The sequence below is a fragment of the Nannospalax galili genome, unplaced genomic scaffold, assembly GCF_000622305.1.
Source record: "Nannospalax galili isolate Female #2095 unplaced genomic scaffold, S.galili_v1.0 scaffold39, whole genome shotgun sequence".
In the NCBI taxonomy this organism is placed as follows: domain Eukaryota; kingdom Metazoa; phylum Chordata; class Mammalia; order Rodentia; family Spalacidae; genus Nannospalax; species Nannospalax galili.
This window is the reverse complement of record NW_008346683.1, coordinates 913,476-974,059: the sequence shown is the minus strand read 5'-3', so window position 1 is coordinate 974,059 and position 60,584 is coordinate 913,476. Positions and strand designations below refer to the sequence as shown.

Sequence of the window (60,584 nt, the reverse complement as noted above, 5' to 3'; positions counted from 1 at the left end):
ATACAAATAATAAATAACTTCTTTAAAATATATAGTATTTTCAAAACATAATGTAACAACTGTTTGTTCAAAAGTAAATTTATTCTTTTTCTATTCCAAAATTTTTATTATAAAGCTAAAATAGAGTTTTATTTCAAATTCCAGTGGTTTGTTGCTGATACAAGAAAGCAATTGTTGTTATTGTTATTTTGTCTATCTATCCTTTTCCTGATAAGTGCTCATCAGTTTGTGGTGGTTCATTGTTTTTTCTATAGTTGCTGATTCTTTGTAGTTTCTACATCAGTGTCAATGCCACCTCTTGGGTTTTTTTTTTTTTTTTCTTGTTTACTTTCATGTGAAAGCTAAATTTTTCAGCAAGCAAAATGGCATAAGCCACAAGAGATAAATCTACATCTGAGTTCTTTGGCTGGTTTCTAAAAATTTAGCAGATGTTCCAAGAACTTGGGCATTCTCACAGACTCAAATACCTGAATGGGTAAAAGTATTTCCAGAATAAAGTTTCTTTGGTCTTCATTACTCACATTTAATCATTGTTACATTTCCTAAACAGGTAAAAGTAAAATGGTTTCAAGCACAATGTTGAAGTATCCCACAAATAGAAGCCAGCCAACCTTTGTGAATGTAGCTATGTGAGTTTTGAACACATACCACAGTAGTCATTTCTTGCCCGGGGAAGGCAAGGCTCAAGACCCCCAGTTGGATGCCTGAAACCACAGGCGGTACCTAAGCCTGTATAGAGAATGGTGATGCCATGATAGTTATCTGGCAACATGGTGGCCACCCATGACTAACCAGCCCATGAAGAGTTGATTCACACAGCCCACATAGGCGGAGAGGGATTTCATCATGCTGTTCCAATCAGTGTGCCATTTAAAACTTAGCAATTGAGCCTGTGAGTGGTGGGCACACCTGTAATCCCAGCAGGTGAGGCAGGAAGATCACAAATATGAGGCCAGCCTGCACTACATAGCATTGCACTATCTCCCCAAACAAACAACAACTATAAAATAAACACCTGAGTGAGTAAATCTTGGAAGGGAAACTACAGATAAGGGTGATGGCTATAACAAAAAAAATTTTAGGGATTCTGTGATCCACTTATTTTTTTATATATAACAGCCGCATATTATAATGCACCCCTCTACAGTGCAGAATTTAGAGGCTTTTAATAATGTCTCACAATTTTAGGCCCATCACTGTTTCCAGAACATTCTTATTACCCCCCAAAGAAATTCCAAACCCATAAGCAATCATTTCTCACTCCTCTCTAGTTCAGGGTTTCCAAAGTTTAATCACTTGCATTCAGCCTCACAGTACTATACTTCCTTGAACCACTTAGACTATTATTTGTAGTTTATTTAGATAAATTTGTCTACTTTTATAAAATCCGTGATGTCACAGGATGATCTGATTTTTTTAGTCTATATCATAATGGATATTTAATTATCAAGATAGTCCATCTGAAATTATATACCACACTTTAAGAAATGTTCACAGTTTGCCAATACACTGAATACTTAAAGCCCCATGAAATTAATGATCACAAAAATTAGATCACTAATTGCACATTAGTAGCCTGCCTTCTAGCTCCCTTTTCATACTGCCACCCTATGCTCCCATAAGCAGTTAGAAGACTGTTTAAACAGTGTCACCCAAGGCATGGGGTACATGACTAGAATCCTGCCTGAGGTAGGAGGATTGCCATGATTCTCAGGTCAGCATGTGCTACAAACGAAGTGAGATCCAGACCAAAGTCAAAATCCTAGTGGAAAGGAAGGAAGTAGATAAGCAGGAGGGGCATTCCAGACAGAAAACAGTAGGTGCCTGTTCAAACCCTAGGGTCTTTGTAGTTTCTTGTTCTGGATCCACAGAAGGTTGTGGGGTTTTTTGTTTTTGAGTAGGGTGGATGTGCTTAGGATGCTCACTTGGCTTTCTCCAAGAACATCTTCTATCTTAGATTGTAAGTGAAGAGAGACCCGCACTGGCGAGAAGGGCCAACAGCAGTCTAGGGTAGAAGTGACGAAGATTCAGAGTGTTTATTGAGAGCTTGCTTGATGGCATGTGAGTGAATTCCAGCATCCATGGGTCCGTCCTTCCGCAGATCCTTTGCTGACTCCCCACAGTGCACTTTGTTACTGTGTGTTATGGAGAGAATGTAAAGGAATAAGATCTTAAAAGCTGGAGGAAACCAGGCAGAAGCATCAGGAGTGCTGCAGCTGCAATTCTGCTCTCCTTGCAGGGCATGGTGGCGGTATCTGGCAGTTTGTCAGTGCTCCTGGATTCCATTATCTGTGCTCTCGGCCCCTTGGCCTGTCTGACCACACAATTACCTGAACTGAATGGCTGTCCCAAACAGGTCTTGGTGAGTTTTGTTTTCCTTGATTGTTGAGGGGGGCGAGGGGCAGGATTCTTGAGCCAGAGAAGGCCCTGCCTTAATGAGCACTGCCAGCCACAGACTCCCGAACTTTGGTGGCATGTGGCACTCCCTTTACATACTGTCCCACAGAATGTGACACTGTATTATCAAATACATGCTGTTATTTCAGTGAAACTAGAAAACATGCCATTTTTCAAAATAGTCCTCTGGAGAGAGGCACTCTCTAACTCCTACATTCCCTCTACGCTATTGTGCACATAGGTAGCAAGGAGAACTTCCTGCCTGCTACCGGGGTTAATGAAGGGAGGTGAGCAGAGGCGCTCCTGGCACAGCAGACATCCTATTTTCTCTAACTCACTCCTTTCTTGTCTCTCCCTAAACAAAGAAACACATCTCAGGGAGCCACAATTAAGTACCCTCAGTTGAACACTCTCTCCTTGTTTTGCAGTCAAATACACTAGACAACATTGCTTACATCATGCCTGGACTGTGACAACGAAGAATCCTTGGACAGAAGCCTGGTCTACCCCTCTTCTGGTTTGTGTATATGTGACTGTTCCAGAACCTTCACTGATCTGAGAGTAGGCTTTGAATTTTATATCCATACATATATACATATAATGTACAGTATATACATAGGACTGTAACTACTTTGCTTTTAATAATTTTATGAAATGGCAAAAGTTTAGCTAAGAGGAAACTTTGGCATGAATGTGGGTAGGCTTGGGGTTCTTTATTCTTTTGTGAAAAAAAAATCTGCCTTAAAAATCAGTGTCACTCGGGGGCTGGGGGCTTGTTCTGGGTGCCACATGTCTCTCCTTATGGATAGCTAAAATGTGATTTTCTTTTTTCCAAACTTGGTTGTACCTCCAGACCCATCACTGACCATTTGCCTTACCTGTCTTACAGTCAGAAATGTAATAAAGATTATAGGAGTAGGCCAGCTGACTGAAAATACAGAGCCTTGCAGCTTGGAGTGACCTGGGGTGGGGGTGAGATGGCAGAGGTGGCCTGGGTAGGGGATTTATTCCAATTCCAATACAGAGGTCTGTGTCTCGGACTTTATTGCAATCATTGGTACCATCAGCAGCCTTAGTTATATGAGTCCTGACAGCAGAAAAATACCTTGGAGAGGGCAAAGCTCTCAGTGCCACCAGTTGAGCCCACATACATTCTTAGCTGGCCACTGGTCTAAAAACAAGAGGTGGCACCTTCCACTGGCAGCATTCACTGGCCATCAAGTCCTCACAGACTCTGCTGCTGCATTGCTTGGTGGCTATGGAAGATACTTTGCCCAGCTTGGTTCTTGGCTTCAACTTACTGGTTTCCCTTGTGGGTGAATAGTGTTCTACATTCCACATGTAAGTGGACTGCAAAAGAGTACTCAGTTCTCATGTAGATGTTATATATATGTGTGTGAGAGTGTATATTTTATGTGTATTTAACTCTGAAATTTCTTAGGTTTTAATTTATCCTGTAAATTTCTGTATATATAATTTAATATCAAAAGCCTCCACCAGCAGTAGCATGTGGAACATACAGATTTGTCATTTCTTCCTTCTAGTCTGTTCTGAAAACTCCAAATCATCTACATTTTAATGTTGTAATTCAAAAGGGAATCATTACATTGAAATTCTAATTCTGTGTAAAGGACTTCAATGGCCCTCAATAATGTTAAGTGAAATAGAAGAGAATGTCACCATCCCCAGCTGCCCGTATTCCCAGACCTGCTTCCCACTGGAAAGAAGACAGCACTCCAGGTCGTTTTGAAATTTGGTGTGAGATTCCCTGCCACAACCCAGCTGGGGTAGTGCTGCTTTCTTCCCTGGCATAGATGGAGCAGGACAGCATCACAGTAAACCTCTGGGGACCCTGCAGCCGGCTTGCGCCCTGTCTGATTCCTTCCCATCGCCTACTGCCCCATCACAGAACTATGCTTCTTAAGGGATTCAGCCTGTTAAATCCCTTTCTCAGCTCAGAGCAGTTTTGGGATTTAATCTGGGAAATGGAGAAGGAAGCAGGAATGTGTGAACTCAATCAAGAAGAGCAGAAATTTTAGCTAGAGTTATGTGGAGGTTTCCTGTGAGAAACAGGGTGTCAGGAGAGGCCAGGAAGACAGTAGTACAGGGAGCACTGGTCCTCCCACTGTCACTGAACACGTTAATGAGCTCTGATGAGGACCTGCCGTTCTGTGTTTGTTTCCTTTGAAACCTAGCCCTGTTGTATTTGTATTAAAGATTTGTACACATTTGTATAATAATCTGTACCTTGTGGTATTTGGTACTATTAGAGGAAAAATTTGGATTCAGGCCTTCTTGCTCTTTTTATATCTTTGTTTTGTTTTTTAAATAAATTCTAGTGGTTTGATCCAAATCCCATTACAGTTGTATAAAGAAACAAAGTTTTGTACCTATATTATTAAAGACCACATTTTTAATATTTGTAGTCCAGTCTCAGCTGTCTTTTCCCTAATCACGCTAATCATACTTACTATGAAAACTATAAAGCCTGTCTTTCAGTCTATTTTACCCTAAAGTCTGGGGCGCTGGAGAGATGACTCAGCGGTTAAGAACACTGGCTGTTCTTGCAGAAGACCCACGTTCGAATCCCACCACCCACATGGCAGCTAACAACTGTCTGTAACTCCAGTTGCAGGGGATCCGACAGCCTCTTCTGTCCTCTGTGGGCATTGCATGACATGGTGCACTTACATACAGGCAATACACACATACACATAAATATAATAAATATTTTTTTTTTTTAAGTCTGAAATAGAGGTCAGGTTTCCATATCCATCACTATCCTAGGACCATGCAGTCTGGGTCTCAGGTTGGAAACACCTGTATGTAGAAGCTTTCAAATCATTTGCATATTGTAAATCTAGAAACTTGTGGCTCTAGTGATTGGCATATGAAATTATGTACATTATGGTGTTAGCCTGAATCAAGTATCTGTAAGTCTTTGGTAAGGTTTGCATCTGCATCATGCTATCAGAGTATGGTTACAGCTTTAGTGATGCTGGATAAGTCACATGACCTTAGAGTTTGTGAAGTCTCATCTGTAGCAGTGTCACCTCCCTGTATCCAAACCTACAGCCAGTCTGCCTGCTTAACATGAATGTGCAGGAATACTATAAATACTGAATATATGGACATTTGGCCTTTCCATAGACAAGTCAATAGAAACACAAGATGTTAAAAGTTGTAAATTAAAAAAAAAAAAGTTGTAAGTAGTGGCCAGTCGTGGTGCATGCCTTTAGTCTAGCACTCAGGAGGCAGAGATCAAGGCCAGCCTGGTCTACATAGAAAGTGCCAGGACAGCTAGAGCTACAGGAGACCCTCTCTCAAAAAGACTGAAAAAAAGAAAAAGTAGTGAAATAATATGACAGTTAAAAGGCATGGGAGTGCACACACTTGTAATTCCAGCACTCAGGAGATTTGCATTTGAGGCCATTCTTTCTCTGAAAAACAAGGGCTGCTTATAGAGCACTGACCTAGTTTGTACAAGGTCCTAGGTGTAAGCTCCACCACTGCAAAAAATCGGGTGGAGTGAGGACAAGTTAGATGGCTTAGCAGGTAAAGGCACTTACCCCCAAGCCTGGTGACCTAAGTTTGCTCCTCAGGGCCATACGATGGAAGGAGAGAACCAACTCCCACAAGCTCTCCTCTGACCTCTACATGTGCACCATGGCACACATAAGCACACAATAATTACATGAATTTTTTAATTTCTGTGTATGAATTTTTGCCTGCATGTATGTTGTGCACCCGTGTCACACAATGCCCACAGAAGCCAGAAGAGGGCATCAAATCTGGACCTGGAGACTTGTTAGCCGCCATGTGGGTGCTGGAAACCAAACCTCTGGAAGAGCAGCCAGTGCTCTTAACCACTGAGCCATCTCTAGCCCCATAAATGAACTAATTTTTAAAAATTGGTTTAGTTTTTACTTTTTGAGACAAAGTAACCCCAGCTGACCTGGAACTATGTAGACCAGGCTAGCCTCAATCACACAGAGATCTGCCTGCCTCTGCCTCTCCTCTGACTGCTGGGATTAAAAGTGTATGCCACTACACCTGGCTAAAGAAATTTTAACGAGTTGGAGAGATGGCTCAGCAGTTACAAGCACTGGCTGTTCTTGCAGAAGACCAGGGTTCGAATCCCAGCACCCATATGGTGGCTAGCAACCATCTGTAACTCTAGTTCCAGGGGATCCAATGCCCTCTTCCGTCCTGCAGGCACTGCACAACATGGGTGCACTTACATGCAGGCATAACACTCATAAAATTTTAAAAAATCAAGAAAAATTTTAATGTCTTACGAAGATAAAGCAAGAGGAAAACCACCATCACTGAATGCCCATTATTGAGAGTGATTCATGTCATCTCAACCCTCTCCAAAGCATCAGGAATCTCTCCCTTTACAGCTGAGGTAACAGATGCAGAAAAGTCCTTTCCCCAGGTTTGCTCTATAAGAACATTGCCATACTGGGCTACCAGGCCTGAGGATCTGAGTTCAATCCCTGAGATTCCATGTGGTAGGAGAGAACTGACTCCCAAAAATTGTCCTCTGACCTCCAGTCATGCCCACTGTGGCACTTGTACAGGCCCATACACACACAAATAAAAATGCAATATTTTTATTAAAAACTTTAGGGGCTGGAGATATGGCTCAGCAGTTAAGAGTGCGTGCTGCTCTTGCAGAGGACCTAGTTTCAGTTCCCAGCACCCACATAACAGCTCAGCTGGTCTGTTGCTCCAGTTCTAGGGGAACAACTTCCCCTTCTGGCCACTGTGGACACTCGATGCATATGTGGAGGAAAAACTGATACACACAAAAATTGTTTTGTTGGTTTTCTTAAGACAGGATCTTGTAGCCTTACCTGGCCTGAAATGCACTATGTGGGCCAGGCTGGCCTCAGTCCCACAAAGATCCAGCTGCCTGTGCTTCCCAGGGCTGGGATTAAAGGTGTGCACCACCATGTCCAGCGATTTTTTGAGACGATCTCACTATACAGCCCTGGCTGGCCTGGAACTCTCTATATAGACCAGCCTGCCCCTAAACTCACAGACATCCACATGCTGGGATTAAAAGTGTATGCCACCATGCCCAGCCTAAAAAGCAAATCTTTAAAAAATAAAAATGAGGCTGGAGAGATGGCTCAGCAGTTAAGAACACTGGTTGTTCTTGCAGAAGACCCAGGTTCAAATCCAAGCACCCACATGGCAGCAGGGGATCTGACAGCCTCTTCTGTCCTCCACGGGCACTGCACAACATGGGTGCACTTACCTACATGCAGGCAATACACTCATACACAAAAAATAAAAAAATATTTTTTAAAAATAATAATGTACTGGGCATGGTGGCACACGCCTTTAAACCCAGCACTCGGGAGGCAGAGGCACGCGGATCTCTGTGAGTTCAAGCCCAGCCTGGTCTACATAGTGAGTTCCAGGACAGCTGGGGCTACAGGGAGAACCTGTCTCAAAAAGACCAAAAAGTAATAAAATAATAATAATAATGAAAATCTTGGGGCTGGAGAGATGGCCTAGTGGTTAAGAGCACTTGCTCTTCCAGAGGATCTGAGTTCAGTTCCCAGCACCCATGCCAGGGGGCTTATAAGCCCTGTAGCACCAGCTCCAAGAGGATCTGATGCCCTCTTCTGATATCCCTAGGGAGGGACACACACACACAAACACAGTGTGTACTCACAGACACACACAAAAACTGGTACAGCTGACCCCAAATCTTTGGCTCTTCTCCAATCTACTTTCAAGTTTAAATGGTATTACCTAATCCCTTTCCTTTTGGTCTTTTTGAGACATGGTCTCCTTGTACCTCCAGCTAGTCTGGAACTCACTACATAGACCAGGCTGGCCTTGAACTCACAGAGATCCACCTGCCTCTCCATTTTCTACAATCTCAAACAAATATGGTTGTGGGAAAGTTAGTGGAGAACTTTTCCTTGTCCAAATGTCCAGCTCACTTTGCTTAACCATTGTCTTTAAATTTTGGAGGCAGCATATCTTAATTTTTATCTAAAAGTGCTTACAAGGATATACTAGGTTACTTTTATGGACTGCATCACTCTTTATTCTTTTTACAATTTTTAAAAATATTTTATTATTTTTATGTGTATGTGTGTATTGCCTGCATGTAGGTACATGCACCCGTGTTGTGCAATGCCTAAGGAGGACAGAAGAGGCTGTCGGATCCCCTGAAACTGGAGTTACAGACAGTTGTTAGCTGCCATGTGGATTCTGGGATTCGAACCCGGGTCTTCTGCAAAAACAGCCAGTGTTCTTAACCACTGACCCCTCTCTCCAGGCCCCCTTTTTACAATTTTTATGTGTGTTACACTTGCTTGTCTGTATGTGCACCATGTGTGTGCAGGTGCCCACAGAGGCGAGAAGATGATCCACTGGAACTGGAGTTACAGATAATGTCAGTGCTGGATACCAAACCCAGGTCCTCACTAAGGGCAGCAGGTACTCTTAAATGCTGAGCCGTCTCTCCAGGCCCGTAGTATATATCAGTCTTAAAGGGAATTAAATAGTCTTACCATTAAAAGGCATGATATTAATATTGCTAAAACACTTGGGGTTTTTTTGTTGTTCCTCCTCCTCTTCCTCCTCCTCTTCTTCTTTTTGAGACAGGGTCTCGCTGTAGCCCCAGCTGTCCTAGAACTCACTATGTAGACCAGGCTGGCCTTGAACTCACAGAGATTCGCCTGCTTCTGCCTCCCAAGTGCTGGGATTAAAGGCATGTGCCACCACGCCCAGCTTAATATTGCTAAAACATTTGCAAAGCTAAATTGAAACATTTTTATTTCTTTTTTTTTTTTTAATATGTATGCCTGCATATAGTGCACTCATGCATACAATGTCCACAGAGCCCAGAAGAGGGCATCAGGTTCCTTGGAACTGGAACTACAGATGGTTGTTAGCCACCATGCGGCTGCTGGGAATTGAACCCAGGTCCTCTGCAAGAGCAGCTAGTGCTCTTAAACGCTGAACCATCTCTCCAGGCCCTGACAAATTTCCATTTCTGTTTTCACTGAGTTAGTATGATTCTAATTACCATTTGGGAATATTTAGATTGTTCTGATAATCCTACCAGGAAGAATAAAACTTACAAGAACTTCTAGCAAATCAATACTCAACATGGACATATTACAGGCTGTTAATGGAAGAATTCTAAAGTTCATGCTAAATATACTCCATACAATCAAGCAATATGTTTAAATGAAAAGACATGAAAATTACCTGAGCTGAAAGTCCATCTTAAATGACATGTGTGTGCGTGCACACACACTGAAATCTAAATCCATTACTGAAAGACTGACTTAAGTTTTCATACACTTATTGTGTTAGACAACAGTGATGGTTAAAATAAGTATAGCATCTCAGTTGTCACAGAACATGTAGTCAGGGAAGGAATGTTAACAAGACTCAAGAGCATTGAGGAAACACTTCAAAGTGCAATTTTGATACTGTAAAGATGTAAGACCTCATGGCTACTAAAACAAGTGAGCACAAGACTAATCACAGAAATGATTTACTTCTGATTTAGATTTCCCATCCAAACTTGACACACAGTCAATGTGACCGTTCAGATTTAAAAATCACATTCCTGTGTGCATGGTGACGCACACCTTTAATCCCAGCACTTGGGAGGCAGAGGCAAATGGATCTTTGTGAGTTCGAGGCCAGCCTGGTCTACATAGTGAGTTCCAGGACAGCTGGGGCTACAGGGAGACCCTGTCTCAAAAAGACAAATAAATATAAAATAAAATAAAATCACATTCGTGGGGCCGGAGAGATGGTTCAGTGGTTAAGAACACTGACTCCTGTTACAAAGGACCTGGGTTCGATTCCAAGCAACCACATGGCAGCTAACAACCAGTTCCAGGGGATCTCACACTCTCTTCTGACCACTGTGGGCATTGCACAACACAGGTGCATTTACACACATGCAGGTAATACATTCATACATATAAAATTTTTTTTAATTTTTTTAATCTATTAGGTTTTTTTTTGTTTTGGGTTTTGTTTTTTTTTTTTTTTTGGTTTTTTTGTGACAGGGGTTCCCTTTAGCCCCAGCTGTCCTGGAACTTACTATGTAGACCAAGGTGGCCTTGAACTCACAGAGATCCGCCTGCCTCTGCCTCCCAAATGCTGGTATTGTTTTTATTTTATGTGTATCCATGTATTGCCTGCATGTAGGTAAATGCACCAGTGTCATGCAATGCCCATGGAGGACAGAAGAGGCCAGATTCCCTGGAACTGGAGTTACAGACAGTTGTTAGCTGCTATGTGGGTGCTGGGACTTGCACCCGGGTCTTCTGCAAGAACAAGTGTTCTTAACCGCTGAACCATCTCTCCAGCCCCATAAAAATATTTTTTTTAATCAAATTCTTGATGCCAGGCTTGGTGGCGCACACCTTTAATCCCAGCACTTGAAAAGCAGGGGCAGGCAGATCTCTGCGAGTTTGAGGCCAGCCTGGTCTACATAGGGAGTATCAGGCCAACTGGAGCTACAGGGAGTCCCTGTCTCAAAAAGACAAAAAAAAAAAAAAAATCACATTCGTAAATAAAGCACCCTGCAGTAGAGGCAGTGGTCATATTTTTTGAATTGTCTGTCAGAAGAAAAAGCCACAACCAACTGATCAAATATCTAGTGTCCCCACACTGTGTGCAAGGAAGGCTGGAAAAGATCTCTGCCATTCTTTTTTTTAATATTTTTTATGTGTATGTGTGTATTGCTTGCATGTATGTAAGTGCAACCATGTCATGCAGTGCCCTCGGAGGACAGAAGAGGCTGCTGGATCCCCTGGAACTGGAGTTATGGACAGTTGTTAGCTGCCATGTGGGTGCTGGGATTCGAACCTGGGTCTTCTGCAAGACCAGCCAGTGTTTTTTTTATTATTTTTATTTTATGTGTATGCATGTATTGCCTGCATGTAGGTAAGTGCACCCATGTCGTGCAATGCCAGTGGAGGACAGAAGAAACAGCCAGTGTTTTTAACCACTAAGCCGGCTCTCCAGCCCCACCTCTGCCATTCTTTAAATTTTATTAAGTCTATGAGTATATTACCTGCATGTATGTACATACATCCGTGCTGGGCAATGCCCACGGAGGTCAGAAGAGGGCCTCAGATCCCCCTGGAACTGGAGTTACAAATGGTTGTTAGCTGCCATGTGGGTGCTGGGAATGAAACCCAGGCCCACTGCAAGAGCAGCCAGTGCTCTTAACCGCTGAGCCCCAACCTCTGTCATTCTTAACTTGGGTCCACTATTTTAGTTCAGAACCCCAAAGAACTTCCTGAGGTTATAAGCAAAATTGTATTGATTTTTTTCTTTTCCTTCTGACTTTCTTCAACTTATCAAAAGATTTTGTAAGCTTACAATTCAAAATTGTTTTAAGAGCCCTGACCTAACTCCAGTATCCAGAGAGAACCAGAACTTGCAGTTTGGATCACACAGTAAATTCCTGGCGGGGCGTAGGCTGTGCTGAGCCACAGGTCGTTAAGCTGGTTGTGTGCTGTAGGAACACAAACCCAGGTCCTTGCCTCCTTTTGGACTGCAAACAGGTGGCATCTCGGAGCAGGGGAGACTCGACAGGTGTAAGGAAGCTGTCAATCATCCTCAGGGTAGGCGTGGTCACAGCGAGGTCCCCCGAACTCCACACACTGATACCAGCCCGAGCTTGCGTAATCTTACCCAAGTCATTTCCTTGGCTTGAGACCCAGTTTCCAGATGTGAAGACTTCTAGGCCCCGCCCCGTTGCGCACTGAGCCCTCCGGGGGCGTGGCTTAGCGGCCCGCGCTCTCAGGCCCCGCCCCGGTGCCCGGCCGGGCGTGACGTCAGCGAACGCTGCTGGGCCAGCGCGCTCCCTCCTCCCTCCCTCCCTCTCCGGTGCCCCCACCACCGCCGGGGGCAGGGCCTGGTGGCTGTGCTCCAGATCCCCGGCCTCGCCCCACCCGCACCTCCCCTCGGGCCGGCCACCGGATCACGTGACGGGTCGGCGGCGCCGGCGGTTGCTGTCAGCTGATTCTTGGGGCTGGTGGAAGCGTCAGCCGCGGCGATGGATTTTCTCCTGGGGAACCCGTTCAGCTCTCCGGTGGGACAGCGCATTGGTGAGTCCCGGGAGCCGCGCGCAGCCCCGCCCCTGTGCGCCGCTCGGGCCTCGTCCCTGGGGGCTTGTCCAGGTCCCCAGTCAGGGCTCCGAGGAGGCAGGCAGGCGGCTGGGCTGGCGCTGCAACCCCCTGCCTGGCCCCGCCCGTGGCCCCACCCACCCCTGATTGACAGGGGCACGGACCATTAGAAAGCTTCGGCTGGGGATGGATGCTACAGGTGGCCAATAGGCAAGGGGGGGCGGGTCCAGTCTGACGCGGCTCAGCCAATGTGCGCGTGCCGGGGTCCCAAGTGGAGGGAGAAAGTTTTGGGTTAAAGGGACTGCGCAGCGAGCGGGCGTTGGGCCGCGCCGACGTGTTGCGCGCTTTCCCTGAGGCGCCGGCTTCCTAGCGGAGACCCAGAAAGGGCCGCAGTGCCTTCTCCCCAGACCGCGGAGACCCGGTCTGCGGCGAGTCACGGAGGAGCTCACGCGCGGGGAACGCAGCCGCCACGGGCTCCGTAGCCGACCACCTCGGGGCCACCCGCCCGCGTCGCCGGCCGGCAACCGTGCACCTGTCGGGACGCGCGGCCGCTCTGCAGCCCAGGTTGTCCGGCCCGGCTGCGCAGGAGATTGGAGGTTGTGTGACGTCGCCTCCGTGGCGTTTCTCACCCATAATTAAGAGCTAGTGGCCCCTTCCTCCCCGGGCTTGTTTGCACCTTAGATGCATTAATAAGCGCGAGACACACAGCACGTTGCCTGGCACGTGGCAGTGCTGTATAAAGCTAACACTTGTCCTTGTCGCTGCGATACCAAGTGGGGCTGCAGCCATTAGAAAGCGTCCAGCTGCCGGCACCCGCAGACCCAGACGCCTCCCCAGGGATGGATGGGCTGGGTGTGACCCCTTCTTGCCTGTAAAATGCTCTGGTTGATGACGTCTCCCCTTGGGTCCAGACTGGGAAAGCTGGTTTAGTTAGACATTCTTTCCATCTTTCCTGTCTTGGAAGCCAAGGCTTCCTAAGGTAGGTTGGCCCAGCTCTGCGTCGTAACCGCCACTGCGGCTGTTGGTGACTCTTGAGGTTGTCATCAGTCCTCTCCAGTGCAGAGTTGGTGTCCAGGACCAGGGGGAGGAAATGAGTTCCCTGCCTGAAGCTCAGATGCTTCACAGTGAGTCATTATTTGGGAGCTGGAAAGAGAAGGCAGCTCTGTGCACAGGGTGTCAGCTGGTGAGGAAACTCAGCTTCTCTGAAACTCTGAAAGGTTGCCTTTCTTGGGTAAGAAATAACTTGTGGCCAGAGAGAAAACTGCTATGTCACATGCCTTAAGAGCACTGACTGAATCTCACTGCTGGACTCTCCCTGCCTTGGGGTACAGCTCACCCCAGAGTTCACAATAGGCAGGACCCCTCTAAGTTTCAGACTGGTAGGTCTGGGGTTCCAGGTGATGCTCTTGTAAGCAATTAAAAATCTGGTACTGGGGCTGGAGAGATGGCTCAGCGGTTAAGAGCACTGACTGCTCGAGTACCCAGGTTCGATTCCCAGGACCCACATGGTGGCTACAAACCGTCCTTAACTCCAGTTCCAGGGTAATCCAAAGCCCTCTTCTGACCTCTGCAGCATTGCATGACACAAGTGTACTCACATACATGCAGGCAATACACTCATACACATAAAATAAAAATAATAAATACAATATTTTTAAAAAGAAAATAATAAAATATTTTTTTTAAAAAACCTGGTACTGGAGAGTTGGCTCAGCAGTTAAGAGCTCTGGCTATTCTTACAGGAGACCTGGTTCAAATCTCAGCACCCACATGGTGGCTAACAACCATTCATAACTCCAGTTCCAGGGGATCCGGTGCCCTCTTCTGACCTCCACGGACATTGCACTCACACACATGGAGGCAATACACTCATACACATAAAATTTTTTTAAAAACCCATCTGAAGCAGTGGCTCACATCTGTAATCCTAGCACTTTGGGAGGCCGAGGCAGGAGAATCGCACAAGTTCAAGGCTAACCTGGGCAACAGAATGAGCTCCAGGGCACCATGGGCAGCAGAATGAGACCCTGTCTCAAAACAAGCAAGCAAACAAAAACCCACTCTGCTTAATTTCATCCCCTTTTCCTGAGGAGAGGACAGAGTCTTAGAGAGGGAAATTGGAAGATTGAGACTTACCCAAGACCCCAGTGGACTGACCGCAAAGCTGAAATGATCTGCCCAGAGCTACTGAAACTTGAATAAAGACTGAAGAGGCTGTAAAAACCAGGTGTGGTGGAGCGTGCCTATAATCTCAGCACTGAGGAGGCTGAAGCAGGAGGATTTTGAGTTCCAGGTCCAGCCTGGGCTACATAGAGAAGACCTTGCCTTGAACAGCAACCAAAATATTAAGTGTTCCATATTCTATGTATAGAGGCAAAATTACTGCAGATTGAGTTTGATTTGTTTGCTTTTTTTTGAAGATCTCTCAGTATTACCTCAGACCTGGAACTTCTGCCTCAAGCAGTCCTCCCCACATCAGCTCCCTAGTAGCTGGTTCCACAGACTTGACCAGCAGCCCAGGCTGGCTGTGATGATTGTTGAGCAAGTTTTAGCTACTTATATTCCTGCAAACCTATTTGTTACAGGATACAATGGTGTCTTAGGACTGCTGACCTTGAGAAGTAGAGCCTTGTAGGATTGGTGTCAGGAGGATAGCAGGCTCTAAATGATGCTGATCAGGGCTGAGAGGCACTGGCCTTCCCGAGTACTCATGTACCCCACCCTCCTATGTATACCTTGATGCTTGCCATTCCCTCTGCCTGGAGTGTCTACTCCATGACCTCCGCTGAGGAGTTCCGCTCATTTTTGAGAGCAGTGGGCACCATCACTCCTCCCTGAGGCCTGTCCTGACCCCTTCTGATGTCATCTCTGCTTTTCTGTTACCTCATTCTGCCCTCTGTAGACACAAAAACCAGCCCTTGCCTCAAAGGGAACAACAGATGGATTACTTGAGTCAAATATGAATGACCACGACCCAGGTACACAGATTCACATTGCCCCGGATAACATGTTCCAATGTGGAAATGGTTTCAGGAAGTTTTAATAGTTATAGAACAAAAGCAAACTGTATATTAGGCATTTTTCAAATTCACTGGCAGGAATATCAGGTGAGCAGGTTAAAGCAAAGCAGGAAAATCTCTGTTATTATGTCTCAGATGCTGGCTGCTGACATCTGTGGAAGATAGTTGTCTACTAGTTAATACATTCCAAAAGATATTACCTGAGAGCCACAAGCTTGTTAGGTCAGACACAGAGGTGGGCAGTGAGTGGTTCCTAAAGGCACTAAGTCAGCCCAAGGTAATTTGGTTCTAGGTCTGCAACATTCCAACTCCCCAATCATGACGTTCTAGTCAGTCAATCAGCCTCTGGCATCTTTAACATAAGTGTAGCTTTTCTGAGAACTTCAGTTTGTAAACTCAGAGTGGTTATAAGCAGGCCAACACTCCCCCGACACCAGAGAGTGTTTGGCACCATGCAGGGTATAGGAAACATCAGCCCTTGCTAGCTCACTGTTTGTACTATTTCTGCCATCATCACACTGATAGACCATTGTCTCCTCTCCATGGTTGCACAAGTCTCTGCCCGAAGCTAGACTAGATTTAGATCAGGAACTTCCCCTGGCTTACCTGGCCTCTCAGCACCTAGCAGAAGGGAAAGAAGGTGTGAATGTTGTGTGAGCAAATACTACATGGCCATCATTATGCTAGACTTCTAGGTAGTGTCTTCGTGATAACCCTGCGAGCTCTTGCCATTTTCCTATCTTTCCACAAGCAGATCTGAGGGAGGTCGTAGCACTTGCTACCCATTCCCAGGTCCTACTCCAGCCCAGCATTCTCCTGCCCCTTCCCATACCACCTCTGACCAGATACTATTTTGAATTTATATTAGCAAACCCTGAAGATCTGCATTATTGATCTACCACAGATTCTGACATGCTGGTGAATTTGCACACACTTCCAGGTTCCTCTGCCAAACTGACTCTAGGAGAGCTTCACAAGGGCAGCAGTCCATGGCCCAGAGGATCCCAGGGCCTTATCCTGGGTGGTGGCATAGCCCTCCTCTTTCAAACCCTGTACCAGGTGTGCCCAAAGACAAATCTCACCGTGGCAGACATCAGAAGTCAACCCAAGAATCCCATTTTCCATTTCTGGCTGTCAGTCTGATACAAGCACTTAAACCTAGCTACAGATACCCTACTGAGTATGGGCAGTCCCTAGAAACCAGCCTCAGGGAGTCGGGATGGTAGAGCTAGACATCGTCAGCAATCAGAGCCAGGGGCCAGGCCTGAGAGAGGAAGGGAAAGATGCAGTAATCAGAGCTCAGCCTGCCTTAGTGGTACACACCTGAAATCTCAGTAGTAACCAGGAGGATGAGGTAAGTCAGTTGCCATGGGTTTGAGGAAAGCATGGGCTATGAAGTGAGACTCTATGCTTAAAACACATGTGTGCATACACACACACACACAGGTTGGAGCTTCCCTGGGTACCCAAAGGTTACTCAGGGGGACACAGGCAAGAATCAGAAATGAAGGGCCAACATCAGGGCCCTGAAGTCCCTTTGGGACAAATGGTCTGGAAACCCATGGACACAGCCATGTTATAGACACCAGACTAGGGGTCAGGAGAGCTGGTCTCAGTCCATGTCTACTATTAACTGCTGTAGTCCCCATCCATCTCCCATCTTCTACCTGTAATGAAACACAGAGGCCTCCAGTTCCTCTTTCCCAGAGAACTGGTGTTCAGCCCCTGAGGGGCAGTGGGAACGGGGAAGGATCATTGCTACAGGGCAGAAGAAACTTTCCAGCAGAGTGGGAGCGCTGACTGCACAGTGCACAGAGAGACAGTGTGGAGAAATCAGTACCAGGGTCATCAGCCAACCCTAGACCTGTCAAAGATGGGCTAGCTGCCTTGTTTCTGGTGAACTTCCCCTCTCACACACACCCATAGTGAAAAGCAAAAGCCAAGGAGAGGGGGGCTCAGAGGACTCCTGCATTGGCTGTCAGGGTGGAGCAGACCAGGTTCACTCTATACAGGGCCACACAGTAAATACTCAGGGCTTTGCAGGCCATATGGTCTCTGTTGAAAGTACTCAACATGCCCATTATTGTATAAGAGCAGCCAGAGACAATAGGTAAATGAATGGGCGAAGCTGTGCTCCAATAAAGCTTAGTATGGGCACCGGAATTTGAAGTTCATGTCATTTTTCACATGCCACTAAATGTTATTATGCTTTAGCCTTTGTTCCAGCCATTAAAAAATGTAAAGACTGTCTATAGCTCTTGGAACATGCCAAAACAGGCTGAATTTAGCACATGGCTTCATAGGTTGCTGACCTCTGCATCAGAGCAGCTGGCCAGAGGTAGAATGACAAAGGCAGCTTTCCCCAAAGTAGGGTTTCACAGCACCCACCCCCAGATGCTTGAGGATGCACTGACTCAGCCCTGAGCTAGAATCTCTGCTCTTACCCATAGTGTACCTGGGGAAGCCTTCATGGCTAAAAGTTTCAACTTCTTGGCCTATGAGTAGAGGATCCAAATTAGAGCTTTGGGCTTTGTCCTGTGGATGACATGGGACAGTGTCTAGACAGGACTTGGCCTCAACTGGGCAAGTACTAGTTAAGACCCAAGGTGACCTTGAGTCAGAACACCAGCTTTGTTACCTGGAGTAACTTAACCTGTATGTTCTTTGGTTTTCTCATCTGTAAAATGAGGCTAAAATAGCACCTGTCAGGTGGGATTGCTGTGGTGTGTGTGATGTTGGACACACTTGACCTGGTGCCTGGCAGACAGAAGGTGTCCACAGCTGTTAGCCATGGGGATTTTCAGCCATGTTGTCATCATTCTGAGGGGACAGTTAGTGGCAGAGCTAAGGTTTGCAGAGTCGGACTCCAGGGCAGCCTTTGTGTTGGGCTTGTGTGTCCCTGGGCTAGGAGCAGGCACAGGCAAGGTGGCAGCCACATTCACAAACAGGTCAGGTTTCAGAGATGGGGGTGGAGCCCATCTCTTGGGGATTGAAGCCTGACTCTAAATGGAGTTGGTGAATAGATTTTGTTCCCACATGGAGCTCAGAGAAATAAGTCCCGGATTTCTACCCTTCTGACTTTAGAAAAAAAGCAACAGAAATCCTCAGTGTCTAGCTAGCCTTGGTGCTGCCATCCATGAGAAGCACAGGGATTCAGGACAAGTTAACTCCTAGCCTTCTGACCAAGGAGGTCCTGATCTAAGCCGGTGCTTTCAACTGGTACCCTTCCTCTGCCATCTTCTGACCCTTGTGGACCCACATGCTCCCTTTATCCTCATTTTCATAGCGTTTCCCTTTAATTGGCTTGCCCACATTCATGCAGCCCCATCCCCATCCTGTCTAATTATGTCCATGCAGTCATGGCTTCCGTGAGCTAGTTCATGTTTTTTTCTGCTCAACATCAGATATATAGGTATCTTTGTTTGCCTATTGGCTCATGCAGCACACTCTAGCAGCATACATTTTGATCACCTGGACCTAAGCAGTCAAAGGAGAGTCTGCATCTAGGAGCTGGCTTCAGATGCTAGAGCCACTCCTTCCCAGCTCTGTACTAAAGGCACACAATCAGCCCTCTGAGGGGCTCAGCCCTCAGGGGACATGCAGACATGGCCATTGATGGAGCATTAAGTGCCTAGGAGCTGCTGCTCAAAATCTGAGATGAGGACTGGAGAGATGGCTCAGGGGTTAAGAGTGTTGGTTGCTCTTGCAGAGGACCCGGATTCAGTTCTCAGCACCCACATAGTAGCTAACAACTGTCTGTAATTCCAGTCCCAGGGGATCTGGCCTCCACAGGTTTTGCACTTATGTGGCACACATATATCTGCAGGCAAAACACTCATACGCATAAAATAAAAATAAAATAAAATTTTTAAAAATCTGAGAATGGAGCCAGGCATGGTGGCGCACACCTTTAAACCCAGCACTCGGGAGGCAGAGACAGGTGGATCTCTGTGAGTTTGAGGCCAACCTGGTCTACATAGTGAGTTCCAAGACAGCTGGGGCTACAGGGAGACCCTGTCTCAAAAAGAAAAAAAAAAAAAAAAAAAAAAAATCTGAGAACTGTGCTTTGTTCTTGATGGGGAAGATGGGAATGGTGGGAGGAAGCAGGAGAGAAGGGAATCCCTCACAGGCTGAGGCGGACAGAATTTATGGATAGACAGAGTGTCCACTGTCCAATGTGAACTTGTTTGGATTGGTACAGTGTAATCACTGTGGTAGTTAACTTTATGTGGCAATTTGGCTAAACCACATGTTATCCAAATATTTAGAACAATCTAGATGTGTCTGCAAATGCAGATTTTAAAAAATGTGTTGCATTTGTGTGTGTGTGTGTGTGTGTGTGTGTGTGTGTGTGTGTATCCATTTGTACAGTGCTCATGTAGAAGTCAGAGGACAACTTGCAGGAATCAATTCTTTCCTTCCACCATCTGGGTCCCCAGGGATCAAACTCAGGTCATCAGGCTTGGCAGCAAGCGCTTTTACCCACTGAGCCATCTTGCCAGCTCTGTGAAGGTGAATTATAGTTGACATTAACACTGAAATCAGGAGACTTTGACTGGAGCTGATTGCTCTGGGTAATGTGGGTAATCCTTATCTAATCAGTTGAAAACTTTCTTCAAAAAAAGCTGAGGAAATTCTGGCCCATGGTCTCCAGTCAGTTCAAGATTTTGGACCTGCCAAACCTCTGTTTCACATGACCCCATTCCTTAAAATTAAAATCAACAAACCCACTGGTACATGATCTCTCTTTTGCTTGTTCACTCACTTGGTTTTACAGTTCTCTTTTTATTTTTATTTTTTGGGGTGTGTGGTATATGCTGTATACATGCATGTATGTGTGCATAGGTTCATGCACATTTGTATGTATGTCTGTGTATAGGTCAGGGGTCAAGTGTCTTCCTTGATTGCTCTCTACCTCTTTTTTAAAGTTATTTTTAAATGTGCATGTGTGCTTGTACATCTAAGTGCAGGTGCCTCTGGAGTCCAGAAGAGGGCATCGGATCTCCTAGAACTCCATGGAGTTACAGGCAGTTGTGAGCTGTCTGACGTGGGTGCCGGGAACTGAACTCAGATCCTCTGCAGAAGCAAAAAACACTCTTAACTACTGAGCCATTTCTTCAGAGCCCTCCCTGCCCCCCACCTCACACATACACTTTTTGAGATAGGGTCTCTCACCAAATCTGGAACTCACCGGTTTTGCAATACTAGCTGACCAACAAGCTTCAGGGATTCTCCTCCTGTCTTTGCCTCCCTGTGCAGGGATTATAGGTACATACCATCATACCAGCTTCTTATGTGGGTGCTGAGGATCCAAACCCATGTCTTTATGCTTGTATAAACAAGCACTTAACCATCTCCTCAGTCCTGCCTTGCATTTCTCTGGACTATAACTAATCCCAGTCCTGTCTCTACCCTCTAACCCAGGCTGTCAGCATATCTCATACAATCACAAATGGGACTGAATATCACCTACATTCTGTTGATCCACGTCTGCTTCATGGGCTCCCTCCCCCTACCTAGACAGCTTTAACAAACTCTCCTTTGTCCAAGCAAAAGTTTCTTCCATGAGGGCCTGTAGTTAGTTAACAGCCACTTGAAAAGTGTGGATTGAGGAAGCAGTACCCTCTGTGAGGTATTTTAGGGTTTCTCTTGTGGCCTGTGGTTTTAAAATGACAGGGGAGCAACAGCCAGGGTTTTGTCAAAGGGCAGGTCAGCAACTTAGGAAACGGATGGAACTTTTCAGGCTGTTTGGAAAGAGATGTTCATTTTGAAAATAAGCTTTAAGGCAACTTTCTGACTAGAGAAGAAAAAACAAAAAGTTGGGTTGGGCATGATGGCACATGCCTTTAATTCCCAGCACTCCAGAGGCAGAGTCAGGTAGATTTCTCTGAGATCCAAGCCAGCCTGGTCTACATAGTGAGTTCCACACCAGCTGGAGCTAGAGAGGCCCTGTCTAAAAAAAATTTTTTTAATTTTTAAAAGTTGGCTATTCTAGGCTGGAGAGATAGCTCAGCAGTTAAGAGCACTGACTGCTTTTGCAGAGAACCCGTGTTCAAGTCTCAGCACCCACATGGTGGCTAACAACTGTCCATAACTCCAGTTCCAGGGGGAATTCAACACCCTCTTCTGACCTCTGTGGGCAGTGCACAACACAGGTGCACTTACACACATGCAGGCAATACAGTCATACACATAAAATAAAGATAATAAAATATTGTTTAAAAAATGAATTTTTGCTGGGCGTGGTGGTACAAGCCTTTAATCCCAGCAACTTGGGAGGCAGAGGCAGGCGGATCTCTGTGAGTTCGAGGCCAGCCTGGTCTACATAGTGAGTTCCAGGTCAGCTCTGCCTCCCAAGTGCTGGGATTAAAGGCGTGCGCCACCACACCTGGCTTACGGAATTTCTTAAATATTTTATTTATTGTTTTTATTTTTTATGTGTATGTGTGTATTGCCTGCATGTAGATAAGTGCACATGTGTCGTGCAATGCCCGCAGAGGACAGAGAGGTTGTCAGATCTGGAACTGGAGTTACCAACAGTTGTTAGCTGCCATGTGGGTGCTGGGAGTCGAACCCAGGTCTTCTGCAAGAACATTCAGTGTTCTTAACCGCTGAGCCATCTCTCCAGCCCCGTATGTATGGAATTTTTATGGAAAGGCTTGGCATTTTCAGACTGTTGTTTTGTGGCTGGTATTTTTGTGGTGGATTTGTTTTGGTACTCACCCTGTGCATAATAGACATGGTGTACTTAACAGACACACCCTGGCCTCCTCCTCACACAACCTTGGAAGGTGAGTCTTTAGTTTCCCTATTCTGCATAGGAAGAACTGAAGCACACAGAGGCTCACCCAGTCATCATCCAGCTGTAGGTACTCAAGTCAGGGCCTGAATTACTGTCCACATCACACACTTCTGGTTTCTCCACCTCACCTCAGGACTGAAAGGGACCCACTGGGCTTTCCCTCAAGCCAGTGTGTCCACCTAGAATAAGTGTGCTCAGGAACAGCTCCCACATTCTTTCCCTTTCCATATTGGTTTCTTCCATAGGGCAGGGAGCACAGCTGAGGACAGTGGCAGCCGAACTGAGCTCCTTACCAGGAGAGCAAAGCCAGCCCAGTCCACCCCAGAGTCTTCCACCTATGTTCAGGTGGCTAGAGGTGGTTGGAAGCAGGACAAGGAAAGTGAGCCGGGGGAGGGAGTCAGTTACAGCAGCAGGTCAGCAGTGGACTTCATGGGTTTCATGTGTTCACAGAACCCCAGTATCCACTGGGAACAGTTGAGGGCTGCCTGTGGATTCTCATACTGTACTTTCAGAGGGCTGACCCAGGGTCAACTCAGGATGGTGATGGCTGCAGGGATCATGTCCAGAGTTGACTGGCCCCAGAGACAAGGATATTAGGTTGAAAGGCAGATTAAGGAGGGACCTGGAACTTTCTAAAATTATTCCCAGGGTGGCCAGTGGAAGGAAAGTTAGAATTTCACCCAGCAGCTAAGGATCACAAGGTTCCAGACAGAGGAGGCAGTAAGCTCTTAACTAAAGTACAGTACAGGTGACTATACTGGGAATGCAGCCTCACTGTAACCCAGTCACTCAGCAAGCAGGTCCTGCAGGCTTCACAGGGCCAGGGCCCAACCAGTGTAGAAAACTGGGTGACCCATGAGCTCTGACCTGCCCCCAGAGGAACTCGAAGCTAATGGGAGGGACAGATGCAGAAACCAACACTGTAGCATTCTGAGGAGTCCACTAAGGCAAAGTTGAGAGTCGTGTTCTGTGCAGAATACTGTTGACCCACTGAGTACAGGAACACACAGGGAGGGTTCAGGGTGCCTGGCAGGAGACCTGCCAGAGTTGGGCCTAGGAACTGAGTTAAGGGACATGGGCACAGTCCCAGAAAAATTGGGCATGTTCAGAAGTACGAATAAGGAAGCCTGAGTAAGGGCCATTAGGCCCTAGTGCACAGCAAGCTGAGCCATGGGAAGGGCCTAGTCCAGCCCAACACTTAGGCCTTGACCACCAAGCTCCAGGAGGCCCAAGGACACTCAGGTTTATGCCATAGATGCCAGGGTGTGGCCGCCCTGTGGGGGAATCTGGAAGCAGGGGCTCTGTACAGATAGAGGAAACATCCTGATCTGCTCTGCTTTCAGCCACAGGCAAGGAAAACCTGCCAGACAGAGACTGAGCCCTGTGCACATGTTTACCTATCAAGAAATCTCAAGGGAAGACAGCTTCCAGTGGCATCCTTACCAGGTGCCTTGTCATTAGCATGGAGGCCGATCAGTGTGGTTCAGTGAATAGTATTGGGAGGTCAACAGGGTCCAACAGCACTGAACTGAGTGGCCAGCAGCAACCTTGAAACTCTATATTGTTGCACAAACACACAAGGACCCTCTCCTCTCTCCCACCCAGAGAGTATGCCCAGAGGATTATGCTCTGGGCAGGTGGAGGTAGCCTCCAGGTGGGTGGAGCAAAGTGGCCAGCACTCTGGTGTCAAGGAGGTAGGCAGGCTTTGCCTATCTTCACTTCCTCAGCACTGGCTAGCATGTCAGCAGGGAGTGAGAGGAGAGAGTACGGTCCCCAAACATCTTGCTGACACTTGCTCAGGGAGTGCAGGGCATCTGGGCATTGTTTTCTGGTGATGTTCTAGTGCATGAGCAGAAGCATGGTGTTCTGGGAGGAGGCACAGCTGAGGAGCTGATTCAGAGTGGGTGCGGGTGGGGTGGGGATCTACAGACTCATTTCCTCTTATGCACCCCAGCCCTACAGCCCTGGTACTGCAACAGCCTCACCTTCCACACTGTCTATCTCGGCCTCCATTGGGCTGCACATTCGCTGACAACAAGGTCTCAGTGGCCTTGCCCACCAGTGTCTCCCCAGAACCTGGACATGTTCCTGGTCATTTGGGAGGCTCAGAACAGTGGTTAAGAGTGAGTATGAGTCAGACATGGTGGCTCACACCTGTAATCCCAGGGCTTAAGAGACAAAAGCAGGAGGATCAATGCAAGTTCCAGCCCAGCCAGAGTAATAAAGTAAGACCCTTTCTCTAAATAAAAAGAATAAAAAAGTTTGAGGACCAGACCTTTGGGGTTCAAGTCTCTGCTCTACAACTTACAGACCATGTGACTGTGGATGAGTTACATCCTCCCTGTTTCCACAGTTTTCCCAGCCTCTACCTTGAGGGGGCTGAGTGTCACTGAGTGCAGAGCGTTCAGTCCTGTGGCTAGGTGCACTGTGTACCAGGGAGTGTGTTTGTAAACTGGGTGCCTGACTGCATGAAGGATGGTGTTCCAGACAGAGCCCAGGCGTGTGAAGATGGAGACTCAGAACCAGGTGTCCTTCCCAGGCTCTGAGGAGTTCAGGTTTGTGACTCTTGATAGCAGGGGCTATTAGGTAATTTTTCAGTGGAGAAGAATGCTGGTTAGATTTTCATCAAAGGAGAAGAGCTTAGAGGTGGTAACCCAGGCCTAGGCCAGTGATAGCACCTGATCCAGAGCTGGCCCAGTGAGATGAAAGACCTGGCAGCTGGGGTTTGTGCAAGTGGGCAGGGGCTAGCTGATATGGCTGCACATAGCTCCACTGAGCACCCTCGGAATGACTCAGAGCAGCAGGAGGGCCATAAGGGCAGCTTGGGATTCTGGTTTACTGCTGAAGATGAGCAGGTGGGAGGTCAGGCACCTAGCAACCGCCTGGATCATGACCAAGTGCATGACCTTTGGTCACAGCTCAGTCCTTTTTGGCCCCGGTTGCAGTGAGACCTCACTGTTGCTCGTGCTCATCATAGCCTTTGCCTGATGTCAGACAGTTGACTGATTGAGAAGCTTCCCTGCTGTGAGACGGACAGACCCAACCTGATCTGACACATACAGATGTGAACTTGGGGGTTTTGACCTTCACCCATGTCTGAGTTAGGAGGTGGGGCCAGCAGGCCTGGGCCACTGTCCAGATCAAGTCTTTCTAAAGGGAGGGAGTCTTGTCTTTGTGCCAGGCAGAGACCTGGAGCCCTCTGGGCAGAGCATATCTGCACCAGGCCCAACACAGGACAAGCTGCTTAACAGATGTGTGCCTGGTAACATCCAGCCACAGGACTGCCATCCCTAAGCATTAGTCCCTAATGACAACAGAGGCCTGCAGCCTCAGCCCCTCAGGAAGAAGTCAATTATCTTCTGGGCAACTAGTAACCATAGTCAGGGTTTTAGTCACTTTCTTAAAATAGCAAGCTGAGTTACTTTCATGCTTAAAAAACATGACAATGTCCTCAGATTCCTGTGGGTTTAAAATTCTGCCCTTGCAGGGCACATCTTCCCAAGAAAAATCAGAAGGGAATCTAAATCCTCAGTGCCAACCCTTCCAGTACCCAAGGGCCCTGAAATGAGGGGGTGGTGGTCTGTGGGATGCCACCTAGCCCTCCCCTCAGCCAGCTTCCATTCAAACCACTCAGATGGGTCTTGTCCCACCTTTGCTACCACCTCCTTTTTCACTCCCCCTTCCTGTGTAAGCTATACTCTCCCTCCCCACTGTCTATCCCCCAAATCTCCATCTTTCTTTAATATTTATTATTTTCATTTTTTTGTGTATGAGTGTATTGCCTGCATGAATGTAAGTGTACCCATGTCATGCAGTGCCCACGGAGATCAGAAGAGGACTTTGGATCCCCTGGAACTGGAGTTACGGATGGTTGTTAGCTGCCATGTGGGTGCTGAGAGTTGAACCTGGGTCCTTTGCGAGAGCAGCTGGTGTTCTTAACCACTGAGACATCTCTCCAGCTCCCAAATCTTTGGGTGAGACCCTCAACCACACAGTTCAGACTTGCCTTCTGTACCCACCTCATTCCCACATGTGACTTCCCAGCTTCCCCCTCCCAGTGATCTTTCCACATGACTATAGTCTTCCAGAACTCCAACCCTCTCCCCAAGAAGAGCAGTGTTTGTTGCTACCAGGGTGTGCTGGTGATGGTTAGCAGCTCCAACAAGAGGACTCCTGAGAGGCCTGCAGGGGGTCATAGCACACAACCCCAGGAAGGTCAGAAAGGGATGCTTAGCAATGCCCCAACCCCACTGAAAGCCCAAAGCAAGGCAGATGTGAGGAGTTTGCCATGCAGGGAGCAGGAGCAGCCATCCCTCACCACTGGGTGGGTGGGTGGGTGGGTGGGTGGCTGTTCTTAAAGGGTTTTTTTTGGCGGGGATTGGGGATGCTGGCTGTTGTTTTGTTTTGTTTTGCTTTGTTTCATTTTGTTTCTGAAATAACACCTCACTCTGTAGCCCTGGCTGGCCTGGAACTGTGAAGACTAGGCTGGCCTACAGACACCTGCTTGCCTCTCCCCCTGAGATTACAGGCGCGTGCTATCACACCTGGCCTGGGTGGCTCTTTGAAGATTCTGACCACTCTGTCTAGGTTTCCTCATTAATGAGTTGAGCTTTAGTGAAATGAGAGAGGTATTATACGCATTATGAGGTGACAAATCTCATACTTAATGTAACTAGCTAATGATGCTGATCGTTATATAATATATAGCTTGAGAGGGTAAAGTATTACTGAAGGGTTTGCCCTGGAAGGTTGTGGGACACAGGAAGGACGTGGTTGCTCTCAGGTTTCAAGACAGCATGGAGATCAGGTAGGGTGGAGGTAGGGCAGAAGAAAGAAGAGAGATGTAGGCTTGTGTCCTAGTTTGTTCTTCATTGCTGTGACAAAACACTCTGACCACTACCAACTTGGGGAGGAAAGGGTTTATTTAGTTTACATATCCCGGGTCACAGTTCATCCGGGAGCTCAAGGTAAGAACTCAGGGTAAGAACCTGGAGGCAGGAGCAGGAGCACAGGCCATGGAGGAATGCTGCTTACTGGCTTGCTTCCCTGGCCCCTGTTCAGCCTGCTTTCTTATGTGACACAGGCCTACCTTCCCAGGGGTGGCACCATCCACAGTGGGCTGGGCCCTCCCACATTACTCAGCAATCAAGAAGGTGCCCCATGGACATGGCTATAGGCCAGTCCAATGAAGGCAATTCCCCAATTGAGGCTCCCTCTACCCAGGTATGTCAAGCTGACACTAAAGCTATCCAGCACGGCTTGGGAGCTAGAATTGACAGGACACTGGCCCTTAGACACAGGTGTGAGGTCAGGGATGACTTGGCACCCAGTGGCCATCTGGCTGGGTATGGCCTGTGGAGGAGGAACAAGTTCTCATGTCTGAGCAGCCTATGCCCCCGGCACTCTAGCAAGCCATAACCTGCTCAAGGGGACATTTGTCCTCAAGGTGAGGAGTGGAGCACAAAAAGCCACACTCAGTAAACATTTGTGGGAGGAATGGGTCTGTCTTCCAGCCCTTCTAAGGGGACACCCTCCTGGTCTCCTCCCCTGGCCATAAGCCTGTGGCAAAGCAACCGCCCTTCTGCCTCAGCCACCTGGCATATGTCTGGGCCACCCTGTCATCTGCCTGGCTTATAGCCAAAGCCAATTAGAGAGCAGACTGCTCACCTAGCCCAGCAGGGGCATTGCTACAGGGCGGCCCATGCCTGGTGGGAAAAGGGAAGGCCCCACGGAGTCCATGGAGACCACCCTCCTCTCACACCCTTCTGGGTTGAGAGTGTGTTTGGGCCTGTTTTAGACACCATAGGGGAGGACTGTGCCTTTTTTGTCTAGTGGATATCCCAGAGCCTAGAATGGGCCTGGCATACAAATAGCTATGTGATGGTGAACAGTCAGCACTGAAGACAGTCTTCCTTATAAGACAAGTGACACCAATGCCAAACTGGTGGATTACCGCATGTGTGAATACTGCATCAGGAGCCAGGGCCAAAGCAGACAACAAGATAGCTGGGGCAGGGGGAGGGACTTGAGCACTCCCCGCTCAAGACACCAAGGGTCTCACTCTGAACATAAAATGTTAACCTGTCGGGTTTGGGGAACACTTGACTAGCAAGCACAAGGCCCTGGGTTCAGTCCTCAGATCAAAAAAAAATGTTAACCTGTCATACAGTCCACATGTAATAAAAATACATACGTTTGCCACGCCAGTCAGGGCAATCTGCATGACAGAAGGTGGCATAGAATACCAAGTGTCTGTGTACGCTGTGGTCAGACTAGTTCACTGTGTGTGAACAGTAGACGTGGTAATGCATGTGCATGGAGGGTGGCATTTAGTGTTCGAAGAACATTTGTAAAGGTTCTAGCATTATCTGTTCCTGTGTTCATAGTTCACCTAACACCTACTAACACCCACTGATGCCTCTTTTGAGACAAAGTTTCATTATATAACCCAAGCTGACTTTGAACTTGCTGTGTAGCACCAGGCTGGCCTTGAACTCAGTTCTGCCTCTGCCTCCCAAGTGCTGTGATTACAGCTGTGTGCCACCATGCTTACTTGCCTTTGACAAGCCTTGAGAATGTCATAGCTGGTTCCTGGCTTGGAGACCTTACCCTAAGAATCACCCCAACATGAAAATATGGGGTGGTGATTACACAGCGTTGTGACTGTACCAGTTGATTGTATGATTCAACGTAATTTTTTTTTTCTTTTTGTCTTTTTGAGACAGGGTCTCCCTGTAGTCCCAGCTGTCTTGGAACTCACTATGTAGACCAGGCTGGCCTTGAACTCACAGGGATCCACCTGCCTCTGCCTCCTGGGTGCTGGGATTAAAGGTATGCATCACCACGCCTGGCATTCTTTGGAACTTTTTACATTTGAACCATGTGACTGCTTCCAACTCAGAGGGTAACATGAGGGGAAGAGGGGCTACCTACAAAAAGGAAGCAATGCCTGATGTCTGTTCCAGTGTCAAAAACAAGTCCTCAGAGGCCAGGCTTGCTTCAGTTCTTGGCCCCCTTCATCCAGTCAGGGGCCTCAGAACTTCAGTTTCCTCATCTGTCAAAGGACAAGGATACTTCCAGCCTCATGTCGCCACTGCAGTCCAGTGACAAGTGGGCTAGCATAGTGAACTGGGCCCCTCCTGAGTGCCCAGCAGCATCCGTGGTCTTGTGTCTTCCTGCACGTCTTCCCTCCTCAACCTGTAGTCTGAGTCTTCCTGTATGGAACTCCCCACACCTTTGTGACTTATAGTTTCTTCACAGAGAAAGCTACAGATGGCTCCCTGCAGAGCGAGGACTGGGCCCTCAACATGGAGATCTGTGACATCATCAACGAGACAGAGGAAGGGTAAGAGCTTTCTGAGGAAGGGGTGCAAGGTGGGATGACCAACTACAACACAGCACACACCAACACCAGTTTACACCTGTGTCCCAACAGAGGACACCCGTAGCCCACCACTGCTGAAGCCACAAAGGCAGACCTCTATGGCCCTCAGTGCACAGTCCTAACCCCTTCCTAGACAGGAATGAGGCAGTTCAAAGTAGCCCCTGGGTGCTGTGATCTACACAGCCTCCCTGGGACACAGCCAGCTGGAGACTCACAATGGGGAGGTGGCATATTCCAGTCCTCAGGGTAAATCACAGTGCCCCCTCACTCATGTGGCATGCTCCTCCCAGCCAGAAGATATATTGGTGTGGAAGGGCCGGAGGCAGGGAGATTGTGGGGTTTGTGGGTGTCTGTAGTTGTCAGGGAAGGGCAGTGGCTTCCAGAGTTCTGTGCTGTGTGGCTCACGCCCACACCTGCATTTGGATTCATTAGTGAGGGCAGATGGCAGGACCACCCGGAGAGAAGCCAGGAGGCAGAAAAGTCCACAGAGCCCCCGGACAGGCCTGGGAACTCTGTGACTGTATGCTGTAAGCCACTGCAGGATCCTTGGAGACAGGGTGTCCCTGTCTCCCTGGTGAATTTGGGAGGCTCTAGGTTCAAAGTCTATCAGCTCTATCACTCACTGTTCATCTGAGCATCTCCAATGTTCCAGGCACTATACAAGGTATCAAGCCAGCAGTGAGGCATGACCCTTGACCCCATCAATTTTCTCTCCCTTTTGTATCTTTAGTAGGGTCATACTGTCACCATGTATTTTCTAGATGCCTTTGTTCAGGCCTCCTTTTCACATGCATTGCTCCTAGTGGAGCCCACAGTCCACTCAGTGTCCCCTTTTCTACAGGATACCCCATAAAAAACAAATGTTAACAAGTCCCTATCAAGCACTAAAGTGGTCTGTTGGTCAGTGGTTGTGTCAGTCAGCTTTCCATAACTATAACAAAATTTCCTGAGATGATTAGTTTGTAAAGAGAAAATGTTTGCCTCATGGCCAGAGAACAAAAGAAGAGGGACAGGGTTCCACAGCCCTTCAAGACACACCCCTAACGACCCAAAGACCTACAAGCACGTTCACTTTTTTTTCCCATTTATCTGCAATGCTTGAGATTGAACTTATTGCCTTGCACGTGCTAGGCAAATGGTGTACACTTGAGCTGCACCCTGAGTCTAGGCCCCGCCTTCTGAAGTTTCTGTAGCATCTCAACAGTGCCACTCTGAGGACCAAGGCTTTTTTAAATGCACGTGCCTTTGGGGGACATTCAAGATCCAAACAGCATAGCAGTGGTGACATCAGCAGTTCAAGCCAGCTGCCCCTAGAACTAACCCAGAAAGGCAAGGAGCTGTCTGGGGTGCTCTAAGTGGAAGCTGCCCGCACCCTTCTAGGCAGGCTTCTATGTCAGCGCTGGCCTCTTTTCTGCAACCTGACCACCTGCACAGCTCTGCCTCAGTGCAGGATCAGTCCTGGAGGCCTTCCCTGTCTGCCTTCACCCCTGATGAGGACCTTGATAGGTTCCACGCTTTTGCAGTGTGGCCCTTAAGGGTCAGCACTGACAAACAGAGTCAAGATGGGCCTCAAAGGCCCCTTGCCACACTGGGCAGTGTCTTTTTTTTTTTTTTTTTGGTCTTTTTGAGACAGGGTCTTCTTGTAGCCCCAGCTGTCCTGGAACTCACTATGAGGATCCGGCTGGCCTCAAACTCACAAAGATCTGCCTGCCTCTGCCTCCCAAATGCTGGGATTAAAGGCATGAGCCACCACGCCTGGCCCTGGCAGAGTCTTTTAGGCTTTTGCAGGATCCCTCCAGGATCCATCTTCCGTGCCTAGGGCACTTGGGTTAGTGTCCCCTAATGGGAGGATGAGGATGAAGTCCCAAGGAAGTTTCACTGGGCCGTCCCATGAGGCGTTTACAGGATTTGGGCAGGGCCCAGCAAAGGCCTTCAGCCCACAAGCATTTCTAGTAACCCTGGGGTACAGGATAGGCTGGAGGTGGGGGTAAGTCAACTGGTAGAACAAGAAGAACAGGAAGCCCCCAGGCTTTCTGTGTTTTCCTATTGTACTTATGTGTGTCCACACTCCCTCAGTCATCCCCAAGTCTCTTGGCTCTCTACCTCCACCAAATTGGTGGACCACCTCTCAGTCCCTTCAAGGCATGAGACTTCTCCCCACCAAGATCTTGGCCCAGGCTCTCTCTCTACCTGTTCCCTTACCCTTCCTTCCCACTCCTCAGGGCTTTGCTATATTCCTTGGAGGCCTCTTGGGCCCCACCTTCACTCTTCCTCAAGTCCTGCTTCTTCCTTTCAGTTATTGGGTCTCCCTGGAATCCCAGAATATAGGCTCTTCGGAAACAGTATGTGTAGCACACCCACACAGGGGTCCTCGGTTAGACTTGAATGGAAGGGTAGATGGAAGGTGGAGCTGCCAACCTGCAGAATTGGAACACTGCCTGAAGCTCATTTGTTCTTAGCATTAGCACCCAGAAGCCCCTGGGAGATGGGGGGGGCATGAGAAATTAACAAACCCTAGGATGGTCTCCCTCCCTGAGAATGTAGTTCAGGTACTCTCAGGTGAGGCCTGGACTCTGTTTGTTTTGTTTTGTTTTGTTACTGTTGTTGTTGGCTATGTACCCTCAGCTGGCCTGGAACTTGCTATGTAGACCAAGTTGAAGTGAAGTGCTGGAATTAAAGGTATGAGCCACCACACCCAGCTGGGGTTCTGAGTTTTTTGTTTTTTGTTTTGGTTTTTTTTTGTGGTCTTTTTGAAACAGGGTCTCCCTGTAGCCCCAGCTGGCCTGGAACTCACCATGTAGACCAGGCTGGCCTTGAACTCATAGAGATCTGCATGCTTCTGCCTCCCAAGTGCTGGGACTACAAGTGTGGGCCAGCATGCCCAGCGGGGTTCTTTATTTTTAACAAGTAATCACATATCCCTCAAAGTGAGTCTGCACAGGAGACTCAGGATCTACATGGTACTTACTCTGTCATGCTCTCCTGAGAAGACTGTGATGGGGCAGCAAGACCCTGATGTGATCGAACTTGGCACATGGGTGAGGCAGGGAGGAAAGGCAGGTCCCAGCTTTCCAGGCTCGTGTGGATGAAGGAGGTTCCATGCCTAAGCCCATCTTTCCTTTTGTACTGTTCAGCCCCAAAGATGCTGTCCGTGCAGTCAAGAAGAGAATCGTGGGGAATAAGAACTTCCACGAAGTCATGCTAGCTCTCACTGTGAGTGTCCTGTCTGTCCATCTGTTTTTGTCCCTCCATGGTCAGTCCCATGGCTGGCCAATCATCTACTGAAAGCTGCCTTTCCCATTCACCTGTGAGTTGCTCATCCAAGGACTAGGAGGGAAAGGACCATGGGCAGATTGTTTTCCTGTCTACACTGCTGGTAGAGGTGGATAGCAATCGAGGAAGGCTGGAAAGTTCCTCCCAGCCCCTCACATGGAGCATGGACATGCTGGGGCCACTTCCAGAACTACTGACAGGGAGAGTCAGGGTCACAGGACCTGTCAGTAGAGAAAAGCTTAGTAAACCCAGGCCTGGGGGCAAGGGAGGTACTACCTGGCACTCCAGCACCCTGAAAGATAAGCATAAAACAAATGCCAGTTTCTAAGAACAGTATTGGCCAGGCATGGTAAGCATCTTGGCTTCAAGATGATCTGGCTGGGGTGTGGGCAGGAAAGCACCCTTTCCCAGCCTCTCTCAGTGGCACTTAGATCCAGATGTTCTGCTTACCTGCAAAGCAAGGGCGGCTCCTGGGTTGTGAGGAGGGAAAGTCAGTGCTTCGTCCTTGGGTCACCAATAAAGGAAGCTCAGGTTGTCTGAGTTTTTCTTTTAATTTATTTTATTACTTTTAATTATGTCTATGTATGTGTCTTTTTATGTATATGTGCACGTGAACTTCGTCCTTGGGTCACCAATAAAGGAAGCTCAGGTTGTCTGAGTTTTTCTTTAATTTATTTTATTACTTTTAATCATGTCTATGTATGTGTCTTTTTATGTATATGTGCACGTGAAGGTACCCATGGGGGCACTGGATCCGCTGGAGCTGGTGTTATAGGCAGTAATGAGCCTCCTGATGTGGGTGCTGGGAACTGAACTCAGGAACTCTGGAAGAGCAGTAGATGTCCTTAACCACTGAGCCGTCTTTCCAGCATCCCTCAAGTTGTCTTTGGTTCCTCTTAGAGAGCCTTCAGGCCTCTAGACCATGTCTGCTGGGAAGTAGATCAGGTTGCAGTGGGCTCTGACCTACTGGAAAGGAATCCTGTCTATCACAGCCTTTTGCATGTTCCCCAGTAAGTGAGCCCCCAAATCTGGCACTGTTCCCATCCCTGTGATCCAGGGCCTCCTTCTGGAGGCCCCCTCTCCTCTGCTCAGCCTCCCTCTGGTGTATAAGAGGAGCCTTGCTGAGGTGGCTGGACACGTCTCCTCCTCTGACAAGGCACACTCTTGGGTACCTCTTGGCCTACAGGTCTTGGAAACGTGTGTTAAGAACTGTGGGCACCGCTTCCATGTGCTGGTAGCCAGCCAGGACTTTGTGGAGAGTGTGCTAGTGAGGACCATCCTGCCTAAGAACAACCCACCTACCATCGTGCATGACAAGGTGCTGAACCTCATCCAGGTGCGCTCTGTGGTAGGATGGGGTGGCATGGTGGCAGGATGGGGTGGCATGGTGGCTACAGGGTAGGGGGCCTCTTCCTCAACTGTCTGCTGATTGACTGCTCATGCGTATAGCAAGGTGTATCACTGTGTACTGAGCCCAGTTCACATAGTAAGAGAACTGGGAAGAGGAGGGGAAACATTTCCATCCTCCCTCTGGGTTCCAGGGTGGGGCAGGCCACAGGGAAAAGGTGAGCAGTGGTTACCACCCATGTCCTCCTGTCCCTTCTCAGTCCTGGGCTGACGCGTTCCGAAGCTCGCCTGATTTGACAGGTGTTGTTGCGGTGTACGAGGACCTGCGGAGGAAGGGCCTGGAGTTCCCCATGACTGACCTGGACATGCTGTCACCCATCCACACGCCCCAGAGGGTGAGAACCATGGGAGGTCAGAAGTTATTGTGAGGGCCTGTAGTGCCTGTCCAGGAGTTCCTGCTTACCATGTCTTTTGCCTCCTAGACTGTGTTCAATTCAGAGACACCATCAGGACAGAACTCTGTGGGCACTGACGTCAGTCAGCGAGGAGACGTGAGCCAGCATGCCACCCATGCCACCCCTCTGCCAACTCCAGCTGCTCTTCCTGGTGATTCACCCATTATGCCAACCCCTGAGCAGGTAAACAGATAAGTCTGTGGCTGAACCATCTGGTCAAGGCAGGTGTCAGAGACGGCCCCTGTCACTATGGAAATTATCCATCCTCCCAGCAGCTCACAGATATATTATTCTTCTTGTCTTCAAGATAAGGCTCAGACAGGTAAATGCACTCACCCAGAGTCACATAGCACGTCAGTTAGCTGGAATTCAAGCTCAAGTCTGTCTGACTCCTGACAGGTGCAGTCCAATACCTCAGCCATTTCCAAACTCTTCTTCCACGGAGCCCTGTGTGCAGCACCACAGAGAGGAGATGGGGAGCAGGTGATCCTTCAGCCACAGCCACTCAGACACTCTATTTGTATGCTAATGAGTTCACACAGAATTTCATCTAGGTTCTGACTGAAAACAGTCTTAAAAGATCTGCACATGGGGCTGGAGAGATGGCTCAGCTGTTAAGAACACTGACTGTTCTTGCAGTAAGACCCAGATTCGAATCCCAGCACCCACATGGCAGCTAACAACTGTAACTCCAGTTCCAGGGGATCCGATGGCCTCTTCTGTCGTCGCGGGCATTGTACAACATGGGTGCACTTACCTACATGCAGGCAATACGTGAATGCACATAAAATAAAAATAATAAATTATTTTTTAAAAAAAGATCTGCACAAAGCCTGGATGTGGTATCTCACGCCTTTAATGCCAGCACTTGGGAGGCAGGTGGATCTCTGAGTTTTAGGCCAACCTGATCTATAAACTGAGTCCCAGGCCAGCCAGGAACTGCATAGTGAGACCCTGTCTCAAAAAAAAATTTTAATTTAAAAAAAAAAAGAAAAAGATCTACACAAACTGTGCATTTGCGTGTACCCTGAGGCTTCCCACAATCTCACAAAGAAGCTTTGAGGCCCAGCATGAGAGTCTAGGGACAGTTCACCCAGCCTGTGGCTAGCTCTGAAGGATTACCCACCTCAGATCAGGTGGCTGTTCCCTAGGTGCTTGGGTCATTTGAGACGCTCTAGGCTGGGCCCAGCCTGCACAATGGGGCCCACTCTTGAGGCACTCAGAGACTCCAGACCGTCAGTTGCTGAAAGTTCTGGAGAAACATGATGCAGTTGCTAGAAGCTTCTCTCTGAAGAACTACCACCCTGACCACTTGTGTGCTGCGATCTTAATCACACTGTGCTCAGAAACTTCCGTAATGTGCTATCTCATAGCAGGTTATGAAATCACACACCATACTTGCAAATCTTACTAGAGAAGATTTGCACACTGAACAGAGTCATTGAAGGTACCTAAAATTGTACAGTTACCCTGTGATCTGAAGCAATTATCTACCCTGTTGTGATTTTAACTAGTTTTCCTAAAGTCTGTGAATTAAGACTGATTACATCTAGTGCTAGAAAGTTCTTGCTAAACAAACCTGAGTATTTTTGTTTAGTTTCATAGTCCCTTTTGTCTCCTGAGGCATAAGGTGTCAGTGTGGTGATGTAACTCCCAGGCTCCTTTGTGGCTGGGTCCCTTCAGGTCTGGACATGGCAGCTTGGTGATGAGCAAGCAGCTTGCCCATGCACACCAAGAGTTCCCTGAACAAGCCAGGTGTGCCAAACACTGTATGGGTCGTGGTATTGGTGAACCATAGTGGACACAGCTCTTGTCTCTGCATGCCCATCTTTTCATCTATGCAAGCTGGATAAGGGAGGATGAACTCTTCCTGTGGCAGTGCATGTTCAGTGTCTGATACACTTTTTTAACATTTTATTTATTATTTTTATTTTTTGTATATGAGTGTATTGCCTGCATGTGTGTAAGCCTACCCATGTCGTGCAGTGCCCGCGGAGGTCAGAAGAGGGTGTCAGATCCCCTGGAACTGAAGCTTCAGATGGTTGTTAAGCCACCATGTGGGTTCTAGGACTCAAACCCTGGTCCTCTGCAAGAGCAGTCACTGAACCATCTCTCCAGCCCCATCTGACACTTACTAGTTAAAAATAGTAGCTGTTATCACAATCACAAATTTACATAGTGGCATTTCAATTCTGAAATAGTTGTAACTTGGTCACATAATTTAGAATATACCAGTATTTCCCAAAATATCCATTAGGTGCTAGAGCCCTGAACTAGCTCATGAGAAAAGATCTTCACTCAGATACATTTGGGGCACCTTCATGTGAATCTCAGCACTCACAGTGGACACATGAGGGTATTAAGTCCCTAAGGGGGGGGGGCACCACAAAAGACATTATGCTAGTGACCCTCACAGCCTCACCAATTTGAGAACACTGAGCACCTGTATTGGTAATATGTCCCTAAGCCTGGAACTTTGGCTCCCTTTGATCATTGGAACAAGTTCTGACTCTGAATTTCATGCTCAAGTTGGTAGCAGGCCTGGCACTCATTCATAGATGAGCCTGGGGCTCTAAAGTAGACCAGAAGCAAGACAGAATCCCAATCCTCCTAAGGGAGACACACACACACACACACACACACACACACACACACACACGATGCATCCTGTCCTCCCAGGCATACAGGGACTGCAACCTCCCATCTCCCTTGGGGGAACTGCCATCCCCAAGGGCCTCGTTAGCTGCCACCTTGGCCCCAGAGATGTGGCATTCTTCCAGCCACACTCACTTGCTTATTCCCCTTAGTTTGTCACACTCCTTTGGGCCTCTCCCTATACCCAGCTCCTGATTTGGAGATGGCAACGGTTGGTAGTGTCTCTGTAGGGGAGCCTGTGTGGTGGGGTGGACCCTCTGAAGGACTCTTGAGTGCAGACCATATCCGGGAGTCAGGAGGGAGGGCATGTGGTGAAGGTGCTGGTAGGATACTCCTCAGGACCACACCAGACTATGGGCCAGGCTCCGCCCCTGGAAGCAGCATGGGCTCCAGACCCTGGCTTCTCTCCCTCACTATGATGCCTTTCAGATCGGGAAGCTGCGCAGTGAGCTGGAGATGGTGAATGGGAATGTGCGGGTGATGTCAGAGATGCTGACAGAGCTGGTGCCCACCCAAGTGGAGCCCGCAGACCTAGAGCTGCTGCAGGTAAGCAGGTTCAGCCTGAACCCAGGTGACTGCATGTGCTCAGCACACCCATTTCTTCCCTGCCCATACTACAGTCTTTAGGTTTTGCTGGGAGTTTTGAGACAGTGGGAAACATTACAACTGGGGGCCTTGAATTGCATCAGACTGGAATTCGGATCTCAGCTCTATTGCTTTCTGACTCAAACAAAATAGCACTCCCCCCTCAACCCCCCCACCTCATTTTCTTCATCTATATGACTTCTTTAATATAAGTGGGACATGAAATAGTACACACGAAGCATTCAGTCCTACACCTCATATTGGCATTAATGAGGATGAATAGTACTGGGAGAAGCTGGAAGGGGTGATTTCCACCCTTCACAATATGCCAGGGAGCAAGCAGGAGGGACAGAGTAGTGTGGACTTTAAGAGATGTGAGTGTCTGGTCCTGGGGAGCTGAGGCAGGTAGGAGCTACTGGGTTTTGCTCCTGTTGTCATATAATATTTCCCTGATCCTGTCCTCCATCTGGGGAGGGCCTCTGGAATGAAGGGGATAGGAATCCTCCCTGTGGAGATCATTCACAGAGGCACTGAGAAAGTTGGAGACTGCCCAAGCCCTGGAGTCTCCAGAATGCATGGAAGGGCAGAGTACTTACTGTGCTCTGATTGTCACTCTCCACCAGCCATTGGAGGCCTAGAGAGCATGTCTCTGTGTCCCTGTGACTACTTGGGAATCCTTATACTTAGGGGTGGGAGTAAAGTAGGAGTTTCTTGGCTGACTGGATCATGAGTGTGAAGACTAGATGAGGAAGGGGAAATGAGGGCTGCTGTCATGCAGTTAGCTTCATATGTTCCAAGCGAAGGCCGTGTGGGTATGAGCAACCTGGGGGCTCAGAAGGCTAGAGCCAGCTGGCAAGGTAACACAGAGACAGCTCTCACATAATGGGTACCTCCCATGTGTCAGGCTTTATGTAGGCACTTGATATATGTTCATTCATAACTCTGACCATGCCCTGAGGCATGGGAGGCCATGTAACATAACTAAGGTCATGTGGTTGGTGGGCAGAGAGCTGGGATTTGTGTCCAGGGGCCCTAGCTTCAAGCTCTGCTCTTTTGTTCTCCAGAGGGGCCAGTAGGGAAATGAAAACTAAGCTGCAAGTGTGCTTGATCACTGGAGGAAGAGAGGGGAAGCTGGGGATGTTGAAAGTCACCCTACACTCCCCCTCCCTTGTGCTAATAGCAGATGAAGAAACCCCAGAAGGCCTGACCCAGGAGGGTGGGGAGCAAGGTCTATAGGAAGCCAAAGCAACATGGCACACAGCCTGGTCCTGATGAGCCCTGCAGGAGAAAAGCATGCGGGTATGTGGCCACTGTGAGCTGCCTGTACCTCAAGTCCAAGACAGCAGGCAGCAGGTGCTGGAGGAAGAAATTACCAGTCTTACAATTGCCTGTAATTAATTAATCTAGCTATCTTTTTTTTTTTTTTTTTTTTTTTGAGACAGGGTCTCCCTGTAGCCTCAGCTGTTCTCGAACTCACTATGTAGATCAGGCTGGCCTCGAAATGACAGAGATCCGTATCTGCTTCTGTTCAGTGCTGGGACTAAGGCATGCGCCACCACGCCCATTTGCTATCTTTCTTTTTTGAGACAAGGTCTCACTGTGCAGCTAGGGCTAGACTTGAACTCTTTCCCATCCCCTGCTTCAGCCAGAGTGCTGGGATTACAGATGCATAGCATCACACCCAGCCTCTTAATGTTTTCTTTTCCAAAACAAGTTTAACTGTGATTAAAAGTCAGTAATATGGTGACTAAATACAGTGTAGGATCCTGAAACAAACAAATGAAAAAGACGTTAGCAGAAAAAGTGGTAAAACCTGAAGAGAATGTGTGGTTTACTTAATGGTATTATGCAGTGTTGATGCCTTAGTTTTGACAAATGTCAGACTGGGTGAAGGCACGTGGGAACTCTCTCTGCCATCATTACAAGTCTTCTATAAATATGAAATCATTCCAAAAGAAAAAAATTAGCTGGGCATGGTGGCGCGTGCCTTTAATCCCAGCACCTGGAAGGCAGAGGCAGGCAGATCTCTGAGATCAAAGCACAACAGGGAGACCATGTCTCAAAAAATAAAGAAAAAAAAAAATGACAAAATCAGTGACAATAATGAGGCAAAAACTCAAAATCAGGTTGTGTGGTAGGAACATCTGGTTACTTTGAATACAGCAGAGACGTTACAACTTGTTGAGCCAGGCCCTCCCACCTCAGTCTCAGCCCTCCGCCTGTCCCTCCCTTCCTCTCTTTCTTTCCTTCCTTCCTTCCTTCCTTCCTTCCTTCCTTCCTTCCTTCCTTCCTTCCTTCCTTCCTTCCTGCTTTCTATGATGTGTATGGTTATGTGTGATGTATGTGTATGATGTGTGTGTAAATAAGGACATGTGCATGCCACAGCGTGATAGTCCGCTGGGGAAGCTGTGGGTCACTTGAGACAAGGGGCCCTCTCATAGTTCAAACAGTGTAGCTCCTTGAGAAGTGAAATCAAAGACAGGGTCTGTGTTCAAAATCTATTCTGAGGAGCCTTGAAGCCCAGCTTGCAGATCTCTCCCCCAGGGCAGGCCCAGGCTGAAGCCCCATCCGAGAGGGACAGCTTTGCCCCACAAGTGGATTGACATCCTACTTCTCCCCACAGGAGCTCAACCGCACCTGCCGTGCTATGCAGCAGCGGGTCCTAGAGCTCATCCCACGAATTTCCAATGAACAGCTGACAGAGGAGCTACTCATGGTCAACGACAACCTCAACAATGTGTTTCTGCGCCATGAACGGTAGGTAGCCATACTGTCTCCTGAGCCCTATCCCTGGTCTTCTCTGTAGTCACTTTCCCTCCTGTCTTCCTCAGACACCAAGGCTACCAAGGGCATATGCCTTCTACTCCTGTGCCCATCACAGAGCTGCTCAGGTAGCTGGGAGTCATGAAACCAGGCCTGCAAAGCATACTGCATATCTGGGGAACAGTGCTGATTATCCCAGCCACCTCCTGCTCCTTGTGCCTCTTTCCTGTCTTTCCCCAGTTGCTGAGTGGTTTGCAGTCAGTTAAGAGGGGCTAGGGCCCTGTGGGTCATGTCTGGCTAGCCTCTCCTGTTCATTGGCCCAGTAAATAGAAGCCACGGTCCCTTCCCGCCATCTCAGAGTGAGCTGTGTAATAGTCCCCCCAACACCCAGGTATCAGGCCTCCCAACTTACCAGTATGTTCCAGTCAGTTGCCAGCCGCTGCTGCTCAGTGTCTTCACTCAGTTATTACAGAGCTGGCAAGCAGGTGCCCACAGATGGTAGACCAGAAGATGAGTTCAGATGTGATATCCTTTACTCCAGGCCATAGCACCAGCAGGCCAGGCTGAGGTCCTTCCCATCTGCCTTCCCAGCTCCTTTGTCCTTAAGTGGTCAGAGTCAGGGTCTGGGACATACTGTTTCCTCTGCCACCTTGGAGAGCCACCCACACATCCCCAGGTGTAGAAGTTGGTAGCTAAGACAGTTAATCTTAAGACCTGTGGTTTGAAACACTCTCCTGGGGCTGTCCTGGGGGACTATGTCAGTCTGTCCCTTTGACTGGGGTCTTTTCTGTCTTGTAGGTTTGAACGGTTCCGAACAGGACAGACTGCCAGGGTAAGAGGCGGGTCTTCTGAGACTAGATAGTGTAACGTTGATGGAAAGCAGGAAGGCAGTTCTCACCTTCCCTAATGCCCTGCACAGGGTGGTGGTGCTTTGCAGGGTCACTGGGCAGTCTCCTAATTTTTTATACCACTGCCCCTTTAAGGGAAATAACACTCTGCCACTAGCTGGTACCTTAGGGCCTTCCCAGTTTCCAATGGATACAGCCCAGCAGGAGCCCAGGTGGAAGGGAAGAAACTCCCCAGCTCCCAGTCAGAACTGCTGGGGCCTGGAGGCAGGCTGCTGCAGGCAGGAAGGATGATCCAGGCTTCTCCCTTCACCTCAGGCTCCCAGTGAAGCTGAGCCAGCCGCTGACCTGATTGACATGGGCCCTGAGCCTGCAGCCACTAACAACCTCTCGTCCCAGCTGGCAGGAATGAGTGAGTATGGCCGGGACCACAGCCCAGGGTATGTTATGGTACTCAGGAAGCCCCAGAGTTCCGGGGTGCCTTCCTGTTACTCTCCAACAGCAGAACGTTGGCCCAGACTCCATCTTGCTGGGGTCCCAAGCCAAGTCTTGCTGCCAGGTCGTGCACTCAGAGCAGAGCACATGGGACTGCCTTCGAGCCCTAGGCCTCCTGAACCTGTGTATCACAGAAATCCCATTGTTCCGTGACAGCCCTCTTTGCTGCTTGGCCATGGCTTCTGGGAAAGTTTGGAGAAGTTACATTTGCTATGCCTGTCTTTGCTTCTCAGTGACCCTTAGGAGCAGGCCCTCCTCACAGGTTGGGTGACAGAGCAAGCTATTACCAGAATGGCTCTGATCAGCACTGGGCAGAAGGTGCTTTGCTTTTGCTTTAATAGCAATAGGGATGGAGCCCAGAGCCTGGCACACACAAGCTACACTCCCAGGCCATTTGTTGGTTTGTTTTGGCTTTTTGAAGTGGGGAGGATAGATTGGGTTTGGTCCTCCTGTTGCAGTCTCCCAAATGCTAGGATTACAGGTTAGTGCACCTTGATAAATGTTGGCAGTTGGCATCTTTATGTTTTTGCTGTTGGGTTTTTTCTTGTGTTTTGTTTATGTTGTTGTTTGGTGTTTCATTTTGTTTTTTGCCATGCTGAGGATTAAACCTAAGACCACGAGTATGCCAAGTAAGCACACCATCACTGAACTACACTCCCGGCCCTTTAATTTGAGATAGGGTTTCAATAAGTTGCCCATGCTGGTTTTGAACTTGCGTGTAATGCAGGCTAGCCTCAGCTTCCCCAGTAGCTGGGATTACAGGCTTGTACCACCAGGACTGCTTCGGATTGAGTTTAATTTTATCGACCACTCTGTGCCAAGCCCCAGAAATCCATTCAGCTCACACTGAATTACTGACACTACACTTTGAAAAGTCAGATCTGCTCCGTTCTGCCAGTCAGGAGGAATAGGTTGCATTTCCTTGTTCTCTAATCCTCAGCACAACTGGGGACAGGGTGATTATTAGGCCACCACCTTAGAGATAGCGCATAAACAAGAGAAGAAGCCGCTTCCACTGCCCCACAGACATCTCCTGCTGCCCACCCAGCTCCTTCTACCCACCATCCAAACCCTGCTACTCATCTAGCACCAAGCCCTGGGCCCAGCAGGGAGGCATAGAGCTGGTGGACCCCTCACATGGCCTTTCTGTCTCTGCAGACCTGGGCTCCAACAGTGTGAAAGCTGGCCTACAGTCTCTGGAGACCTCAGGCCGCCTGGAAGATGACTTTGACATGTTTGCTCTAACTCGGGGCAGCTCGCTGGCTGACCAACGCAAAGAGTAAGTCGTCACCTGCTCCACTCTGGTATATAGATGGGAGCTCGGGGTTGGGGGAGAGCCTCTCTCAGGATTCCTGAATCTGGATTTGGGTAGGGCACACAGGAGGAAAGGTACACAGTTCATTATGTCCTGGAGAGCCCTGTGGTCCAGGAATAGGCAGAGTTGAGCAGGGAAACATGTCTGCATCTGACCAGAATTAGAATCAAAGATCTAAGAGTCTGGTCATAAGACCCTAGGGCCAGGCAGCAGTAAGTTGGGAGCCCCTGGCACCTGTCCAAAACAGTGTGTCCAGCCAGCCCACCACCCTGAGTACTGTACAACTTGTACCAAGCCCCCAGGAGCAAGGTAGGCCTAACAAAGCCTTTGGGACTTCCAGGAGGTATCTGTTGTTCCATAGTCACCCTTCATCTCCAGAGGAGACTCTGGCCCCACTTAAGTATACCACTTTGTACACAAGGTGGGGCTTCCCTTCCCTGTGATCTGTCCATGTTCAGGGGCATGCTGTCAGCAGTCAGAACCTGTGAAGGCCCCACCCTTGCTTTGACTGACTCTACTGGCTCCACACAGGCTTATCAGGGGAAACATTTTGGTTGATGTTTTCTTCATCCCTTTGCCTATGACCTGAGCTGTGGGCAGCCAGGGTTCTTACAGCCAAGGAAAGTTCTATATAAAAGTAGCCCCCTAGCTAGTCTTACTTGGCTCTTTAGTGACTTTTCCAGTCTTTGGGAACTCTGTCATTGGCCAATAGACAGCTAGGGATTCCCTGCCCACCCCTGTAGCTCCAGGTGCCTGTAGTCCATACCTGAGCTGTGACCAGCTTTATCTTTACCCTGAGCGGTCTATGCTCCCAAGCCCAGGGGCTCTGGAATCAGCAGCTCACAATCACTGTGCAGTTAGGGACACTCTTGGGGCTTCTGTGCACAAGGAAGCGAAGGAGTCTAGTGGGACCTGCAGTTAGGAGGCCTGTCCACACAGGCCCCAGAGAGCAGCATGACTAGCCACACTGTAGAGTGCCTGGCCCCAGACCTGGCCTGCCAGCCTGCTCCACTGTCCCTCCACAGGGAAGATACATGGCCAGCTTGGCTGGAGGGGCAGGAAGCTCTTCAGAGGCCTTAGAACCTGGAGGATGGGGATTAGGAAGCATTTAAGTCCTAGGAAGAGCATGTACAGGTTCAGCGGCAGGATAGAGAGCTGTGCTCTGATCCCCGCAGGGAAGCAAGTGCTAAAACAGCCACACAAAGCCTTCTTCCTCACGTTGGCAGTAGGGAGTAGGGGGCAGGGGAAGGATTGCACAGCAGATTTGCCTCTCTGAAGCTCCCTTTGACCTCACAGCTGAGATAGTATCCAGCACCCTCTCAGGCCTCCCATGAACCTCCTGGGCATTGGTACCCACCACAGAAGAAGCACCTGCAGGGACAGGCCTGGGCTCTAACTCCTCTTCCTTTGTTCTCCCTGGCTAGTCCACCCTCATGCTTATGGTGGTCCCTCTAACACTGGTCACCTGACTGGCCTTTTCTACTCAGGTGGTGTCTGGCCCACACTTCTTGTCCTCTTCAGCCTCCCCATGCACTACAGCCCACAGTTGACTCTGCCTGGGCCCACAAGGAAGCCAGCCTCTTGCTGCCTCCCTGCTTCCACTCTAGCTGATATCGTCACAGCCTCCGTGACCAGGCCCTTCCTCTCCAGGTGTTCAGGAAGACAGTGGGGACCTGGGCATGCTGTGTCAGGTCACCTGGTCCAGCACACGCCTCCTTTCCATCCTCTCCCAGCATCCTGAGGAGCAGCTCTTCCTCCTCCTCCATGCTGCTCTACACAGCAGCCTCTCCTCCAAGACAGGTGTTGACCCAAGTGCCCACAGGTCCAGCCCCTGCCCAGCAACCTCATAGGAAGCACCCAGGGTTTGCAGCCCCTTCTTCCAGAGAAGCACCCTGGTCTTTGGGGTTAGCTGAGCTTCAGCTTCAGGACAGGGAATCGGGGAGAGGTGGGCAGGAGTAATTAGGAAAACAGGTTATTGTTTTTGTTTTTTGAGACAGGGTCTTACGTAGTCCAAGCTGGCCTGGAACTTGCTATGTAGATGAGGATGATGATCTTGAACTTCCAGTCCTCTTGCCTCCACCTCCTAAGTGTGGGGATTACATGTGTCACCACGCCTGGTTTATTATGTGTATTCTTATGAGGTTCAGTGGTTCTGAGTGATCTGGACTGGGCATGCTATCTCTTACCTTGTCCAAATGTTCCTGGCAAGAGAGAGCAGTGCAGCTCCTTGCATGCCCTGCATCAGGCCTTCCAGGGCAAGATACCTTGTGAGTCTGGCATCCTTTCCTCACCAGCTCTCCTGGCCTAGTCTTGGCTAGGAATCCTGAGCCCCACTGTGGTTTAAAGTGCCTCTAGCATGGTCCTGCAGATTGTCACCAGCCTGCTGCTCATGTGATCAGGGGCCGGGTGGCCAGGGGAATGACCGGTTACAGACAGCTGGGTCTCCTGGGAAAGGAGTGGCAGCAGTGTCCCTGGAATGGGACACTGGGGTTCTTAATCAAAGGGCCTTTTTTAATGACAGTCTACCCTGTTCCCTGGAAAGGACATCAGCATCACACAAGTTCACTGCATTAAGTTCCCCATCCCTGAAGTCCCCAGCTTTCCAGAGTGACAGGTTCCTCCCCAAGGGGAAGACCCACCTTGAGTATGCCTGGCTTCCCTTCAGGATAGGAACCTTGTGGCTGCCTTCCATACCTCCAGGCTCAACTGACCAAGACTGAGGTCTAGCTTCCTCTAAGACTGCTCAGTGAGAATAACAGGCTCTTGTCTGGCATCAGTCCTCCCTGACCCCAGACGTCTCCAACTCCAGCCTCCCTCCTAATCTAGGGTGACCTCTTACTCCCAAGGCTGCACTTCAGTGACACCACACACTCCTTCCCTGTCATCTGCCGGTAGGCAGGTGCTAGCCTCATCCCTCCCAACCCTGGCCTTCAGCCTGCCAGGCTGGTTGGCATCCTCTGGGGACAAGAGGTAAGCTGTAGCCAGGCCCTCAGGGAGGTAGAGGGCATCTTCCTGTTAAAGCCAGTGTCCAAGGGGCCCTCAGCAGCTTGCATACTCATTTTGGCAGCAGAAGGGACTCCCCCATTCAAATGCAGCCTTACCACAGTTGAAATTAGGAGTTAGGAACCACTCAAAAGGAACCTACAGAAAATTCTCCATGACCATGGGGTCACAAGCTGTTTCCCAGTCCCTCGGCTTGGTCAAATGGAGTCACCGTCATCGGGGATCCTGTTCCTGGCCTTTGGTCACATGCCCTGTCTAAATTCTCCACTGATTACTGATGCATGTCATGTGGGGCACATGTTATAATTGTTGATGTATGTCACAGGAGACACATGTCACACAGGGCACATGTCAGCCTGATTCCCAGAGGCAGAAAATGGGGCTTTTCTTCCCATCCCAGGCAGGCTTGAGGAGGAGCTTCGGGCCAGGCTGTCCTGTGACCTGAGCAATCCCTACCCAGGCCCACAGTCCACACAGGGTCCCCATCTACTTACCACATCCCTTTAATCCTCAGACTGCCTGGCAGGCCTGGTATGGCAAGGCAGCATCTGATGCTGTGCTGCTCTGTGTTTCAGGGTCAAATACGAAGCTCCCCAAGCCACAGATGGCCTGGTTGGAGCCCTGGATGCTCGACAGCAGAGCACTGGAGCGGTAAGACTTCCAGAGGGGAGGGAGGTTAGACTTAGCACACTGAGTACCCAGTACTGGCTGGGCACAGTTCTTTCCATTTGGCTCTCAGTTTGCCCTTTGTGACTGATGTGATTATTCTCAGTTGACCACCAGAGATGCTGGTGGGGAATTTTAGTCATTAGCCTACACTCACCAGGATTCGGACCCAAGCCTGCCACAGGAATTGGCCTCCAGTGGCCCTGGGTTCACATCCTGCTCCACCACCAGCCAGCTGCCAGTTGTCAAGCAAACTAAGCCTCCGGCCCTTTGTTTCTTCTTTACCTGGAACTTCTAACAACAGTAGTCGCATATAGTGGACTGTGAGGGAGGTAGCACTCTATCACTCTTCCTCCTCGATGCCTCTCCAGGTACCTTTCACTAGGAGCATGGGCAGAGGGGAGTAAAACGCAGACCCTAGAACAGCAGGCAGGATGCCTAGGCACTCTTTCAAGTCCGGTTAGTTGCTTGACTGTGTGCTGAGTGGCAACTGCATGCCCAGGACCAAGCACTCTGTGGTCTGAACTCCCTTGTAGCATGATGTCCAAGTACAATCCTTACATCTTTGCATGCACACCTGGCAGTATGAGAACTGCTGTTTCCTAAGTGAGCTGAACTAGTTGGAGGAGACAGCAACAGACAGCACACTATACCCAGGAGTTGAAAAGGAGCCCAAGAAGGGGGCCCCAGAGGAAGAGGGGTATGGCAGATGGACTTTGAGGGCAAATGAGCCTGAGGGGCGGGAGAAGAGATCTGAGGGGTAGCTGGGAGGACCATGGACTTCGTCTAGGTGAAGTAGAAGCCACTTAAATACCTTGAACCCAGAGGGTTCTTCATCTTACTTTCAGAAGGGAGGAAGACCATAGGAGGTCCAGCTCACATGGGTCAGGATTTGGTGACACCTAAGGACTCTCCATTTGCAGACACCCAGCTCCTTGGGGTCCCTTTCAAGTTAGAGCAAGACAGACACAGAATGCTGGCCAGGCAGGCTTCATGGAATCCAGGGCCTCCTTTGTATGCTGTGCCAGGGCCCTCCCACTAAGCAGAGCACACCTCTGTACTGGGCCTCAATGCCTCTGCACGCTTTTCTGCTAAGCCGTCACCTCTTGAGCCTTCTATCCGTGCCTGGCCCTGTGCTAAGCATTCACATGCCCTCTTGGGTGTTATCAATCAGCCAGCCCACTCTTGCTGCCACCCAGAGATGGAAGCATTTTCCCAGGGCAACCAGGACCGTGACCAGTATTCAGTCTCCAGGCTCCCATAGCACCTCACAGTAGCCCACAGTGGGAAGCTCATGTGCAGCTCTACTCCCTGACAAGACACAGGACAGTGTGGTCACCTCATTATCTGGGCATCCTGCTCGGGGATGTGATTTCTGAAGACTGAACCAACACCCACTCCCAAGGGCTCAAGTCTAGCTGAGGTAAGGCCATAGAGCACTAACCTTCTGGATGTGATTCAAGAGCAAAGTGCAAAACAGAGCTGAGCGCCTGCTGTGTAAGTAGCGGCGTTTGTCCAGGACTCAGCTGAACTCCCAAGTCCTTGATGTGCAGTGTTGTTCACCACAGGCCAGATGCCCTTCCTTCGCTCCCTGAGGTACAGTGCTGGGCCAGGTCCTAGCACTCTATGTAAGATGGACAGGGTATTCAGCAAGTGATGGGCTGGGAGCCAGGGCTGGAGCCCATCTACCACCCACCTGCTTTAGGGCCCAGAAAACGTCCTCTTTGCTGTCAGTAACTGTGAGGCCATTGGACAAAGCAGCATTTCTGAAGCCTGGGTGCCCATCAGAGAGAAGCCCTTGGGAGTCCCCAGTCTGGCCAATAGCTCTCCAGCCCTGGATTGTGCAGGCTACCCTTTGGGATCTCATGAGAAGGGCAAAGAGTTTGGTTTAATTTGCTCACTACATTGTCCCAGCCTGGCATCTCTGTTCTCCTGGACCATTGCGGTTTCCAGTAATGAGGCACCTTGGTCTCCTTCCTTCATCCCCTTGACCTTGCTGCATACCTCTTCCTATACACATACACACACAGCCACACATGCCTATGTACACAATGGAGTGTCCTGGTGGAGAAGGCTGCCAGCCCACTACTGGCCCTGGCCTCAGCCCTGCTGTGCACCACCACAGTGAGGCTCTCCCCAAGGTGAGGTGGTATGTGAAGAAGCTCGTGGTCGGGCAAGGCATATGAGCAGGGGCTAGGCCACAGTAGTGATACTAGGGAGCAGAACCCAAGGCGGTCCCAAGGAGAGGAGAGCCAAGGCTAAAACCCAAGCACTTCCTCCTCCAGCAGTTAGTAGAACAGGCCTGGCCTACCAGAGCCCCTGCCTTGTCGCTCGGCTGGGTGACAGGCTCAGACACTAAACTGGCTTGGTGGGAGACACTCTCCTTTCCAAAAACTGCCAAACAGGAGCCTAGAGTTCCTAGCCTTGCTGCATATGGGCTCTCTGTGGGCCTTACCTCATCCTCACAGTGCTCTGGGTGGTAATCCTGTCATTAGGAGAGAAAGGTGGGGTGCAGGGGCCTTCCGTCACACTCCACAGCCAAGGCAGACCACGTCTGTGCTCATGATGTCCAACAGGATCTCCCTCACAGAAGCCATTAGAGAGGAAGCCCCTGTTGGGAGCCATCAGTGCAGAGCCCATGTGTTTGGGCCCACAGTGAATGTCCCATTAGAAGGCTGCCCGTGAGACCTCCAGCCTGGCCTTTCTGGAACACTTGGTACCTGACTCCAGGACCTTTTGTGTCCCCATCTGTCATGAACAGAATCTGCCAAAGTGGTAGGAGACAGAGCCTCCTGGGCTTTGCTCTGAGCACCTGTGGCCAGGGTTGTCCCTGTCTGGGCCATTGCACAAAGCCCCCCTTCAGTGTGGAACCCCTCCCGCCCCCGAGTGTGTCAGAACAGGGCCCATTCTCTCCATGTAGGGAAGGGCTCCCGTCGACCCCTGGCCCTGCTCCAGCAGCTGGGAGCACATCCCCTCTGTATTCTCATGGCTCCACATCCCTTACCCACAGCTTGGCACCACTGGTGGGGTGGTCAGGCAGCCGGAGGAAGGAACCCCAGGGTCTTCACTCCAGTAGGAGACAAAGGAAGCTCAAAGCAGGGTGGGCAGGTGACTGCCAAGGACTACCCAGCTCTCGCCTTGTCAGCTGGGGCACTGCCCTTGCCTGCCTCACTGCTGCCTTCCTTCCAGATCCCCGCCACCCAGGCCCGATTCATGGAGGACATTGAGCAGTGGCTGTCCACGGATGTGGTAAGTTGGGGCTCATCCCCCCCCACACATAGCAGGGATCCCATTTGTCTTGCAGAGTTGTACAGTCTCCCAAGAAGAGCCTGGTATATGGCTGGTAGGAAAGGCAAATATTAATGTCCCCATCTCTGGCCACCCAACCTCCTCTCGAAAACACAGCACCCACTGAGCTGCATCCCAGATCACACTACCTGTGTGAGGTCCCTCTGGGTGTCTGCCGCCAGAGGGGAGACAGCATTGGTTAGTGAGATACTGTATCCCCCCAATACACCCTGGAGACTAGCAGCCACTCAGAGGGAGGTACTATCATCACCCCATTTCATATCAAAAGAGGTAGCTAACTACAAGGGGGCCCAGGCCACAGCCTCCTGTTTCTAAATGGACATGCCCAGGAGACAAGGAACCCCAAGCCAGGCCTCTAAGCCCCTAGCCCTGCTATACCTAGAGAGGAGAAACAGCAGGAGTCAGATTATTAGTTCTGGCATCCCAGGCTCCTCCCCCAGCTTCTGCCATCTCTTTGGTGGACACCAAAGACCCAGTGAGAGGTTGTGTACTTCTGGGTCCAAAGGCTGCCATCTGTACATGGCAAGACCACACTGGCTTCACATTCTGTGCTTGGCTTCCAGCACCCACCAAGTTAGCCTCAACTTCCCTGTTTCAAAGGAGAGAAAAGTCAAGGCTCAGAGAATTTGGAACACCTGGGGCCCTGCAGCTCAGGAAGGGATGAGCGAAGGCTCGAGTCCTGACCACAAGGGCTGTCCTACCCCGCCATGCAGACATGCCGTCCGTGCTCTCAGCAGTGCTAACCTCTGTCCCTTCCCTCTGCATCTTCAGGGGAGCAATGCTGATGAGCCCTCGGGTGTCACCAGTGAAGGTAATGGCCCCGCCCACTCGTGCCCCTCCCCTGAAGGTGACAGTCTTGACCTGCCCACTGCCCCTCCTCTGGCTCTAGCCTCCAAGCCCACTCTTCCTCTCTCCTGCTAGAATTTGACAAGTTCCTGGAAGAACGGGCCAAAGCTGCCGATCGATTGCCCAACCTGGCCAGCCCCTCAACCGAGGGACCCCCGGGACTCTCTCCTGGCACAGCTCCTCGGAGGAAGACCCAGGAAAAGGATGATGACATGCTGTTTGCCTTATAAGTGCAGGGTCTGGCACCCTGTAGCCCAGGGCCCCATGTTCCCACAACCCCTGGGGCCCCTCCCTCCCTTGGTGTTAAGGCTGCTTGGGAGTGCTCATTACCCCCTTCTCTCCTCCTGGGAGGCAGCAGGATGAATTGAGAGAGTAGGTCATCTCTCCACTGGGGACCTGACCATTCCTGCCTCTCTCTCCATCCTGCTAACCACCATGACTCAGCTGAGACCTGGGGTCCCCAGACAGCTGAGCTGATGTGACCTGGTTGACCTAGTATGATTCTTCTGGACCCTTCCCAGAGGAGCCCCTCAGAACCCACATTGCCAGGTTAGGTGAAAGGGGACATTGCCCATCCTCTGCCTCTGCAGAGTTGGGCCTGAAGGCTTTGGCTAGCTGTCAGGGTAGGCTGTGATGGTCCCTGCTGAGCTGCCCACTGTCGAGGTACGAAGCTGCACCCAGTTAGGTAAAACCTCACAAGCCAAGATGAGACCTCGGGGTTCCAGGCACCTGGAGCCCCACAGTCCTTCCACTGCCTTTCCCCCATCCTGGCTCTATTCCTCTGCCAGGGCTCTACCACATGGGGCTCACCTGTTGATCGATCCTCTGGTACAGGGAGAGGTGCCTTTTGTATCCCCAAATAAAAGCAGAAAACTCTGTCAGCATGTTCTTCTGGTGGGACGCACCCTGGCCTCATGAGGGCAGGTCCTGCTTTGAGCTGGAGGCCATCTGAGAGGCGATAACTGCAGATGGTGCTTACAGAGCCATACCCACAGGTATAGCCCCACCCCCACCCCATCACCACACAGATCCAGCCTCCATCTGCTCTGCATATGAGAGATGCCCCTGCCTCTTTGGGCTCCCTCACACTACCATCCTCTCCACCTGGCTTCTACCCACCCTGTCACAGTGGCATGTTGCTCAAGAGAGGAAGCCTAGTGTTGGTAGACAGTGTTGACCTGTTGGGGCAGCAGGCCAAGAGAGGGTGAATGTGTCAGCCATGGCCCAGGTACTGGGCACTGTCAGAGCTGCATGCTGGCACTAAACCTCTGAACTGCCTTGGCACACAATACCAGGCACTGGGCCATGCAGGGCAGGTGTAGGGCACCCAGGTCTGGAGGTGCCGCCTTCATGGGTGTGCACCCTGCACAGCAGGGCCCCCAAGAGGCCTTGCTCTGGGTGGCACAACCCAGCCCTCAGCAGCAGGAAGGTAGAAGGATAGAGCTGCTGTCACCCCCAAAGTCAGAAAGCAGTAGTCAGTATACTGGCATGTGGTGCCCTGAGACCTGGCCCAGCCCTCTAGGGGGCAGTTGGGTGAAGGAAGCAGATGGAGAGCAGGCACCATGGGCCCTGGATGTTCCATCCCCAAGCAGGTAAGGGGCTGAGTGCCACCACAGGATGGCACATGCCAGGTCAAGCCCATCCACGCCCTGGCTTCGCCCCACAGTGGCCATGACTTATCATGGAGGGGTGGAACCCCAGCAACTCTCCCTGTGCCCTCCCATGTCCTACCTACCCCCTGCCTGCTTCTCCACTCTCTCCTTATCTGGGGCCTTTAGGGGAACTGGGACTTTGTGAGGATCAAAGCCCAGGCTGCAGCTTGCCAGTGTCAGCTAGGAAGCCCAGGAAACTTTCCACAGCTTGCTCCCAGGGGTCCAGGGCTATGCCAGTGACTGCAGCTACTAGGGTTTGGAGTTGCCTGAGCACCAGTTGCACACCAGCTGCGGTAGTTTGTGCTGGGGGTACAGATGGGAATAGACAAATGCGCCTGACTGAGGACTTGTGGGAGGGAAGGGGCAATAAAGACTGGCAACTCATTAGCTTCCTGCAGTAAGATAAAGAAGGGCCACCACTGGGAGGTCAGTGACGTGGAGCATCTGTGAGGAAGCCAACACTGAAGGGAGATTGGCAGCTGGGATGCAGACAAGAACTCTCCCACGGCATCCCTGGACTGCCACTGAGGCAACATGGGGCTACGGGCTTCCGTTCTCAGGCTGCCAGAGTAGGTGAGGAAGCCACGTGCAACCTGCCATCCCATTCGGTCAGTTGACAGAGCATTGTTGCTCCAGTTCCTCAGCGCAGCCTCCAGTGTTGGGTTCCCAGCTCCAGTGTCTCCATCCTGGACGACTGCTGGCGACCAGGACAGCACAAGTCTCCCCGGCTGGGGCTGCTGCTTGTAAGGATGTTCACAGCTGACTCCATCCAGGAAATAGAAGTGAGGCAGAGACTAGCCATGGGTCCTGGTTTCAGGTCTGCTGCCCAGGCCAACACTTCAGGGAGCCCCTGCCCTCCCCAGGGTAGCTGGAGGTCTGTCCTTTGCCATGTGGGTCTGGTCTAGGTTCAGGGCCAATCAGTGTCCCGTGGTGACCACAAGGTGGCAGTGCTGCATGCTCTCCTGAGCTCTATGCCGCTGCCCCGCCCGCCAGCCGCTGTCTGAGCTGGAGTCTGAAGGATCTGATTCGAGGCCCCTCAAAAACAGCTTGGTGGCACATGCCTTTAACCCTAGCATTTGGGGAGGCAGAGGCCGTTGGATTGTTGTGAGTTCAAGGCAAGCCAGGACTATGTAGTGAGTCCTATCACAAAATATAGCAAAAAATAAAACTAGGAACTTGAAGCTTCAGGCCTGATATCTCCTGGCTCTCAGACTCTGAGGATGACACTGAGGCCTACAACAGGCTGAGAGGCTACATGAATGGGCGGTGCCTGTCCCCCGTGCTCCTTGCAGAGCCCAGTTTATGCACTAGTGGGCCCCACTCCTCTGTTCCTAATACACAGCTGCTGCTGTTTCTGTGCCTAGAACAACAGGAGTGACCCTGGTGCCTGATACAGCCCAGCACTCGGCTCCCAGTTCCCAGCTCCATCACTCCCTTCTCTGGTAGTGAGAAATAGCTCCATTGTGCATTTTATTTTATTTTATTTTTAATTTTTATCAGTCTCAACTATATAGCCCAGGCTATGTGAGCTCCCTGTCCTTCCTCACCCTCCCAAGTGCTGGGATTTCAGGTGTGTATGCCTAGGCCTGGTTTGACCTATCCTTTAATGCTCCTTGCTCAGTCCCCATCATCACCAATCTATTGCTGATACCCTCCAGGCCATCCTCCCCTGGACCCCACTTGCCCTGTCCCAACACCACTCCTCCTCAACTCGGTCTGTTGTGCACCCTCCGGGCTGCTGCAAGTCCCCTCACTATCAGAACTTGGGGACAGGAGGGGAAGACAGAGAAGACAAGGTTCACTGTAGGCAGATGGTCAGATGAGTGACATCCACATCCTACTTCTCCACAAACTACAGATCTGGTCAGTTCTGAGATTTGGCCTGTCCAGACAGCCTGCCCACCTGCCTCAGAAAGTGCCACAAAGATCCTTATCAGCGTGTTAGGCTGCAAGAGTTCTACAGTAAAAGGCCATACCTGGCAGCAGACATTTGCTCTCCACACTCTGGAGGCTGGAAGTATGAGATCAAGTGTGGCAGAGCTGCCGCTTCTCTCCTCAGTTTGAAGACAGCTGTCATCACCCTGTGTCATCACATGGTCACCCCACATACTGACATCCTGATCCCCTCCTCTTAGACATCAGTTATATTGGATTAGGCTGTATCTAATGACTTCATTGTGCCTTAGTCACCCCTTTAGAGTTGCTGTCACCATATACAGTCACATTGTGACATCATGAGGGCTTCAGCATATGCATTTAGAGCAACGCATCTCGCCCCTGGCAGTCACACACACTGGTTCATTCCTTCCAGGCCCTGGCCTCCCAGACACACACACTCTGCTCCACAGGAGCCACAGGTCTGTATAGAGCACCAGCATGTAACATCTGCCTCCCATCCCCTGCCCTCATGGAGGTTTGTGGTGACTGGTAGATCATGGTTAGCCGAGTTCCACAGCCAAGGGAACCCATCAAAGACAAGCCATGAAACAGGAGCAGAACAGGAACAGGAAGGGAGAGGATCAGGTGCAGGGAACCTGGCTGGGGGCTTTCCCCTGTTTCCCAGGGCTGCCCACCCTATTTAAAAGAGAAGCCCCTGGGGCCTGGAGACATAGCTCAGCCCTTAAGAGCAACGGACCCAGGTTCAGTTTCCAGCACCCATATGGAAGCTTACAAGTCTGTAATTCCAGTTCTAGGGGATCTTCTGACCTCCCTGGGCATTGTACACGCGGGTGCACTTACATGCATGTCAACGTTCATACTCGTAGAACAGCCTCTGGTAGGCAGTAGGCAGCAGGCACACCAGTGCTCCTTATCTGAAGCCCCATTCTCCCCTCCTCACAGCCCATGGCTGCTCCCTGCCCCTGTGAGAAGCCACTTGACATACCAATCCCCACAGTCTCTGGCAGCTCCATACTGACTGTACACCTGGGGCTTGGCCAACTCACCCTTGGACACTTAGACATCTCAAGGCCACTGAAATGTGTACAGATGGGGAAACAGGCCTGGGGCGGGGGAGGAAGGCAGGCCTTCAACTGAACAACCTCCCTGACCAGTGCAAGGTCCTTAGAGGGAACATTAAGATTAACATACCAGAAAACACCAGCTGAAAAAGACCAAAAGTCCTTCCCCACTTTGACTTCATATAACCAAACTAGCTCTGGCTAGTTTGCTGAGAAGACTGAAAATCGTTTTGGAGCCCATGCTTCTCACTCACTCTCAGGAATGTTTGTCCTTTCTTAAGAAACTTTATTTTCTAACCATGTGTTATTACTCCTGAGGCACAAGAACCTGAAATCAGGTGCTGCTTGAACTCAGATTCCCACCTACAACTGTCTCAACCTGGCCTGGAAAGGAGGCATCTCCTATCCAGCCTGTGAGCGCCAGATGGGCAGTGCAAGGCCAGAGCATGGGGCTCTGAGGACTCACTCTTTGCAAGCAAGGTGCTGTGTAGTTGGAACACTACTTGGTTTTTGTTTTATTGCTGTTTTTTTGTTATTTTGTTTTGTGAGATAGGGTCTCCCTGTAGCCCTAGCTGGTCTGGAATTTGCTATGTAGACCAGGCTGGCCTCAATCTCACAGAGATCCCAGTGCCTTTGCCTCCCGAGTGCTGGGATTAAAAATATAGCTGCCCCACCACGCCCAGCTTTGGAGTACTACTTGGGGGGTAAGCAAGCCTAGCTTCTGGCCTATACTGCCACTGTGATTTGAGCCAAGCCCTTCCTCTCTGGGCCTCAATTTCCCCATTTGTTAAACTGGGAAATAAAGTGCTCACTCCTGCTCTGCTCTTCTGCCCAATCTGCCTTCAAATTCCACTCTTCCCTTCCAGGAGAGAATAAAAGACAGCTGGGTATGAAAGCCGGCAACCCCATATTCAGGAGGCTAAGGCAGGAGGATTGCTGAGTTCAAGGTCAGCCTAGGTTATTCTAAGTTCCAGGCCAGCCAGAGCTTCAGACCGAGATCCTGGAGGAGGAGGAGGAGGAGGAAGAAGAAGAGGGAGGGGGAGGGGGAGGGGGAGAGGGAGAGGCAATGCAAGGAAAGAAGCTGAGCCCTCCACAAAGATGGGGATGCAGCGTACACAGTTGGCCTAGCACCTCCACCCAATACCATCCCCCTCCCAGACCAGCAATGGGAGAAAGCACCTGCCTTCAGGTTGGGTAGACAGGCAGAGGGGAAGAGCCAGCAGGTCTCAGAGGGAAGCAAAACCCATGCTGGGCACATGCTTGCCCCCTGGCCCCACCCCCAGAAAGGAGACGCAGGATGGACTACTAAAGGGGACGGGAGTGCTCCCTTTGTATTCCACCCTTACCAGAGCCTTGGGGAGTTCCATTTAAAGAGAAGTGAGGTCAGAAAGGCCAGCCAAGCCAAGGTCATAAAGCTGGGAACAGGAGCCACTGAGAGTTCTGGAGAGGAAAGGACCCTATGGGGTCCAGGCACCGTGTATTTTATTTGGGGACTGTGGGCAGAGATGCTTTGAGGCTAAAAGAGTCACTGTGCATGCGTGCAGGTATGCATTTCCTTTTTTGTCCACATGACATTTTGCAATGCATAGGGTAGTTGATATTTCTCCCTGTGCAGTCATCAGACTGGGTCCAGTACTATTCACCAGAGAGAAGTGCCCCAGCTGCCCAGCCTCCCTCGGAGCAGCCATGCTGACCCCTGACCCAAAGGACAGGAGCTGAGGATAGCCACACACACGGCCAGCTGGAGGCTCTGCAATGTTCCTGCTGACCTTGGCCTCAGGCTGCCCTGAGCCTCTTCCATCCCAACACCCAACTCACATCCCCCTGGTCCTGTACTGGCCCTAAAGGCATGTGGCTGTACTCCCCTCTGCAAAGCTGCTGTACAGCAATGCCTCTCATTGGCTAATTTCCTTACCGCCATCATTCCTTCCTCCTACCTAGCCCCTCTCTTCGCCCCTCCCCAGACACTGTTGCCCTTCAGCTGAGGCTCCAGATCAGTCTCCTACTCGCTGTCTCCAGTATTACATAGTGCATAAGGAACTGGAGGGGATGGAGTCCAGGGCTGAGAAGCCCTGATGTATTCTAGCTCCTCCCCCTGCAGGCTCCTCTTCTCTCAGACTTGGCCCACCTGTCACCGCGCCATCATTCACGTAGCACCGGCCAGCACATGCTCCAGCCTCCAGGCCCCTCCCAGCATAACCCAAGGGTTGCGGGTGCACAGAAAAAGAGGGTGTTCATAGGATTCCAAATTAAACTCTTTTTTTCCAAATTAAACTTTTGTGGGTGAACTTTTGTTGAGACAGGGTCTCCCCATAGCCCCTGCTGGCCTGGAACTTGACAGACCAAGGTGGCCTCAATCTCACAGAGATCCACCTGTTCTGCCTTCTGAGGGCTGGGACTAAAGATATGTGCCATCACACCCAGCTCAAGACTGGGCTGTTTAAAACAAGTTTTTAAATTTTATTTGTGTATGTGTGCACATGTGGAGTGTGTATGGATATCAGAACAACTGCGAGAGTTGATTCTCACTTTCTTCCATTGGGAGTCCTGGGGATCAAACTCAGACCTTCAGCCCTGGCAGCAAGTGCCTTTACTTGCTGAGCCATCTTGCTGGCCCCTAGACTTTCTTTTTCTTTCTTTCTTTCTTTTTCTTTTTTTTTCTTGGAGACAGTCTGCGTAGACCAGACTAGCCTTGAACTCACAGAGATCTGCCTGCCTCTGCCTTGCAAGTACTGAGCCTAAGTTCTCAGGTGGCCCAAGCTGGCCTCAAATTTACTATGTAGCTGAGGCTGGCCTTGGTCCTCCTTCCTCTACCTCCAGAATGCTGGGATCACTACCATGCGCCACCAGGCCTGGCTGAAGCTGTTCTTTTCATGATTGAAAGGGACAAGAAAGTGAGTGGCATTGCCTGAGCTGTCACACAGCGAAGGGGGTAGAGACTGAGTGGCCGTCATCCAGGGCGGTGACAGGAGGAAACAGAACCATGTCATGTTCCTGTTGTGAGTGGCACAGTTGGCTCTATAAGCTGCAGTAAGGGAGAGCTGACACATCCTGCCAGGAAGGGGCAATGACCACTTTGCTCCACTGGACTCTGGAAGAAGGGCAGCAAAGCACAGAGCCAGAGAGGAAGAGGGAAGAGAGGAGGCAGGAGACGGGGAGCAGGAGCCAGGCAAAGGGACCCACGGCTTAGTTATGAGCTGCTGGTCAGAAAGGAGACCAAAGCCATCTAGAAGAGCAGATGCATGGAAGGCGCCCTGTTACATTGTTTTCTGGGCGGTTGTTGTCAGCCCTTCCTGGTGGCCTCAGATGCTCTCCCCACAGATATTTGTCAAGAGTAGCACTTTGTGGAAATGGAGAATGGGTGACGTTTCATGCCTGAGTCAGCACAATACAGAACAGGAAGATTCTGGAAGAAATGAGGCACTGGGGCTGAGGACATGGAGAGAACAGAAGTGCCCCTCTGCCCCGCTCCAGACCTCAGAATCTCCGAGAGGACTTTGAACTTTCATCTGCCTTTGGAGACAAAATATGCATACTGAGTACTGGCCCCTCCCCAAGATGGGGCCCTCCTACACAGCCAGGATACACCTTGAAGGGCAAATCTGCACAGATTGTTGTTGTTTTTATTTTTTTTCTTTTTTTTTTCTTTTTTTTTTTTTTTTTTTTTTAAACAGGGTCCCCCTGTAGCCCCAGCTGTCCTGGAACTCACTATGTAGACTAGGCTAGCCTTGAACTCACAGAGATCTGCCTGCCTCTGCCTCCCGTGTGCTGGGATTAAAGGCGTGGGCCACCATGCCTGGCCCTTTATTATATTTTTAAAAATTATTTACTTTTGATTTTTTGAGGCAAGGTCTCCCTATAGCCCCAGATGGTCGGAATTCTCTATACAGATCAGGCTAGCCTCCATCTCTCAGAGATCCACCTGCCTTTGCCTCCCAAATACTGGGATTAAACAGGTGTGTCACCGTGCCCAGCCTCTTTTCTTAATAATCATTTATTATTTTTATCTTATGTGTATGAGTGTATTGCCTACATGTATGTAAGTGCACCATGTCATACATTGTCCACAGAGGTCAGAAGAGAACTTTGAAGACTGACTTCCTCACATGTTCTCACATCATGGTCAGCAAGCTCCTTTGTTTTTTTTTTTTTAACAGTGTGTTGCCATGTAGCCCAGACTGGTCTCAGACTCATAGCAGTTCTGCCTCAGCCCCCAAGTGCTTGGATTACAGGTGTGCATCACACAGCTGGCTTCCTTGGCATCGTAAAAAAAATTATTTTTTTTTTTTTTTATTTTAATGTGTATGAGTGTTTCGCCTACATGTATGTGTTCTGCCTGCATGTGTGTGAGCAAATCACAATGTTCACAGAGGCCAGAAGAGGGCATCAGATCCCTTGGAACTGGTGTTCCTGAAGTTTATTAGCAGCCATGTGGGTGTTGGGAGCCTTACTGAGGTCCTCTACAAGAGTAGCCAGTGCTCTTAACCCCTGAGCCGTTTTTTCAGCCCCTTACATTTATTTATGCCAGGCGTGGTGGCACAGGCCTTTAATCCCAGCACTTGGGAGGAAGAAGCAGGCAAACCTCTGTGAGTTCAAGGCCAGCCTGGTCTACATAGTGAGTTCCAGGACAGCTGGGGCTACAGGGAGACCCTGTCTCAAAAAAAAAAAAAAAAAACCAC

General features: G+C 49.7%; 2 protein-coding genes and 1 long non-coding RNA gene across 8 annotated transcripts in view; 2 read left to right on the top strand and 1 right to left on the bottom strand.

Annotated features, from left to right (window-relative positions):
• Window positions 1–4,822, top strand: part of Hmgxb4 (HMG-box containing 4) — a 38,278-nt gene extending 33,456 nt beyond the window's left edge. For all 6 annotated transcript variants that reach the window (XM_008843094.3, XM_008843099.3, XM_008843096.3 and 3 more), the window contains 2 exons: window positions 2,240–2,362; window positions 2,826–4,822. In XM_008843094.3, coding sequence (XP_008841316.1) covers window positions 2,240–2,362; window positions 2,826–2,870 — 168 coding nt within the window. In that variant the 3' untranslated portion in view covers window positions 2,871–4,822. The remainder of the gene's footprint in view (window positions 1–2,239; window positions 2,363–2,825) is intronic.
• A 7,451-nt stretch (window positions 4,823–12,273) lies between these two features.
• Window positions 12,274–52,174, top strand: Tom1 (target of myb1 membrane trafficking protein). The gene is made up of 15 exons (XM_008843092.3): window positions 12,274–12,512; window positions 29,613–29,697; window positions 32,871–32,949; window positions 34,196–34,345; window positions 34,617–34,751; window positions 34,839–34,994; window positions 37,896–38,012; window positions 40,675–40,808; window positions 41,613–41,646; window positions 41,978–42,071; window positions 43,313–43,433; window positions 47,048–47,123; window positions 50,328–50,387; window positions 51,219–51,258; window positions 51,369–52,174. The coding sequence occupies exons 1-15, from the start codon at window positions 12,461–12,463 to the stop codon at window positions 51,521–51,523; spliced, it is 1,488 nt and encodes a 495-aa protein (XP_008841314.1). The 5' UTR covers window positions 12,274–12,460; the 3' UTR covers window positions 51,524–52,174.
• Window positions 33,721–47,036, bottom strand: LOC115072036. Its single transcript, XR_003851090.1, has 5 exons — window positions 45,475–47,036; window positions 41,227–41,415; window positions 35,938–36,063; window positions 35,148–35,258; window positions 33,721–33,935 (listed from the first exon to the last, which is right to left on the bottom strand). It is a non-coding gene; the product is annotated as an uncharacterized LOC115072036 (long non-coding RNA).
• Window positions 52,175–60,584: the final 8,410 nt, after the last annotated feature.

What these genes read in the sequence shown, in the direction of transcription:
- Tom1 (XM_008843092.3), top strand. Translation starts at nt 12,461, where the DNA reads ATGGATTTTCTCCTGGGGAACCCGTTCAGCTCTCCGGTGGGACAGCGC. An exon ending in TCCGGTGGGACAGCGCATTG is followed by an intron (nt 12,513 to 29,612) that starts GTGAGTCCCGGG and finishes GTTTCTTCACAG; the next exon opens with AGAAAGCTACAGATGGCTCC. An exon ending in CCATCCACACGCCCCAGAGG is followed by an intron (nt 34,752 to 34,838) that starts GTGAGAACCATG and finishes TTTGCCTCCTAG; the next exon opens with ACTGTGTTCAATTCAGAGAC.